Source organism: Equus quagga, chromosome 2, assembly GCF_021613505.1.
Source record: "Equus quagga isolate Etosha38 chromosome 2, UCLA_HA_Equagga_1.0, whole genome shotgun sequence".
Lineage (NCBI taxonomy): Eukaryota > Metazoa > Chordata > Mammalia > Perissodactyla > Equidae > Equus > Equus quagga.
Window position 1 is genome coordinate 25434080 of NC_060268.1, and position 72089 is coordinate 25506168.

The following is a 72089-nucleotide window of genomic DNA, read 5'->3' on the forward strand; positions in this document are numbered from 1 at the left end:
ATTTGTAGATTTACATTGCTTAATATTGTCCTTAGAGCTCTGGATAAGGAACTAGGCAATTTGTCATTAACTATTCTTTATAGAAATGACAGGTTAAGGCAAGCCTTTGTAGGAAACAGCTGACTGTATCTGAAACAGGAGAGGGAACTAATGTGATAATTTTGCATCAGAAAGACAGTAACACATTGCATTATAGCTATGAAAAATATACATTTATATGGATAAGGACTAGATGAGAACATGGAAAAATGAACATAATTGCCATATAAGGATGGGAGGACAAGATGACTTTTCTTTCTTCTTTTTATATTACTTATACAATACCTTAAATACAAAATCATAAAAGAAGCCAGCATAGTGAGCCCATTTGGGTTAAGATTTGGGTCTCACATTTCAGGAGAGACAAAGGACAAGCAAATGATTGTCCATGAAAATGATGAGAAAAAGCCTTAGAGATTCTGTGACTCATCACCTGGATGTGAGTCAGGATATTGAGAACAAGGAATAAAATCAAAGAAATCAGGTGTGCCATAGCTTGCCAGCGGACACATGAAAGCAGATGACAGGCTTCTAGGCAGAGTTTCCAGAGGAATCAGACTCTCCTTCCCCCATTCCAAAAAATGCACCAGTGCAGGTCACCTCATTAGCTTCTAGGTGGGGTGCTTGATTGTGTTCAAGGCAGTTCTGATGATGGAGAATCCTGGTTTTCACAGGAAGCTCCTGGCTTTGCAAAATTACTATACTTCTTTGGGGACTCACCCGAGATTCAAAGTGGAGGAGTCTCCAGAGCTGTAACATGGTCTGCATGTCATGGGCATAGGCAGGTCCTGTCTAATTTGTTCTGCATGGGTCAGCCAGCCTCCATGTTTTCCACCAACCAGTCTCCCTTAAGAAATGCTCCCTGACTCTGTTGTCACTGACACATCCCCTGGTCTCCTCAGAAATGGGCTACCTCTGGGTATTCCTCAGAACTCCTGTGTCCACCAGTTTCTCAGGAAGCTCCTATTGCTCCTGCTCCAACACAATGTCACATGCTGGACCACTTTCCTGAGGAAATGAATGCAGAAAACTAGTTAATTATTCTTCCATCCCCCCTATACTAAGACAGAGACATCCATTGATGCAGATTCATATGACTCATCTTTGAATGGGCTGAAGAGGTTGCTGGTTAAGGCTACATGCCCTCCCTGGGACATGGTGCTCATAGAGGATTCTGGGGTAAACTACTTATATCAGACTCCTTGTCTCTGTGGAGCTGGCATCAGGCCTGGTCTGCTTGGGGTTCTGTTTGATCTCCATGGAAACTCAGAGATACACAAGGGTACACAGCTCACACTGAACCAATCTAGAGATTCTCCTTCTCTTGCTGCATGGAGCTGTGCTTCCCATGAGATTCATTACCATCAGTTGTAATAGGGACGTAGGAAGGTCCCTTACATCTTATTTTCTTCAACTCAGGCATTGAAAGTATACTTTGTTCTGACTGAGACACTCAGAAACTTCTAATGAAGTTAAATTGTAACCAAAAAAAGCACAGTTATTAAAATAGCCAACAATTTTTTGTTGAGTGTTTATTGTATGAAAAGTGCTGCTCTATACGCTGGAGATACACAGGCAGTCTTACGGGGAAGACAGAAATTAAACAATCACACAAGTCTTTAGTTACTAACGTAACTAGTGTTCTGAGGGAGAGCCCATAGTAGATCCTGAACTAGAGTGAAGGATAAAAGATGTTCCTGATAGAGTTACATAAACTCCTGAAGGATGAGTTAGAGTGTGAAGAACCTTTAATTAATCCATAGTCATCCTTTCCGTACATGTGCAGTGAGCATGTACTACGTGCTAGACGTTGTACTATGCAATGAAGATGCCTGTGAATGGTGAATGAAACAGACATGGTCCCTGGTTTCCTGGGGCTTACTCTCCATTTGGGGAATCTTGGTAAGAGGACCTCGGGACACTCCCCATGCTCATCCTTGGCCAATTCAAGCAAAAACTACTTGGTAATCCCACTTTCTTCTTTTCATCACAAAACTTTTCTCTAGACCAGATAAACTTGGTTGATATAACTTGTAGCACGTGGTATGATTTTAGGAGCCAATGCTGTATTTGAAAAGGCAAATGAGTGACTGGCTTTCAACTCTCTCTTTTAAATGCATTAGTGAGTTATTTTGCCTAGGGTGCCCTTCATCTGAGAGTCTGGTTACCCATGATGAGGTAGGATAGACAGGATTGGCAACTTACTCCCTAAACACCTGGTCACCTCATATGAACTGCTTTTGTTGTCACCCTACTCTTGCTCAGAGTCATAAGTACACCAATGACCTATAAGAAGGAGGTCCAGACAGCTGGACAGCTGAAGGTAAGGAGTATACATGGCATACACTGGTTGCTCGGATCTGCTTAAAGAAATTGTATTCCTCCTCTGGCCAGACCAGAAAGAGCCCTGAAGCTCTCAGACGGGTATCATCCATCTGTGGGCCCCTGCCAGGCATCGTGAGAATGGAAAGTTCAATTCTCCTGTGTGACTAAGGATCCTCTCTTTTCTTTCACGCTGGGGCTCGAGAGAGTCAAGGAGATCACAAAAACTTCCTCATGGTTTTATCCTTACTAAGAGAATCTTTGTTTCTGGGTAAAGAGCCCTTCCACTAAAGGAAAGAGAACCTGAGCTGGATAATTAGTCTTTTTGTCATACTCAAATTCAGGAAGAGGAATAAGCATGAATAAAAACATAATAACAGGACATTATGAAGGCAATAAAGGCATAGAACTGGGTGCTATGGGAGAGAAAACAGGTAAGATGTGTCTTAGAGGGATGGCCAGGAAAGGCATGCCTGAGGAAGTATGATTACAGCTCAGACTTGAAGGCAGAGTATGAGTTATTCAGGTGACTGATTGGGAAAGTTCCAGGCAAAGAGAAGAATGTACGTCAAGGCCATGATATGAAAAAGAACTGGTATTTTGAGTACAGCAAGAAAGAAAGTGAGTTAGGAAGAGGATGATGATGATTTGAGATTTGTCTGGAGAGTTGTCCTGAGTTTAAAGTTTACAGAACCTTGAAGACGACTCCTGGTAAGGATGACAGATTTCATTCCAAATGTAATTGGAAGGTTTTAAGCAGAGATGTGACATGATCTTGATGATCTTGTCTATGCTTTAAAAAATCACCACTGTGGGGAATGGTAGGAACTAGAAATTGGAGCAGACAAGAGAAAAGAGATGAGACCTGGGGAGTTACTGCCGGGTCTAGGCGAGAAATCACACAGGGAAATTTTCATTAATTTTGACGAAGAGTTAATAGGTGAGGAGAAAAATAAGGGCAGGCACTGATGGACTGAGGGCCTGAGCAAAGGAACTGTGGCCAGAGGATAACACCTTGAGAATGACGAGGTCTGGCCAGGCAGGCAGAGCATAGAAAGGGGATCCTTGAGAGGAAGTAGTTGATGGTCTGGGGAGACTGTAGCCAGATGCTGTCTGGGAAGTCTGTCTGCAGGTGGCAAAGTTTTTGGCTGGTAGATAGTTTAGGTGTATGACCATTATACCTTGGGAGGTTGGGGGGCAGACAGAAAAACCTAAGTAGAAACCACATCCTCAATGATGGAAGAATAGGCAGGTTCTCAGGATCAGGATATAAGGCCAGGGTCCCATTTCCAGCACTGGGCACAACAGACTTCATTTCAGAAACAGGGTGGAAGTTTAGCCTCTATAAAAGAAGCCCCAGGTAGAATGTGGACTACTAGGAAGTAAGACTGAGGCTGAGTCCCACAGAACTGGCCTGGATCTTTCAAAAATCTCCTATCCATGGGCAGGATTGTCCCAGAACGTGGAAGGACAGGTCAAATGAAGAAAGCATAGGTCTTTCCCTTCGGGAACCACCACTGAACCCACTCACGGTTGTCACACTAGGATTCTGTCTTCTGTACTTTCCTGCCTTGTCTTCTCTTAGCCATTGCCCTGCTGCCTTAAATTCCATTCCATTCAATTCAATCAATTTTTATTGAACACTCACCTTGTGTTAAATGACGCAGGTAGCACAACAATGAAGAAGACGTGGACCCTGCTCTGCAAGAGCTCACGATTGAGTATCTTCTCTAGGTGATTATCACACAGCCAGATTGCATTGTAGCTTCTTGAAGATTCAATAAAGAGGGTGTTTACTTCTAGCCATCAGAATAGAGGACAGACATAATGCAGTCTCTGTGTTGTTAGAGAACTTTTGTAATATTTAGTGGGACATCAAATAGTATATGTACTTGGTGTCACAGATTGGTGTTACATGGTTCTTGTGAAAGACAGCCTCTATGATGGCCCTAATGACCCCTACCTGCTGGCCTTCATGTCCCTGTGTGATCTCCTTCCTTTGTGTGTGGCTGGACCTAGTGACTAGCTTGTACTGAATAGCATGCAGTAAAAGGGATGACAAGTTACTTCTGACGATATTACAAAGACCTGTGTTTTCCATCTTGTATGCCCTCCCTTGCTCTCTTGCTTGTTCTGAGGGAAGTCAGCTACCATGCTGTGAGCTGCTTTACAGAGAGGCCCACACGGCAAGGAACTGATGTCTCTAGCTAACAGCCAGTGAACTTGAGGCCTATCAACTGCCACATGACAGAGCCTGGAAGCAGATTTCCTCCTGGTCAAACCTTGAGATGACTGTAGCCCCAACCTACACCTTGGTTGCTCTCTTGTGAGAGATCCTGAGCCAGAGATACCCAGTCATGGCCAGATTCCTAGTTCAGAAACTGTGAGCTGATGAATGCTTGTTGTTCAAAGGTGCTAAGTTTACGGCAATATGTTACACAACAATCGATAACTGATATAATTCTCTTTAGGATTCTAGCCCTTATTCTTGTGGTGTCATGGTGGGGTACTCAAAGCTTGATGGACTGATTACAGATATCATACCTCTTATAACTTTTGGACTTGAGTTCTCTGCTGATGAAAGCTTTTTTGAACTTTGTTATGCTCTAAATCTTGAGCTCAGTTTATATAATTAACTGTTCTCATATAAACTTATAGAGAACAGTATTTGCTATTGCTGGATTTGAATATAATGACTTCCTTTTCCAAGTGGTTAGTGACAAGCTTACAAATAGTAATATCACAATTTTCTTCTCAGGTTTATGACAATCCACTTCTTGGACAACTTTCTTTGCTGTAAACAATGAGAATGAGAGATGGACAAGTGAACAATTCCAGTGCCATTGGAAACTGTTGTAAAGAGTTCCTCATCCCAGTCAACATGCATGTCCCAAGTTTGCTGTGCCCACAATATAGATGTCTGAAATGGAAATGACCTTATTACCTCCTAAGCCAACTTTTCCTCCTTACTGCTGTATTTCTGTGATAATATCCAACTGCCTGAACTCAATATCTGTGGATCTCCTTTAATTATGTTTTTACTTCCAATCATTTTATCTCTACAGTACTCCAGCCCGATCAGTTTCTGCCTGTGCAATATCCTTACATTATTTTCTTGTTGAACTGCAATTGGTACTACCCAAGGTCATATCCATATTACCTTTGTTTGAAGTATTCCCATTATCTTTTTATTTTCATTTTTTATTATGGAAATTTCAGACGTATGTAGAAGTAGGCAAATTGTATAATGAATCTCCATACAGTCATCACCTAGCTTCAACAATAAGCAAGTCATGGCCGTTCATGTTTCTCCTGAACGATCATCTACTTCCCCTTTCTCTTATTATTATTATCATTATTTGTTTATTTATTTTTTTTGAGGAAGATTAGCCCTGAGCTAACTACTGCCAGTCCTCCTCTTTTTTCTGAGGAAGACTGGCCCTGAGCTAACATCCATGCCCATCTTCCTCTACTTTATATTTGGGAGGCCTAGCACAGCATGGCTTGCCAAATAGTGCCATGTCCGCACCCGGGATCCGAACCGGCGAAGCCTGGCCCTCCGAGAAGCGGAACATGTAAACTTAATCACTGCTCCACCCGCCGGCCCCTCTCATATTATTTTGAAGCAAATCCCAGACACCATAATCATTTCATCTGTAAACATTTCAGTAATAATTAAAACAATAGGACTCTTCAAATATAAATATAATACTTTTATTACTTCGGAAAATTAAAAATAGCTCATCAATCATCGAGTTGTTATTTTAAGGTGAATTATCCTGGCTATTAATATGGTTGAACGTCTTTTCACTTATTTGTTGGCACTTCGGACTTGCTTTTCTGTGAAGTGTCTATCCGTAACCTTGGTTCATCTATCTATTGGGTTGTTTGTGTTTGTATTTTATAGATAATAATCCTTTATTTGTAATATGCATTCTCCACTCTAGCTCATTTCTGCATGCCCATTCAAACCTGTTCATGTAGCTGTTTCTTTTATGACCTTTGGAATGGAATCAAGGACAGGTATGGTGACATTTTGGCCACTCTTACAATTTTGGAAGTCCCCCATTCGCTATCAGTCCAAAGAATAGGGTTATTCAATTGTCCAATCCTATGGAACTGTTCAAATTCTGAACATCATTTAAAGTTAAAATGCACTCTTTCCTCCTTCCTCCTAAGGCTTATTTCAGGCAGGAAATCTTCAGGGAGAGAGGGTGTGCGTTGTTGACTTCACCTGTCTCAACTCTACAAGCCCACTTGCCCCTTACCTGTGTTTTCTAACCCTGCCGTCCTCCATGGATCTGGGAGTCGGGTGGGGTGGTGAGTAGGGGATGGGGAGCCTAGAGACATGGCAGGTGGTGCAGACAAAGATGGTAGTGGTGGTGGTGAAAAGAAGTGGTAGGGTTCTGAATATATTTTGAAGGTGTAATCCACAGAATTTGCTGATGGATTGGCTATAGGATATAACAGAGAGAGGGAGAGTGAAAGATAACATAGTTTGTTTTTGATCTGGAATCTGTATTTTTCCTATTGTGGTAAAATACATATAACATAAAATTTACCATTTAATTATTTTAGAGTGTACAGTTCAGTGGCATTAAGTACATTCACATTGTTGTGCATTCATCACTATTATCCATCTCCAGAACTTTTGCATCTTTCCAAACCAAGACTCTGTATCCATTAAAAACTAACACTCCATTCCCACCTCACTTCCAGCCCCTGGTAACCACCATTCTATTTTCTGTCTCCATGATTTTGACTACTCTAGGTACCTCATATGAGTGAAATCATACAATATTTGTTCTTTTGAATCTGGCTTATTTCACTTAGCATAAAGTCTTCAAAGTTCATTCATGTTGTAGCATTTCTCAGAACATTTTTAAGACTGAGTAATATTTCATTGTATGTATATGTCACATTTTGTTTAACCATTCATTCACCTGTGGATATTTGAGTAGTTTCCACCTTTTTGACTATTGTGAATAATGCTCTTATGAAGATGGGTATACAAATATTTGTTTGAGTTCCTGCTTTCAATTCTTTTGGGTATATACTCAGAAGTGGAATTGCTGGATTATATGGTAAATCTACGTTTAACTTTTTTAGGAACCTCTGTACTATTTTCCACAGTGGCTACACCAGTTTAGTTCTCACCAGGAAAGCACAAGGGTTCGAATTTCTCCACATTCTTACCAACACATGTTATCATTTGTTAAAAATGTTTTTCTTTATACTAGCTATCCTATTGGGTGTGAAGTGGTATCTCATTGTGGGTTTTTCTTTTTTTTTTTGCTGGGAAAGATTCGCCCTGAGCTAACATCTGTTGCCAATCTTCCTCTTTTTTTTTCTCCACCCCAAAGCCCCAGCACATAGTTGTATATTCTAGCTGTAAGTCCTTCTAGTTCTTCTACATCAGCCACTGCCACAGCATGCCTACTGATAGACGAGTGTTGTGGTTCTACATCTGAGAACCGAACCTGAGCCTCTGAACAGGAGTGTGCCGAACTTTAACCACTAAATCCTCAGGGCTGGCTCTCATTGTGGTTTTGATTTGCATTTCCCTAATGGGTTGTGATAGTCTACATCTTTTCATGTGCTGATTGGCCATTTGTAGAATTGTCCAGTTTGTTTTTGTTGCTGAAGACATAGTTTTGAGTTTATGGCACATATGTAATCCCATTTTGAGATACTTCTATGGTAATTTGTCTAATTAAAGTTTTGTATTTCTTCTTAGGTGTTTGAAAATTCTCTTTTTGAAGGAAATTATCCATTTCTTCTTAGTTTTCAAATTTGTCATTGAAGAGTTACACATGATGTTTTCTTGCACAAACCATTTATCCTGAATTATAGTTATTTGTGTACTTTCTATCTTCCTTATCAGATTTTAAATTCTTCAAAGGCATAGATTAAGTATTATCTTCCAGACCACACTGTACATTTCTTTGAACATGGTATTAGTGTAATAATTATTTTGGAGTGAGTTAATGTGGCAATTAATTTGGTTATTTGTTTAACATTTGTTCATTTACCAATATGACTTTATATTTGTCTTCATTGATAGTGGATATCTTAGTAACAAACTGCAAAAGCTAAAATACTATACTTAACTTTATATAAGATTTGATATAACATTTTGAATATAAAATCTTCAAAAATGCTGTTGTGGATAACTGGTGTGAAATTCAACAGGAAGATAAGGACGGTAGGATGAGAAATGGAGGAAAAGAACTAACATTTATTGAGGACTTATTATGTGCCAGTCTCTATTTATTTATTTAATCATTTATTTAATTATCTATTTACTTACTTATTTCTTACGAGGCTTTTTAATGCACAGAGGGTCAGGGCTCAGTCCTTCTTGGCCGCAACCTTCCTCATGGCTGCCAGGACTGTGACTGTGCAAGTTTACCTTCCCACCAAGAGTGTACAGGGCTCTCTTTTCTCACATCCTTGCTGGTAGTTTTTATTTCTTGTCTTTTTTATAATAATCATCCTAACAGGTGTGAGGTGATTTCTCGTTGTGATTTTGATTTGCATTTCCCTGATGACTGTTGACGTTGAGCACCTTTCCATGTGCCTGTTGGCCATTTGTATGTCTTCTTTGGAAAAATGTCTATTCAGTTCCTTTGCCAAGTCTTTAATTGGCTTACTTGTTTTTTTCCTATTGAGTTGTATGTGTTCTTTGTAAACATTGGATATTAACCCCGTATGAAACATGTGTTCTGCAAATATTTTCTCCCATTCCATAGGTTACCCTTTCATTTTGTCGATTGTTTTCTTTGACGTGCAGAACCTTTTCAGTTCAAAGTAGTTCACTTGTTTAATTTTGTTACTTTTGCTTTTGGTGTCACAGCCAAAAAACCTTTGCCAAGGCCATCAAGGAGCTTATTCCCTATTTTTTTTTTCTAGGAACTTTATGGTTTTAGTTCTTATGGCCAAATCCTTAATCCATTTTGAGTTCATTTTTGTGAGTGGTCTAAGAGAAGGGTCCAGTTTCATTCTTTTGCATGTGACTGCCCATTTTTCCCAATAGCATTTATTGAAGTGACTATTTTTTCCTCCATTGTACATTTTTGCCTCCTTTGTTGAAAATTAATTGATCATTTACACATGAGTTTATTTCTGGGCTTTCTATTCTGTTCCTTTAATCTGTGTGTCTGTTTTTATGCCAATATCATACTGTTTTGATTATAAAAGCATTTGAACACACTTACAATATAATTTGAAATGAGGAAATGTGGTGCCTCCAGCTTTGAACTTCTTTCTCAAGATTGCTTTGGCCATTTGGGGTCTTTTGTCGTTCCATATGAATTGTGGAATTGTTTTTCTATCTCTGTGAAAAATGCCATTGTAATTTTGATAGAGATTGCCTTGAATCTGTATATTGCTTTGGGTAGTACGGACATTTTAACAATATTAATTCTTCCAATCCGTAACACAGAATATCTATCCACTTTTTGTGTCTTCCATTTCTTTCATCAGTACTTATAGTTTTCAGTGTACAAGTCTTTTACCTCCGTGGTTAAATTTATTCTTAATATTTTATTCTTTTTGATGCTATTGTAAATGGGAGTGTTTTCTTAATTTCTCTTTCTGATAGTTCATTGTTAGTGTATAGAAATGAAACTTATTTTTGTATGTCGATTATACATCCTGCAACTTTATGAAATTCCTTTATTAGTTCTAACAGTTTTTTGTTAGAGTCTGTGTTATTTACTATATATAATATGTCATCTGAAAATAGAGACAATTTTACTTCTTCCTTTATGATTGGATTCCTTGTATTTCTTTTTCTTTCCCAATTTCTCGGGGCAAGGACTAGGACTTCCAGTTGTGTTGAATAAAAGTGGTAAGAGCAGGCATCCTTATGCTGTTCCTGATCTTAGAGGGAAATATTTCAGATTTTCACTGTTGAATATGATGTTAACTGTGGGCTTGTAATATATGGCCATTTATTATGTTTATGTATGTTCCTTCCATACTCAGCTGAATAGACCAATTATTAGTAAGGACATTGAACCAGTAATCAAAAACTTCCCAGCAAACAAAATTCCAGGACCAGTTGGCTTCACTTGTGAATTCTACTGAATTGTTAAAGAAGAATTAATACAAATTTTTCTTAAACTCTTCCAAAAAAGATAAGAGGCAGGAACACATCCAAACTCATTTTATGAGGCCAACGTGACCCTGATAGTAAAGCCAGAAAAAGACACCACAAGAAAAGAAAATTACGTTCAATATCCTTGATGAACCAAATGCAAAAATCCTGAATAAAATATTAGGTAACTGAATTCAACAGCATATTAAAAGGCTTGTACACCATGATCAAGCAGGAAATCCCAGGGACTTCAACGATGCAAGGATGGTTCAACATCCACAAATCAATAAATGTATATATAATGATGTACACCTGAAAATTATATAGTGTTATAAACCAATGTTACCACAATAAAAAAGAAAATAAATGTAGGACACCACATTCAACCTCCTTTCATGATAAAAGCTCCATGTCTTTTATTTCTTCCTCTTGCCTATTGCATTGGCTAGGATCCTCCAGTACAGTGTTGAATAGAGGGTGTAAAAGCTTTGTTCCTCATGTTATGGGGAAAGTATTCACTCTTTCAGCATTGAGTATGATGCTTACCTTAGGTTTTTCATAAGTCCTTTTTATCAGTTTGAGGAAATTCTCTTGTATCCTAAGTTGGTAAGAGTTTTTTTTAAAAAAATTGTGTATGGATGTTGAATCTTGTCAAATGCTTTTTCTATGCATATTGAGATGATCGTATGGCTTTTCTCCTTTATTCTGTTAATATGATGAATTACATGTGATTGATTTTTGTATGTTGAACCAATCCTGAATGTGTGGGATAACCTCTATTTCGTCATGATCTTTTTGCTATATTGTCGGAAATAATTTCTGAATTTTGTTAAGAATTTTTTCTTCTGTATTCCTGAGGGATATTTGTAATTTTCTGTTTTTGTGATATCTTTGTCTGATTTTGGCATCAGGGTGATGCTGGCCTCATAGGTTAATTTGGGAAATGTTTCTTCCTCTTTTGCTATCTGAAAGAGTTTGTATAGCATTGGTATTATCGCTCTCTTAAATAGTTAGTAGAATTACCTAGTGAAGCCATTAGCCTGCACTTTTCTTTGTGTGGAGGTCTGTAACTGCAAATGCAATTCTTTATTTTTTTTATTTTTTTATTTTTTTAAAGATTTAATTTTTTTCCTTTTTCTCCCCAAAGCCCCCCAGTACATAGTTGTATATTCTTCGTTGTGGGTCCTTCTAGTTGTGGCATGTGGGACGCTGCCTCAGCGTGGTCTGATGAGCAGTGCCATGTCCACGCCCAGGATTCGAACCGATGAAACACTGGGCTGCCTGCAGCAGAGCGCGCGAACTTAACCACTCGGCCACGGGGCCAGCCCCGCAAATGCAATTCTTTAAACGACATAGGGTTATTGAAGTTATCTATTTTATTCTGAGTGAGCTTAGGTGGTTTGTGTCTTTCAAGATATTTATTCATTTCATCTAAGTTGTCAAATATACTGACATAGAGATGTTCCTACTGTTCCTTTATTACATTTTAGTGCCTAAAGAATCCATTGGGGTGTGCACTCTTTTCTTCCTGGTATTGGTAATTTGTATCTTTTCTTCCTCCACCTTCTCCCAGCTTCAAGTCTAGCAGAGAGAGAGTCTCCCTTCCACCAGTTCCCATAAGTATTTCTGAGTTGAGACTCATTTGGTCTCACTGGCCTGATTTGAGTCATGGTGGTCATCCCTGAGCTAATAACCATGGCTATGCTCTGATTGGTTGGGGATGAAGTCAGCACCACCCTAGGTACATGGATTGAGAATGGGAAGGGATGTTCCTGCAAAAAATCAAGGTCCCATCACTTTCAGCATGTGGAATGGATGCCAGGCAAGAAGAAAGTTACGTATGGCAATTAAATTTAACATAAACATCATTTATGTTTTTTGACATAAAGAAGTCTAAAAATTTTACATAGCTAATTTATAAATTTATTTTTGTATTTCTTCCATTAAAAATTCCCTGCACATCTTTAATAAGATAATTTTTACCTAAATTTTCTTTATGTTTCCATAGTTTATATTTATCTGTTTAATTCGTTCTTCATTTATTTCAGTTTAAGATATGAGGTAAGGATCCAACTTAACTTTTTCTCCAGGATACTAGATGATCTCTTAAATTACCTTCATTTTTCAACTTATTCCTTCAGTGAAACATACCTGCGACTTAACATGGTACTTACTCTGTACAAAGCCTTATGCTGAGCACACTAACATATATTAATGCATTAGTGTTTACAAGGATTCTAAGAGGTAGATACTATTGTTATCTCCATATATATAACTGAGATACAAAGAAGTATTACTTGCTCAAGATCAAATGGCTAATAGGTGCCTGGGATGTGAACTAGGTAGTAGGTTTCCAGTAGCTGTTCTCAATCTCTGTGCTATGCTGCCTCTCAAAATGATTGATGTCCATGGTGTGCCTTGCAGCTACCAGCTCTGCAGCTAGTAGGCTTCTGTAGTACCCTGCATATTTTTGTTTCCACCACTTAGTCGTACCAAGGATCAGTTGTTAGTTTTCAAACCTTGATTCAAAAATTGGACTTATTATTATAATTGTGTATTTTAACTAGGTAAAGGTAAACCAATGAAATATGAGTGTAAAAACAAAGCTATTTCTGTAGAAACTAAGTTGATGTTTTTCAATAAATTTCATAAAGCTAGATAATGAAAAAATTTGTCTTAATTTTGTTGTGGGTAAGAACTGTGAAGATTGGCAAACAAACAAACAAAAAGTGAAAATTCTAGAATTTTGCTCAAAGATAGTTTCTCAAGCAGCTTTAAAGTTTTTGCAACCTGAAACAAATGCTGAAAATTATGGAGGATATGTTATGAACATGGCTTAAAGAATAACAGCTAAAACAATCATCTCATTTGCTTTCAAAGAAAAGCATATTCATAGAGTAGTGAATACATATTTGTTTATAGGTTTTAATTTCAAATAAATATTTAAGGCATATTTTAAATTGATCTTCTCCTTTAACAACCCCTCTGCCTCCAATAACGAGTCAAGTACTAGTCTCAATCTCTATGAAAGGAAGGTTTCTACCGAGGTTAGCCAATAGTCTTGGCATTGATTGAATTGATCTCCCTTTCTTTACTGGTTAGAAAGTCTGCTTTAATCATCTGTTAGATCCTTATGTGTACTGCATTATTTTCCCAAACTATCTACCAAGTTCCGTTGTTCTATTTGTTGGTTCTTGACTCAGTGTTTTAATATATGATACTTTTTATTTTTTGTTCAAGACGTCTTGGCTATTTCACCTTATTAATTTTTTATACATATAATATTTTAAAGTCTACCAGAAATATAATCTCATTGAGTATACTTTTATCAATTTTTAAAGGTTCCAGTGAAGAAGGTATGCTACGTTTATTATTATAAGTAAAAATGAGGCAAGATCGATGAACTCAGATACAGGCTCGGGTCAGAAACATTAAGACATACCACAGACATAGTAGTGGTCTACTGAGCTTTCCGTATTCTCTGGAAAGACTTCATGAGCAAATAATGATACATGTAAGAAACCACTGTGGATTAGATCACAAGCTCAAATGCTGTCTGGGAGGTGGCAATTCATGGAGATGAGGACAGGAGCTGCATATGCAGAGGTTCAGGCAGGAAGGCAACTTTCCCCCTCTCTCAGGTCCAGCTCATCTGAAGCTTATTGTGAAGTTGATCACAAAAAAAAACCCGGAAGCTCTATTGGACGTGTGTTCACGTATGAGTTCCAGGAGTGGAAAGCTGTTACTGATGAAATGATTAATGATATTGGAGCCACAGATTGGCTGCTGAAATATGATGAAACTTGGAACAATCATGAGCAGGAATACTGCCTTCCATGAGGAAAGAACTAGCCGGGCACAGACCCTTTTGCTCACGATGGTGGCATAACGCAAGGGATTACATTCCTATCATAGGTATGTAATTTGATAGGCCACGTACCTGTCAAAGGACATCACCACCAGGAGGAGGAACTCTGTGTTGCCCAGGAAGAAATAGAGGAACAACTGGAGAAAGCAACCTGCTAGGGAGATGGTCTTGTGTCCAGTCAGGATACTGGTAAGCATCTTGGGGAAGATGACTGAGATTAACCAGATCTGCAGGGCAGCAAATTTGCAGAAGAAATAGTACATAGAGGTGTGGAAGCACCAGTCCATGAGGGTGATGATCATGATGAGGAGATTCCCCAGTAGAGTGAGGAGGTAGGTCAGGAGGAGCCCCAGGAAGAGGAGCATCTGCAGCTCACAGGCATCTGAGAGCCCCAGCAGGACAAACTTGGTGACAGTGGTGTGGCTCCCCATGGCTCTTCTGACCTCTGCTGAGGATGGCCAATCAGAGGTGTGCAGCATCAGGAGTCATGATGTTCTGCGGATCTAAGGACACTTGGAACTGAAAGACAAGAGGAATGAGTGTGGCATTTTGAGGTGAAGGAGTTCTTTTTTGTGGTTGACCTACTAGCCCCTTTCTCTCCCTCTTCATGCTAGTTGTCCAGATCCCTTATTGAGTTAGCATCAGGTCACTTAATTTGACTGAATTTAAGTCTATTTTCTGGGCTCCGAGAGAACATTTTGCCTTTATCAATTCTTTTTTCCATTTCTCTTGCTTCTGTTAGGAAACTGTATTTAGTCTCTTTCATTCTTTTCCTTTAGATCAGATGGCGTCTTTTCCCATCATTGTCCAAATGTCTTAAGGGGTCTCCAAAGTCGACTAAAATATTTCCTTCCACTAATAATGTATCCAAGGGGTCACAGAGTTTATTGAAAGCATCAATGGAATATTTACTCTAGAACTTGTTGCAGAATATATTTAAGTTAGAGAGACTGTGGTTGCACCTGAGCTCCTTGATTGATTAACTTATCTTGGGCAGGTCATCTAACCTTACCACACTCTGCTTTCTCAGTGGGAATAATAACGGTAACTATGTAAAAATTTCTCCCAGAACTTAAATGCGTAGTGCGTACTGAACACTTAGCACTTAGCTCAAGCTGGCCACAGAGCAAGCAGTCACATAATGTTAGCTATTTTTATTTATCTCTTGGTGGCTGAAACTCTAGTAGGAAAATAATAAGTAGGAGAAAATTGAAGAAATGATTCTTGGATTTAGGGCAACGTGTATTTAAAGAAAAATTTCAAAAATATTATCAGCTCATCATGAAGTTTAGGAAATACAGAGAAACGGAATAAAAAGAATCACCTGTGGCCCCGCAGAGACAACCTGTAAGATTTTGACTGATCTCTATTGTGTTTTTTCTATTGCTATTTAGTGTTGATTGGTTTATATTGCCATGCTTCTAGATTATGTATTTGCACCTTTTTCCGCCCCACATTTTACTATAACAAATTTTTGTCATGTCAACGCAAACTTTATATTTTCAAGTCAAAATATTCTTGCTTTAGCTGCGGGCCCAGTGGTGTAGCAGTTAAGTTCGAGTGCTCTGCTTTGGCGGCTCAGGGTTCGCTGGTTTGGATCCTGGGTGCGGACCAAGCACTGCTCATCAAGCCATGCTGTGGCAGGCATCCCACATATAAAATAGAGGAAGATGAGCATGGATGTTAGCTCAGGGCCAATCTTACTCAGCAAAAAGAGGATTGGCAGTGGATGTAAGCTCAGGGCTAATCTTCCTCAAAAATTTTTTTTTGCTTTCATAAAGTAATTTTGCAATTTCAAACTTATTGTTAATATTTTAAATGGCTGATATTTTTGGAGGGATGCTTTGTTACGAAATTGATGCATAAAGGGGAGAGAGAACATGCATTTGTAGATTAGGTATCATACTCAATATTTTGAGAGAATTACCTCTGTAATACAAATAAAGAGTCAAAATGATAAATGCTAATATTCAGCATTGTTCCTTGGCTCAGGTTCACTTTTAGAGAATAAATCTGTACTTTAAATGATTGTTATTTGCAGATTTACATTGCTTAATACTGTCCTTAGAGATCTGGATAAAGAACTGGGCAATTTTGTCATTGGCTATTCTTTATAGAAATGACAGGTTAAAGCAAGCTTCTGTAGGAAAGAGCTGACAATATCTGACACAAGAGTAGGAACTAATGTGATAATTCTGCGTCAGAGAAACTGTAACCCACTACATTGTAGCTATGAAAACTATATATTTATATGGACAAGGACTAGATAAGAACATGGGAAAATGAACATAATTGCCATATAAGGATGGAGGGATCTTAGGTGATTTTTCTTTCCTCTTTTTGTTATTGCTTATACAATACCTTAAATACAAAATCATAAAAGAAGCCAGCACAGTGGGTTAAGAGTTGTGTAGCACATTTCAGGAGCGACAAAGGAGAAGCAAATGGTTGTCCGTGAAAATGGTGAGAAAAAGCCTTAGGGATTCTGTGACTCATCTGCTGGACATGAGTCAGGATATCGAGAATGATGAACAAAATCAGAGAATTCAGCTGTGCCACAGCCTGCCAGTGGACACGTGAAAACAGATGACAGGCTTCTAGATGGAGTTTCCAGAGGGATCGGAATCTCCTTCCCCCATTCCAAAAATTGCACCAAGGCAGGTCACCTCACAAGCTACTATGTGGGGTGCTTGATTGTGTTCAAGGCAGTTTTGATGATGGAGACTCCTGGTTTTCACAGGAAGCTCCTGGCTGTTCAAAGATGCCGGAGCACCATACTTCTTGGGGGACTCACCAGAGATTCAAAGTGGAGGAATCTCCAGAGCTGTAACATGGTTACAGGTCGTGGACATAGGCAGATCCTTTCCAATTTATTCTGCATGGGTCACTCAACCTCCATGCTTCCCATTGACCAGTCTCCATTAACAAATGCTCCCTGACTCTGTTGTCACTGAGACATCCCCAGATCTCCTTAGAAATGAGCTATCTCTAGATCTTCCCCAGAGCTCCTGGGTTCACAGTTTCTCAGGAAGCTTCTATTGCTTCTGCTCCATCACAGTGTCACTGCTGGACCACTTTCCTGAGGAAATGGATGTAGAAACCTAATTAATTCTTCTTACAACCTGCCTATACTAAGGCAGAGACAGACATCAATTGATGCATATTCATATGACTCATCTGCAGTTGGGTCTAAGAGGCTTCTGACTAATGGCACATGTCCTTCCTGGGACACAGTGCCCATAGAAGATTCTGGGGTAAACTATTCATGGTAGACTTCTTGTCTCTGTGGAAGTGGCACAGGCCTGGTTTGCTTGGGGTTTTTGGTCTTCATGGAAACTCAGAGATACAGAAGGTACACAGGTGAAACTTAACCAATCTAGAGAGTATCCTTTTCTTGCTGGATGGAGCTGTGCTTCCCGTGAGATTCCTTACCACCAGTGGGAATAAGGACCTAGGCAGGTCCTTTACTCTTATTTTCTTCAAGTTTGGCATTAAAAATTTACTTCTTGGAAGAAGCTCAGAAACTTCTAATGAGGTTTAATTGCAACACAAAAAGCATGGGTGTTAAAATATCCAACAAATTCTTGTTGAGTGTTTAATATGACAGGTGCTGCTCTAGATGTGGGAGATACTCATGCAGTCTTATGGGGAAGAGAGACATTAAAAAAGCACGCAAGTATTTAGTTACTATTGTGTCTAATGTTCTGAAGGAGAGCTCATAGTAGATCCTGAGCCATATTGAAGGACATGGGAAGATGTTCCTGATGGACTTACATAAAGCACCTGAAGGATGAGTTAGAGTGTGAAGAACCATTAATTAATTAATTAGTCAGTCTTTCCATCCATGTTTATTGAGCATCTACTATGTGCTAGGCAGTGTACTATGCCCTGAGGATGCTTGTGAGTGGTGAATGAAACAGATCTGGTCCCTGGTACCCATGGAACTTGCTTTCTTGGGAGAATCTTGGTAAGAGGGCCTTGGGACAGTCCCCATGTTGGCCCTTGGCCCATTCAAACTAAAGCTACTTTCTAATCTCACTTTCTTTCTTTGGTCACCAAACTCTTCCCTAGACCGAATAAAACTGGCTGATATAACTTGACTGCAGTAAGTGGCATGATTTTAGGAGCTGATGATGTATTTGAAAGACAAATGAATGACTGGCTTTCAACTCTGTTTTAAATGGAATAATGAGTTAATTAGACTAGGCTGCCCCTCCTCTGAGAGTCTGGCTATCCTTGATGTGGTAGGATGGCTAAGGTTGGCAACCCACTCCCTAAACACCTGGTCACCTCATATGAACTGCTTGTGTTGTCACCAAACTCCTGGTAAGAGTCATAACTATATCAATGAACTGTAAGAAGGAGGTGCAGACAGCTGGACAGCTGAAGGTAGGGAGTATACATGGCACACACTGGTTGCTGGGATCTGCTTATAGAAACTGTATTCCTCCTCTGGCCAGACCAGAAAGAGCCCTGCAGCTCTCTGGTGAGGATCACCCATCCATGGGCCCCTGCCCGGCATCGTGAGAATGGAAACTCCAATCCTCTGAGGGAGTTGACTAAGGATCCTTCTTTTTCTTCCCTACTTGGTCTCGAGAGAGTCAGGCAAGGCCTAAAACTTGCTCATGGTTCTACCTTTACTATGTGAATCTGTTTCCGGGTACCTGGCCCCTCATCTAAAGGAAGAAGAACCTGAACTGGAAAATCAGTCTTTTTGTCATACTCCCTTTCAGGAAGAGGAACAAGCATGAATAAATATGTAATAACAAGACATTATAAGGGCAATGAAGGCATAGAACTGGGTGCTTTGGAGAGAAAACAGGTGAGATGTGCCTTAGATGGATGGCCAGGAAAAGCACGCCCGAGGAAGTGGGACTGCAGCTGAGACTTGAAGGCAGAGTAGGAGTCATCCAAGTGACTGGTCGGGAGAGTTCCAGGCAAAGAGAGGAATGTATGTCAAGGCCACGGTGTGGCAAAGAGCTGGTATTTTGAGGCACAGCAGAAAGAAAGTGAGCTAGGAAGAGGGTGGTGATGATTTGAGATTTGGCGGGAGAGTTGTCCTGGGTTTAAAATTTACAGAGACTTGAAGATCACTCCTGGTGAGGAGGATGGTTTTCATTCCAAATTTAACTGGAAGGTTTTAAGCAGAGAAGTGACATGATCTTGTTTATGCTTTCAAAATTCATCACCCTGGGGGATGGTAGGAATAAGAAATTAGAACAGACAAGAGAAAACAGCAGAATAGATCTAGGGTGTTAATGCTGGGTCTCGAGGAGAAATCACATAGGAAAACTTTCGTGAATTTTGATGAAGAGTTAATAGGTGAGGAGACAAACAAGGGCAGGCAGAGGTGGATTGAGAGCATGACCAAAGGAACTGTGGCCAGAGGATAAAACCTTGAGAAGGACTAGGCCTGGTGAGGGGGAGAGCATAGAAAGGGCACCCATGAGAGGAAGTATGTGGTGGTCTGGGTAGACTGCAGCCAGTTGATGTCTGAGAAGTCTGTCTGCAGGTGGCAAATTTTTTGTGTGGTTGGTAGTTTAGGAGTATGACTGTAGTCTCTGGGGAGCTTGGAGGTCTGATTGGCAAAAATTAATTAGAAAGCACATCTTCAATGATGGAAGATCAGGCAGGTTCTCAGGATCAGGATTGAGGTGCTGATTATAAGGCTGGGGTCCCATTTTCAGTGCGGAGCACAAGAGACTTCATTTCAGAAACAGGGCAAAAGTTTAGTCATCACTATAAATGGAGCACCAGGTTGAACAGGACTATTAGGAAGAAAGACTGAGGCTGAGTCCCAGAGAACTGGCCTGTATCTTTCAAAGTTCTTCCTGCCCACAGCCAGGATGGTCCCAGAACCTGGAAGGAAGGACTGAATGAGGAAAGGACAGGTCTTTCTGTGTGAGAACCAAGACTGAACCCAGTTACAGTTGTCGTACTGGGATTTTGTTGTCTGTACTTTCCTGTCTTATCTTCTCTTAGCCATTGCTCTGCTCCCTTAAATTTCATTCCATTGCATTCAGTCAATATTTACTGAACACTCACCTTGTGTTCAATGTCATGGGTTGCGCAACAATGAAGAAGACTTGGTCTCTGTTCTAAGAGAGCTCACAATTGAGTATTTTCTCTAGGTGATTATCACACAACCAGATTACACTATAGTCTCTTGCAGATTCAATAAAGAGGGTGTTTACTTCTAGCCATCAGAACAGAAGACATCTATGTCTTCTCTGTGTTGTTAGAGAACTTTAAAATACTTAGTGTGACATCAAATAGCATATGTACTTGGTGTCACAGATTGGTACTGCATAGTTCTTGTGATAGACAGCCTCTAAGATGGCCCCAGTGACCCCCACCTGCTGGCATTCATGTCCCTGTGTAATCTCCTTCCGTTATGTGTGGCTGGACCTAGTGACTTCCTTCTAATGAACAGAATACAGTAAAAAGGATGAGACATCACTTCTGAGAATGTTACCGAGAGCCTGTGTTTTCCACCTTGCATGCCCTCTCTTGCTCTCTTGTTTACTCTGAGATGCCGTGCACTGCCCTGTGAAGAAGCCCACACGGCAAGGAACTGATGTCTCTAGCTAACAGCCAGTGAACTTGAGGTCTATCAACAGTCACATGAGAGAGCTTGGAAGCAGAGCCGCTCGCAGTCAAGCCTTGAGATGACTTAGTCCTGACCCACACCTTGGTTGTTCCCTTGTGAGGGATCCTGAGCCCAAGATACCCAGTCAAGTCATGTCCGGATTCCTAGTTCAGAAACTGTGAGCTGATGAATGCTCATTGTTTAAAGGCGCTAAGTTTAAGGTAATACGTTAGACAACAATTGGTAACTAGTCTACTTCTGTTCAGGATTATGGCCATTATTCTTGAGGTGTCGTGGTGGGGCACTCAATGCTTGACAGACTGATTACAGATATCACACTTCATATAAATTTTGGTCTTGAGTTGTCTGCTGATGAAAGGTTCTTTGGACTTTGTTATACTCTAAATCTTGACCTCAGTTTATATTATTAATCATTCTCATATAAACTTATAGAGAACAGTATTTGCTACCTGCTAGATTTGAATATAGAGACTTCCTTTTCCCAGTGGTTAGTGACAAGCTTACAAATATTAGCATCACACTTTTCTTCTGAGCTTTATGAAAATCCACTTTTTGGACATTCTTCCTTGTTATAAACTAAACAGTGAGAATGAGAGATGGACAACTGGACAATTCCAATGCCATTGGAAATTGTTGTAAAGAGTACCTTGTCCCCGTCAACAGGCATGTCCCAAGTTTGGTGCACCTACGTTATAGATGTTTGAAGCAGAACTGATCCTGTTAGATCCCAAGCCAACTTTTCCTCCTTCCTGCTCTATTTCTGTGATAACATCTTTCTAATTACACAGTCTCAATACTTATGGATCTCCTTTAAGAATTTTTTTTTCTCCAGTCATTTTTTTCTCTTCAGGACCCAAGCCCTATCAGCTTCTGCCTGTGCAATATCTCTTATAAATTTTTCCTGTTGCATTGCTGTAGGTACCACCCAAGGTCATATGCACGTTACACTTGTTTGAAGTATTTCCATTATCTTTTTGTTTTCTATTTTTACTATGGAAATTTCAAACATATATGAAGGTAGACAAATTGTATAATGAATCTCCGTGCAGTCATCACTTAGCTTCAACAATAACCCAGTCTTGGCCCGTCATGTTTCTCCTAGACTACCAGCTACTTTCCCCTTTTGCATATTATTGGGAAGTAAATCCCAGACATCATGATCATTTCATCTGTAAATGTTTTTGTAAGTATTAAAACAATAGTAGTCTGTAAAATATAAATGTAATGCCACTATTATCCTAAAAAATTAAAAATACATCATTAATCATCAAAAGAGTTATTTTGATTTGAATTGTCCTGGCTATTTATATGGTTGAACATCTTTTCACCTATTTATTGATCCTTTCAATTTGCTTTTCTGTGAAGTGTCCATGCATATCCTTAGCTCATTTATCTATTTGGTTGTTTCTTTTTGTATATTATGACTAATAATTTTTTATTTGTATTATACTTCTTCACTCTAGCCCTTTCCTGCATGCCCATTCAACCTGTTCACATAGCTATTTCTTCCACGGTCCTTGGATAGAATCTAAGACAGGTCTGGGGGTTTTCCCAGCTGCTTATATAATTTTAGAAGTCCTTCATTCACGATCAGTCCAAAGAATAGAGTTATTCAATTGTCCAATCCTATGGAACTGTTCAAATTCCGAACTTCAATTAAAGTTAAAATGCACTCTTTCCTCCTTCTTCCTAAGGCCTATCTCAGGCAGGAAACCTTCAGAGAGAAAGGGTGTGTGTTGCTGGCCTCCTCTGTCTTAAATCTGCAAGCCCACCTTCCCTTTCCCTGTGTTTTCTAACCCTGCCCTCCTCCAGGGATATGTCAGTGGGGTTGGGTGTTGAGTAGGCGATGGAGAACCTAGAGGAAATGGCAGGTGTTATGGACAAAGATGGGAGTGGTGGTGGTGGTGGTAATAAATAGGAGGGCTCTGTGTATATTTTGAAGTTGTAATCCACAGAATTTGCTGTTGGATTGGCTATAGGATATAACAGAAAGAGGGAGAGTCAAAGATAACATAGTTTTGTTTTTGGGCTGGAATCTGTATTTTCCTTGTTGTGGTAGAATAAATATAACATAAAAGCTACCATTTTAATCATTTTAAAGCGTACAGTTCAGTGGCATTAAGTACATCAACATTGCTGTGCATTCATCACCATTATCCATCTCCAGAATTTTTTCATCACCCCAAACCAAAATTCTGTATCCATCAAACACTAACTCTCCATTCCCACCCGCCTCCAGCCCCTGGTAACCACCATTCTATTTTCTGTCTCCATGATTTTGACTACTCTAGATACTTCTTATAAGTGGAATAATACAATATTTATCCTTTTGAATCTGACATTTCATTTAGCATAATGTCTTCAAGGTTCACCCATATTGTAGCATTTAACAGAATTTCATTCCCTTTTGAGGTTGAAGAATCTTCCCGTGTGTGCATATACCACATTTTGTTTATCCATATATTCATCATTGGACGTGTGAGTTGTTTCTATCTTGTTGGCTATTGTGAGAATGCTGCTATGAACATGGATGGACAAATATCTGTTGCAGTTTCTGCTTTCAATTGTTTTGGCTGTATGCCCAAAAGTGGACCTGCTGGATTTGTGGTAAACTTATATTTAATGTTTTTGGAACCACCATATTACTTTCCACGGTGGTTGTACCATTTTGCATTCCAAGGGTCCTGCACGAGGAGTCTAATTTCTCTACATTCTTGTCAACACTTAGTATTTTCTATTAAAAATTTCTTTAAGTAATACTCATCTTAATGGGTATGAATTAGTATTTCATTTTGATTTTGATTTCCATTTTCCTAATGGTTAGTGAAGTCGTACACGTTTTCCTGTGCTTATTGGTCACTTGTAGTATTGGGTTGTTTGTTTTTGTTGTTGAGGACACAGTTTTTGAGTTTCTAGTAGATACATAACCCCATTTTGATATCTTTATATGGTAATTTGTCTAATTAAGTTTAGTAGTTTTTTAAGATTTTTGAAAATTCTCTTTTTCTAGGAAATCACCATTTCCTCTTGGTTTTCAAATTTGTCACTGAAGAGTTACACATGATATTTTCTTACACAAATCATTTTTTCCCTGAATTATGGTTATTTGTGTACTTTCTATCTCCTTATTAGATTTCGAATTCTTCAAAGGCATAGATTGAGTATTTTGTCCCAGACCACACAGTACTTTTCCTTGAACACAGCATTTGCATAATCAATATTTTGGAATAATTTAATATGTTAATTAGTTTCATTATTTAACATTTGTTTATCAATGTGGCTTTCTTTTTGTCTTCATCAAAATAGTGAACATCTTAGTAACAAATTTCAATAGGTCAAATATCTTATTTAAGTTTATATAAGATTTAATATAACTTTTTTTAAAGATTTTATTTTTTCTTTTTTCTCCCAAAAGCCCCCCAGCACATAGTTGTATATTCCTAGTTGTGGGTCCCTCTAGCTGTGGTATGTGGGATGCTGCCTCAGCATGGCTTGATGAGCACTGCCGTGTCCACACCCAGGATTCGAAGGGCTGAAACACTGGGCTGCCGCAGCAGAGCATGCGAACTTAACCACTCGGTCACGGGGCTAGCCCCAATATAACATTTTGAATCCAAAATTTACATCATTTTGAATAAAAATGCTTTTGTTGATAAGTAGTTTGAAATTCAAAAGTAAGAGAGAGGTGGGGTGAGAAATGGAGGAAAGGAACTAACATTTATTGAGTACTTACTATGTTCCAGTCCCTTTTTTTCTTTTTGCTCAGTAAGATTAGCCCTGAGCTAACATCTCAATCTCCCTCTATTTGGTGAGTGGGTTGCCATGACAGCATGGCTGATGAGTGGTATAGGTCTGTGCCCGGGATGCAGACCCAAGAACCCGAGCTGCTGAAGAGAAGCACGCTGACCCAACTGTGGGGCCGTGCCCCGCCGGTGACTTTTTAAGGCACTCTGCATAGACTATCTTATTTGATTTTCATTGTAATCTTTGGGAATGGACATCATCATCTACATTTTACAAATGAGAAAACTGGTAGGTGGAAGAGCGTTCACCAATAGGAATGAGGAATTTCTATGAATTTTGATACTAAAAAAGCATATATGCAAAATAGTAATTAATGAACCTTAGAGTGAAATGAGGATGATCCCGACTAAGGACTGTTCTCCTCTCCTCTGGAGAAACAGACACAAAGCAATGAATCAGTCTGCAAGTACTTGCTGAGTATTTATATGGTCTATGACAATGGTTTGATGCTTGAAGCTAATGGTGAATTACAGAGCTAGACCCTGCCCTCACAGAGTTTGCTCTGTTCTGTTGGGAAGCCAGGCAGACACAGATAGAATGAACAGAAATATTTAAATCTGATAATTAAGAAAAATGTCTTGAGGTTCTATATAGCTTCCAAGTTTATGCTGAGTTGCATAGTGACTGGCACCAAGAAACATGTCATCAGAACTTTTCCTGAATGGGAAAGACTCAATTCCTTGCCGGGGTCAGATATTGCCTTAGCTTTTCTGGGAATCCTAGCTTCAGCCTCTTGGTTCCACAGCTTTATAAGAAGAGCTTGTTCACCTGCTCCCTAAACACTTGCTTCACCTGTTTGTTCCTCAGGGTGTAGATGAAGGGGTTGAGCATCGGGGTCACCACGGTGTTGAGCAAAGCCACCACCTTGTTTCTATCTTCCCCCTGGTCACCCTTGTCTGACCGGATATACATGAAGATGCAGCTTCCGTAGAAGAGAGACACAACAATGATGTGAGAGGAGCAGGTGGAGAAGGCTTTCTGCCTCTCCTTGGCTGAGGAGATGCACAGAATGGTGTGGAGGATGTGTCCATAGCAGGTGGCTGTCACAGATAGAGTGCCTAGTAAGCTGACATTGGCCACAATAAACCCAAGAAGTTCTATCAGACTTGTGTCTGCACATATGAGTTCCAGGAGTGGAAAGTTGTCACAGAAGAAGTGATTAATGATATTGGGACCACAGAATGGCTGCTGTAATACGATGAAACTTGGAACAATGATGAGAAGGAATCCTGCCAACCACGAAGAAAGAACCAGCTGGACACAGATCCTTTTGCTCATGATGGTGGCATAACGCAAGGGATTACATATGGCCACATACCTGTCAAAGGACATCACCGCCAGTAAGAAAAACTCTGTGGTGCCCAGGAAGAAATAGAGGAAACTTTGTAAGAAACAGCCTGGGAGGGATATGGTCTTGTACCCAGTCAGGATGTTGGTCAACATCTTGGGGAAGATGACAGAGGTGAACCAGATCTCCAGGACAGCAAAGTTGCGGAGGAAGTAGTACATGGGGGTGTGGAGGTGTCTGTCCATGAGGGTGATGACCACGATGAGGAGATTCCCCAGTAGAGTGAGGCTGTAGGTCAGGAGGAGCCCCAGGAAGATGAGCATCTGCAGCTCACAGGCATCTGAGAGCCCTAGCAGGACAAACTCGGTGATAGTGGTGTGGTTCTCCATGGCTCTTCTGATCTCTGCTGGAGATGGCCAATCAGAGGTGTGCAGCATCAGAAGTCATGATGTCTGGGGATCTGAGGACATTTGGAAGTGAAAGTCAAGAAGGATGAGGGTGGCATTTTGAGCTGAAGGAATCCTTTTTTTTCTGAAGGACATATCTTCCCCCCACTGACTACTCAAGCTTTTTTTTTTTTAAAGATTTTATTTTTGTCCTTTTTCTCCCCAAAGCCCCCCGGTACATAGTTGTATATTCTTTGTTGTGGGTCCTTCTAGTTGTGGCATGTGGGACGCTGCCTCAGCGTGGCTTGATGAGCAGTGCCATGTCTGCGCCCAGGATTCGAACCAACGAAACACTGGGCTGCCTGCAGCAGAGCGGGCGAACTTAACCACTCGGCCACGGGGCCAGCCCTCCTACTCAAGCTTATTTTGCCGAGCTTCTGGGGGTATCTGTCTCATGCTTGCTCCCGGGTGTGTCTGTACGTTAGAGGAGAAAGTGGTGATTTGGATTGGCCTTTGTAAGGTCTCAATCCCCAAATTATCCTGGCTTACTTTTTTAAATGAAATTTTTATTCCTAATTCCTTAACGCATTCTTTTGCCCCTAAGATTATCACCTCTTTCAATAGCTTTTACTTTTATCTCTGCTCCAATATTGGGTCTTCTTTCATAAGTAGTTCATTTGAGGGTGGTAAACTTTCTGCTTAACTAAGCCATTCACTCCATGGATCTACATCATGAGGTAAACTGGATAAAATAGACACTATTTGCTGTTTCAAGATTACCTGGATCTTTGATGCCTTTTAGTAATATTTGGATTAATAAAAAGGAAAAATGAAATCTATGAGAGAAAAGAACAACACTCACTAATCAAAAAAAGAAAAATCCAAGTAATAGATGCATAAATAAAAATTCCTTAGTGGGAGTTTGGTATTCAAGGTTTTTAGCGATCTGTTTCCAAACGATATTTCCAGGTTCTTCTCTCATTACATCCTCCCATGGGCTCTAGATACAATAATATTACGACTCCTTGTGTTCTTTGGATTCTTTATCCATTTTATGCTTATGTTTTATGCACGTGGTATTTTTTCAGCTTGGCATCATCAGCCTTTCAAATCCTATTTATCCTTTAAGTCTGTCTTCAATAAGTGCTATGATTTCTATGAAGATTTCTCTTCCGAGTGAGTGAGTCTTTCCTCTGTATCCCTCAATTTTATTATAGTTCATTTAATTTTTATCATATTTTATATTTGTTTTTCACTTGTTGCTCATTGAGTGAAAATTTTCTTTATTACTCATTGCATTTTCCACAGCCCTTAGAACAAGTTTTTTGAAAAACTTTGCTTTAATAAACATTTATTGAATGAGAATAACAACTCAAATGTCTGAGAGATGGATTTGATGGTGTTTGACATACAAGGTGAAAGGACATACTTAATGCAGTATTTCCTAGAGGACAGCAAACCTGCAGAGTCATATGCCAGTTAGTCTTAGGTTGATCCATCTGAAGATAGTTTGCTTTTCCTCATGAGAAGATGGAGATGGCTGACCACAAACATTCTCTAAAGGGAGACTCTCCATCTTTGAGAGTGTCTAGAGTTTGAGCTAGTAAATAGACAGAGGTCTGATTGGGTCTGCTAGAGTGCTCTCAGCAGCAAACCCCCCTAAACCCTTAAAAAGATCTTTTTAAAAGTGAGCATCCCTGAAAGTTTCCTTCCTTAAGCATCATCAACTACTACGTTAATTATCAGGCAGAGCTGTAGCAAGAATTATTTGCCAGTCGCTGGAGAATAAAGTTGGGACCCAGTTTAGGTATTTGAAATGAGAGAGATGCTGGAGGGTATTAGTGGGGAGAATGAAATGGTAAACTATATAAACTCTGCTTTTTCTTATGGTTTTACCTTCTTTTTGGTACAGCCTATACTATTCAAAGCCATTCCACAAGCTATCATTATATCTAAAATTTGTTGACAGTTCTAAGGTACACAAAATAGACAATCAGCTTCTGAGGATATAACGAGGGCTCTTCCCCTCAGGTTATTTCTAGGCTCAACATTGTCTAGATTCAACAGTAATTTGAAAAGGAAGTTTCTGCAGCCTAATCATTTGGTTCAAATGTGAGCCCAGGTGGCCAAGGAATTTACCTAACTCTTTCCACAACAGAAGCGGAATCCAACATGAATGTGATACCCAGAAACATCATTAGGAGCAAATAGGATTGTATTATTTAGACAAAGTCCTGGGTTGGACACATTGGGAGAAAGATGGAATAGTGACTAAGATGAGGAAGAGTTGACTATGAGTGGGAGAGGAAGAAAAAGCTCTGGGTTCGTGCTGAATCATGAGCTTAGCACTGAGAAAGCAATAAGAGACATTGTGACCAGCCCATGGATATAGCGCATAGACAGAGCTGCTGACAATCTTCTGTTTTTTTCCTGTTTCAAACCAGAGGTCAACAGCTGGGGGGCCTTCGAGATACAAAGGGAAGTGGGCCACTTCATGAATCCCAGGCATTTCTTTCTGTACCTCACATGCTTGATGAGTGAAAGGGGAGACTTGCTTGGCAGCCAGAGAGCCTGGACATGATTGCATTCCACCTCGATCATTCATTGCTTTAAGGGTCAGTCATGTAGTGCTCAGTGGGAAAGTCTCTATGGATGCCCTGGAGGTTTGTCCTGCCATGGCTAGAAATGCATAGCCTTCTGGGCAGTTCTAGTACACTTAGAAGGAGGGTGAGTTCTTCTCCATCTAAGGAAAAGCATTTAAAGTTTCACCCAGACTCGATGTTGTCCAGAGCTTTGGGTTTTCCAAGGGGAAAACAGAGCACAAGGTGGACAGGCAAACTTCCTCAATGTGAGTGAGTAACTTAATGGCTCTGACTGGATAAGCGTTGACTTGCCTAGCATGAACCCGGAGGGTGGGGCTAAAGTTAGGAATGAGACCCAGTGCGTGTGCTCAGTGTGCCATATTATAAAGGAATATATAAAACAGGTGCCAGGAAGAGGAGTGTTTGGGGAAGCCACTGCTGCTTTACCCTCCTGTACAGTGCCAAGGTGGAGATTACCCTAAAGGTCCAGGGTCAGGTGTCTAGCAGCCCCCTGGGAAGTCCCAGTCAGGCCATTCCAAATTACTCACAAGATTGCAGAAGATATTTGGTTCTCATGGCTATTTCTTGAGGTTGCACTGTTGTCTGTGGGCTCTAAATGCAGATCTTATACTACTGGTGTGAGATGTCTCTCTCTCATGAATTTGATGGCATTCTTTAAAAACACCTCTCCTTTTCCAAAGCGTCCTGAATTGTTAGCAGCATTCCCTGGGTAAGAGAATCGTTTCCTTGGACTTCGTCATCATTCAGCTCACAGGATCTGATGAGTCCAGAATGTTTTGAAATCTTCCATTTTCAGCAAGCTCATCCTGGAAAAAAACTTGAAAGAGTACAGTTGTCATTCAGCACAATCCTCCTTCATCCTCTTCTTGGACTAATGTGGGTGATTTTGACTGATAAAGACTTTTATTACATTCTCAAATTGGCCCCGTCTCTGTGAGGTGATATTTCTTCTGTAGACAGTATGGCTCTAAGAGACAGTAGGTGAGCTACTCCTGGAATAAACAGCTCTTTGTGGAGGTGACATCAGGGCTGAAAGATTTGGGTTGCAACTTTGTTTTCTTAAGGGAGCTACTGTTCTTCCAAATTTGATGGGGTTTGGGATCCCCGGAGAATTAGTATAATGAGCCTCACTCAGCCTCTTCCTAACTCTCTTGGCTGTTAACTTCCTACAACTTTGCAAACAAAAGTTTCTGTTGTTTGTTGAGATTAAGAATAACAGTTACTTTTAGTTAAAGTAATAAATCTAATTATGCCTCTGAAATTGGGGCTCATGTCTAATATTAGGCAGCTCTGTTGTTATATGGATGCAAGGAACCATCACAAGCAATATGGAACCTTGGCTAATCCTAGCCTGATCCCTACCTCATGATGGGGTCCTGGGGGGAAGGGACAAAAGAGAAGGAAAGGAAAAAGTTGAGAGTAAAATTTTCTCCAGGTTTATTGACGTATAATTGACAAATAATATATTTATTTAAAGTGTATGATTTAATATATGTATACATCGTGAAATGATTTACTTCAATGAAGTTAATTAACACATCCATCACCTCACACAGTTACCATTTTTTTTGTACGTGTGGTGAGAACGCTTAAGATCTACTCTCAGCAAATTTCAAGTGTACAATACAGTCTTATTAGCTAGGAACACCATGCTGTACCAAAGGACCCCAGAACTTATTTATCTTATAGCTAGAAGTTTGTAACCTTTGACCAACATCTCCCCATTTCCTCCACCCCTCAGCCCCTGGCAACCACCATTCTACTCTGTTTCTATGAGTTCAACTTTATATTTGTTTCTTTGTTTAGATTCCACATATAAGTGATAGCATACAGTATTTGTCTTTGTCTGGCTTATTTCACTTAGCATAATGCTTTGCAGGTTCATTCATGTCGTTGCAAATAGCAGAATTTTCTTCTTTTATATGGTTGAATAATATTCCATTATATATATATATATATATAAACTATCTCTATATATACCACATTTCTTTATTTTTTTATTAAGTTAACATTGATCTTAACATGATATAAATTTCAGGTGCACATCATTATATTTCAATTTCTGTGTAGACTACATCATATTCACGTCCAAAGACTAGTTACCACCCATTACCATACACATATGCCCTGTCACCTCTTTTGCCCTTCTCCCTGCCCCTTTTCCCTCTGGTAATTGCCAATCTAATCTCTGCATGTACGTGTTTGTTGTTGTTGTTTTTATCTCCTACTTATGAGTGAGATCATACAGTATTTGACTTTCTCCATCTCCCTTATTTCACTTAGCATAATACCCTCAAGGTCCATCCATGTTGTCACAAATGGCAAGATTTCATCTTTTCTCTTATAGCTGAGTAGTAGGTCATGTTGGTTTATAACATTGTGTAAATTTTAGGTGTACATTATTATACATCCGTTTCTGTATAGATTGCATCGTGTTCACCACCAATAGTCTAGTTTTTATCTGTCACCATACATATGTGCCCCTTACCCCTTTCACCCTCCCACATCCTCTTCCCCTCTGGTAACCACTAATCTGTTCTCCTTATCCGTGTGTTTATCTTCCACTTATGAATGAAATCATGCCGTGTTTACTTTCTCCGTCTGGCTTATTTCGTTTAGCATAATACCCTCAAGGTCCATCCATGTTGTTGCAAATTGCACAATTTTGTCTTTTCTTGTGACTGAGTAGTATACCATTGTATATATATACCATATCTTCTTTATCCATTCATCTGTTGATTGGCACTTGGGTTGCTTCCACATCTTGGCTATTGTGAATAATGCTGCGATGAACACAGGCGTGCATAAATCTCTTTGAATTGTTGATTTCGTGTTCTTTGGATAAATATCCAGTAGCTGGATAGCTGTATCATATGGTATTTCTATTTTTAATTTTTTGAGAAATCTCCATACTGTTTTCTATAGTGGCTGCACCAGTTTACGTTCCCACCAGCAGTGTATGAGTGGTTCCTTTTCTCCACATCCTCTCCAACACTTGTTATTTCTTGTCTTGTTAATTATTATCACTCTGACTAGTGTGAGGGATATCTCATTGTAGTTTCGATTTACATTTCCCTAATAATTAGTGATGTTGAACATCTTTTCATGTGCCTGCAGGGTATCTGTATGTCTTTTTTGGAAAAATGTCTGTTCATATTCTCTGCCCATTTTTTGATCAGGTTGTTTGTTTTTTTCTTTTTGAGTTGTGTGAGTTCTTAATATATTTTGGAAATTAACCCCTTGCCAGATATATGATTTGCAAATATTTTCTCCCAATTGGTGGATTGTCTTTTCATTTTGTTCATGGTTTCCTTTGCTTTGCAGAAGCTTTTTAGTCTGATATAGTCCCATTTGTTTATTTTTTCTTTTGTTTCCCTTGCCTGAGTAGACATGGTATTTGAAAAATTACTGCTATGATTGATGTCAAAGAGTGTATTGCCTATATTTCCTTTTAGGAATTTTATGGTGTCAGGTCTTACATTTAAGTCTTTAATCCATTTTGAGTTAATTTTTGTGCATGGTGTAAGATAATGGTCTGCTTTCATTCTTTTGCATGTGGCTGTCCAGTTTTCCCAATACCAATTGTTGAAGAGACTTTCCTTTCTCTGTGTATGTTCTTGGGTCCTTTGTCAAAGATGAGCTGTCCATAGATGTGTGGTTTTATTTCTGGGTTTTCAATTCTGTTCCATTGATCTGTGTGTCTGTTTTTGTGCCAGTGCCATGCTGCTTTGATTACTGTATCTTTGTAGTATATTTTAAAGTCTGGGATTGTGATACCTCCAGCTTTGTTCTTTTTTCTCAGGATTCCTTTGGCTATTTCAGGTCTTTTGTTGTTCCATATAAATTTTAGGATTCTTTGTTTCATTTCCGTGAAGAATGTCTTTGGGATTCTGATTGGGGTTGCATTGAATCTATAGATTGCTTTAGATAATATGGACATTTTAACTATGTTTATTCTTCCAATCCATGAGCATGGGATATCTTTCCAATTCCTTATGTCTTCTTTGATTTATTTCAATAATATCTTATAGTTTTCAGTGTATAAGTCTTTCGCCTCCTTGGTTAAGTTTATTCCCAGACATTTTATTCGTTTTGTTGCTATTGTAAATGGGATTGTATTCTTGAGTTCTCTTTCTGCTAGTTCTTTATCAGCATATAGAAAAGCAGCTGATTTTTGTATGTATCTCTTTGAGATACTGATTTTTTTCTTCTGATATATACCCAGAAGTTGGATTGCTGGATCATATGATATTTCTATTTTTAATTTTTAAGGAACCTCCATACTGTTTCCCATAGTGGCTGTACCAACTTATATTACCACCAATGGTCGACAATGATTCTCTTTTCTCCACATCCTCACCAACACTTACTACTTCTTGTCTTTTTTATAATAGCCATTGTAACAGGTGTGAGGCAATGTCTCATTGTGGTTTTGATTTGCATTTCCCTGATGATTAGTTGAGCAGCTTTTTGTGTACCTGTTGGTCATTTGCATGTCTTCTTTGGAAAGATGTCTACTCGGGTTCTTTGCCCATTTTTTTAATCAGCTTATTTGATTTTTTGCTATTGAGTTGATTTTTCATGAGCCCAAGTATCTCTCTTGAACGCCAGAACCATCTATCCAACTATTTACTGAGGATCTTTACCTGGACACCTTAAAGCCAATGTGTTAAAAGTGACTGGAAAAATACACCAGAGATTAACAAAAGTGATCCTTGTTTCATGTGGTAGTTTGGGTGGATAGGGACAGGGTTGATGGCATGATTCTTTACCATATACATTTTTATGTATTAAAAAAATTGAATCAAGTGAATTTTTAAGAATATAATGATTGAGGGGCTGGCCCAGTGGTGCAGTGGTTAAGTTCACATGTTCTGCTTTGGGGGCCTGGGGGTTGCTGGTTGGGATCCCAGGTGCGGACCTATGCACCTCTTGTCCAGCCATGCTGTGACAGGCATCCCACATATAAAATAGAGGAGGATGGGCACGGATGTTAGCTCAGGCCAATCTTCCTCAGCAAAAAGAGGAGGATTGGTGGCATATGTTAGCTCAGGGCTAATCTTTCTCAAAAAAAAAATTAAAAGGTTAAAAACGTTACTCAAAAAATAAAATAAAATAAAATGATTGATGAATGAAAATATGTGAATGCATCATCTCTCCCTTCCCCATCCACTTCTACCCAAACTTTGCCTTCTTATGTAGTCTTGTTTATATGAACAGTATCATCATTTCCTTGGTCACCCAAGCCAGAGTTTGAGAAGTTATCTTAGACTCTTTTCTCTCCTTCACCCTCTTACTGCAACTTCTGTAATCTTGCCTCAAAAATATCCTGTGAGTGAATTTCCTCCTTTTCCCCATCCTCACTGCCATTGCCTTAGTTTTGTCTCTTTTCTCTTTTATTTGGATTTTAATATCCTTCTCACTTTAGTTCTTCACATCCTGCTAGAGTGATCTTTTAAAAACACAAAACAGATTATAATATTTTCTAGCCTAAAATCATTTGATGCCTCTAAATAACCTTCAAAATAAAACGTAAGCTTTCTAGTAAAGGAATATCCTTTTAGTCTTGGGTTCACCTACTGCTCTAGTTTCTTCTCTCATCTTCTTCTTACATAACCTAGTCTCCAACCACACTGTCTTTATCATGTTCTCTCTGGCTTCCCTGCTTTTGCATATGCTGTTCTTCCTACTTGAAATGCCTTTCCAACCCTGGCAAAAATCACGTAGAGTTTTCCCTGGGAAAAGTTTTCTGAGTAGTTCCCCTCCTCCCCCGCCCAACCACATTCCTTTCATGTATAAATATGATTTCTGATATTGCACTAAATACAATATTATCACTGTTGGGTTTTTCCTCTGTGTCTCCCTACTAGCTGGGTGACCCTGGAACAAATTCTAACATTAGGAATTAAATTGGATTTTTCTTTGTATTTCCAGTATCTGATGCAGTACCCATATGGTGGTATCACAATTTAAAAATGTTAACCATTGTTTTTATGGTAATTTCTTATGCTTCCTAGCTATTTCATTCCTCCCACTTGGGTGAGGAGACTGGGAAAAAAATGTTATTGCAGAAGGCAGAGTAAAGCCTTTTGAAGTTTAGGACTCAGGGCCTGGAAAAAACCTGATGAATTACGTCTAGGCTTCTTATTTCCCGAGATCTGCAAAATAGTGGGAAGAGGAGACTTGAAGGGGAAGAAAGGATAGCTCTGAGCTGGAGGGTCCTTGGGAAGGAGCATTATACTCTGCCCTTTCCCAACCCGAGGCTGAGTCCAAGAGGGGAGATGACAGAACCCCACATAGGCTTGTGGGTCTTAAACAGAAAGCATTGTGATTTGTTTTCTGGGGAGAGCTTGAGGCAGTGGCAATACCATAGAGGCAATACCATGCAGGCAATACCTGCACAAGGTTTCTAGGCAGGTGGGACCTTCGAGAGCATCAAAGAGTTTCCCAAAGCTCAGATAGGTACAGAAATAGAGTAATAAAGTCTACAGCACCAGAGAGGGGTACAGAAGTAGCAGGGAGAGCTGTCCAACCTGCAAGGGCCTCACTGATGAGAATGAGGAGTGATTCCCCAGCTACCTGTGGACTGATGACCTGGGGCAGGATGGGAGGATCCAGAAGAGACATGGGCAAAGGACTGGACACCTCTTTGCCTCCTCCCCTCCTCCTCAGCACTTAGACACAACACTGAAGAAAAGTGTACTGGCGGAGAACTCAGAATTGACTGAGATGTAATTTCCACTATCAGGTTAATGGGGCATCTAGGGAAATTAAGCTGAGTTTTAAAAATATCAAGAAAGTTAAATTTGGTGTACACATGAGTTTGTGAACTGAGATTAGTATTTGCTTTCCTTGGTATCAGATAGTGTTATAAATTAATTAACTAAATATTTATGTAAAATGTACAAGACAGTAGAAGTACACATATCAAATTGCTATAAGTAAACTTTGCAATATAAGCGTAATTTAGATTATTAATCCTTTCTCAATAAAAATGTGGCAGTGTTCTCTTGCTCTGTGGGCTAGTGACTCTTGGTCCATTAACTATGTGGTATAGTGAAAAAGTCTCTGACCTTAGAGTCAGATAAACCTGGATGTGTATACCAGTTCTGCAGTCTGCTAGCTGGTGACCCTCATTCTCTAAGCCTCTTTTTCCTCATATGTAATATGTATTCAATACGCATTAGCTTCCTTCCTTTCCCTTCTGATTTTTCCCACAATATCTCTGATGTGTAACTTGTGCATCTGTCATTACTATTATTATTAAATAATATTTATTATATTAATTAAATTATTATTAAATAAATTATCCATTTTGTTTTAAATTTGTCTGTTGGTTACATCTACAACTCTAGAATAATATATTTACACTGCTGTTTTTTGATTTACCTATGTTAAGCAACATCTACTTATTTCCTTTTATGAAAGGTGAGTAATTTTGCTCACTTACAGTAACTCCTTTCCTTCTCAAATATCTCCTCCCAATTTTGTTATTTTTACTTTCAGTTCTTCTATTACTCTTGTATCTTCAATTGATATAAATCTCTGTCTTTTAACTCATCATCTCTGGACAGCATCTCTGGGCTTTCCAAGGAGAGGAGGAAATCCGCATCCCTCCCTTTTTCCCACCTCTCCAAGACTCTCTTTATGATGAGTTTTAGCAATATTTGTTGAGACTTGCTTTGTGATCCTGTCAGTGGTCAATTTTTGTAAATGATCTGTGCTGAAAGGAATGTATATTCTTTAATTTTTAGACATAGGGTTTTATATTCATGAGACCAAGCTTGCTAATTGTATTCAATTTTTTTACAGCCCAACAAACCTTTTGTCTGATTGATATACAGTAGTCCCGCCTTATCCACGGAGAATACATTCCAAGACTCCCAGTGGATTTCTGAAACCTCAGATAGTGCTCAACTGTATATATAGTATGTTTTTTCCTGTACATACATAGCTATGATAAAGTTTAATTTATAAATTAGGCATGGCGAGAGATTAACAACGATAACTAATACAAATAGTTATTATAGCAATATAGTGTAATAAAAATCATGTGAGTGTGGTCTTTCTCTCTCCCAAAATGCCTTACTGTACTGTACTCACCCTTCTTCTTGTGATGATGTGAGATGATACAATGCCCATGTGATAAGATGAAGTGAGGTGAATGCTGTAGGCATTGTGATGCAGTGTTCTGGGTGGGACAGTGGGCTGGCGAGATTTCATCACACTACTCAGAACGGTGTACAATTTAGAACTTATGAACTGCTTTTTTCTGGAATTTTCCATTTAATGTTTTTCGGCCACAGTTGACCATGGGTAACTGAAACCATGGAAAGTGAAGCTGTGGATAAGGGGGACTACTGCATCAGTTTCTGAAAGAAAAGTGTTAAAATCTATTATGATTGTGATTTATCAGTTACTCCTTGTAGTTCTGTCATGTTTTGTTTTATATCTTTTAGGGCTATGTGGATAGATGTGTACAGGTTCAAGTGTTTTATCTTCCTTCCTTTATCCTATGTAACAACCCTCCTATTCTTCATAATCCTTTTTTATGTTTTGCCTTAAATTCCGCTTAGTCTGATATTAATATAGCAATACCAGCTTTCTTCTGGTATATCTTTTTCCATCCCTTTATTTTATCAAACTTTTTGTGCTACTGTGTATTAGGTGTGTTTCCTTAAAAAGCTTATAGCTGAGTTATTTTGTATGTGTATCCATCTTGGGATCTCTGTCTTTTAACTAGAGGTTTTAATATGTTTTATTTATTGTGATTATTTATGAATTGGAATCTATTTCTACTAAATTGTTTTGTACTTTATGTTTACCATGCTTTTCCTTTTTTTCTCCCATATTTTCTGTCCCCCTTTTCTTGTCTTCTATTGGATTGATCCAATTTTCTTTATTGTTTATCCCTGACCCTCATTTTTCCATTGCTATTTGGAAGTTATACATTTTGCTTCTGTTCTTTTCGTAGGTACCTTAAGCTTTTAACATGCATTTTTGGCTTAACAAAATCCTAAGTTAATAAATATCTTTCCTTTCTTCTAAACAATACAAGAACGTTAACACAGATCGACCCCTCCCCTATCTTCCATGTTATTATCAAGCCCCTTCTATCTTTCATGTCATTTTGTTTTAAACAATACCTACCAGATTAGTCAAAATAATTATTGCTTTTTATAGTTAATGTTTGTTTTGATTTACTCACATATTTACCAAATCGTTTGCTTATTATTACTTCTTGCATCTCTTTTCTTACGCCTAACTTCAGCTTTCTTCCTGAAGTAAATCCTTTAGCAGATTTTTATGCAAGGATTTAAAAGTGATAAACTCTTAGTCTTTGTATGAAGATGTCTTTATTTCACATTCACTCTTGGGTGAGTGTTTTGCTGGATACAGACGCAAAAGTTGACAGTTATTTTCCCTTGGTTTTTTGAAGCTTTATTTTCATTGTGTCTTGGCCTCTCAGTTGTTGAGACTTCTGCTGTCAAATTGGTGTTCTTTTATCTTTTATCTCTGGTACTTTGTATCTTTAATGACCTATAGTTTTACTGGCATAGGCCTAGTGAGGATTTATTTTTATTTATACTGCTTAGGATTCAGGGTGCTGTTAAAAAAATAATATCTGGAAATTTATCAACTGTTGTCTCTCTTTAAAAAGTTTATATATATATATATATTAACTTTTTCAAAGATTTTATTTGAGCAAAATAATATATATATACACTTTACATAAGATATTAGAAAAGTCAACACAGACAACAGAATAAAATTACATTATCACCATAATTATATAATTTACTTATGTAGTACCCACATTTTTGTCATTTTTAAAGTTCTAGGTATAATGTATTTTTATTCCAAATGAATTAAAATGATATTCCTTTTTTTTGCTGAGGAAAATTAGACCTGAGCTAACATCTGTTGCTAATCTGCCTCTTTTTTTGCTTGAGGAAGATTAATTAGCCTTGAGCTAACATCAGTGCCAATCTTCCTCTACTTTATATGTGGGTCACTGCCACAGCATGGCTGACAAGTGGCGTAGGTCTGTGCCTGGGATCCAAACCCGTGAACCTGGGCTGCGGAAGCAGAATGAGTCAAACTTAACCACCAGGCCATGGGGCTAGCCCCTAAAATGATATTCTTGCTGAAACATCTAATGGTCATACAAAATAATAATTTCTTAACTTTATTTAAGCCAGAGAAACTATTACAATTTCTCAGTTCAAGGATGTTAGGAATCAAGATATTCTCCTGGCCTTTTAAGATATCTATTTTCAAACTTAATAGTAGAGTTAAGTAAAACTTAAAAATGAAGGTTTTCAAAATCAAAAAATCTTATGTATTTTGTAGAATCACCTAGCTATATAATCATTTATCTATGGCCTATAGATTTTACCTTATTTTATGATACATATAGCTATACGTGCTGGTATATATGCATGATACATATAGCTGTACATGCTGGTACACTGGACACACAGCAAGTATGCAATAAATACTTAATAAACTGAAATGAATTGACAAATACCATTAATTTATACCATTCCTAAGAACCAAACTTGATATTGCTTTTCAGCCTTTTGGTGACACAATGGGATAGGACATCATATTCAAGTATCTCAGACCCCTGGAAGAAATAGTCTTGTCAGTTATAATAGAAGATTGAATCAATTTAGGCCCAATTTCTGGGAAGCACATGGTAATCAATTTGGAATAATTGTAGTCTATGTATTGTCTCTTCTCATCATACCTCCAGTATTGGTTATCTACAAAGAAGCAGGTCTTATAGAGAAGTGGGTTAAAAACAGCTCCATCAATTTTTTTCACAGAGTAGGGGAAGCCCAAAGAATGTACGCTCTTGAGATAGTTTGATTGTGATCTTAAATTGCTGACTAACCAGTACTTAGCATCTTTAAAAAGAAAAACATCATTTCTGGCTCTAATTTCATAAGTGGCTTGAATGCCAGATGGTAAGGTTGGCCATAAGAAAGAAATTAAACTAACACCGTTCTCTGGACTCTCAGAAAGCTTCCACCAGAAGAACTTGTTTTTAAAGAAAAAGATTTCATCTCCCTCTATAGTGACAGGATCAAAACTAAAATTGGGGTCACAGGTAGCTGAGTCTGTACTGTCAGGATTTGATGAGGGTTGCTAATTTTATGGGGCTCCATAGAGAGACTGAATGCCATGTATGTCATCAGCAAAGAGGTGAAATGTGTTGGGGTCAATATAACTGTAGGGGGGGGGGACATTATGGGCTTTGGATCATGGGAATAGCCAAGACCCAAGGGATGACCAAGCTCATGAACAGCAACTAGGAACAAGTTGTGTCTTTACAGCTTTCAGTCCAGATTTTAGCCTCATCAAAATGTGCGTCTCCTCCAATACCAGGTCCAAGTCCAAAAGCATGGGCTATGATTCCATTCCTATCATCAAAAGGACTATAGTGTCCATGAGCTCCAGGTGCAAATTATATCAATGTCAGCCTCGCCTACATTAATCTTTCTGAATTTCAGGGGGCCACATCACTCCATACTTGAAAAGCTTTCTGGAGACGTAGTCAACATCCTCAGGCTTCATATCCAGAATGTAATTGTTGATTCTGTAGGTGGTAAAATGTTTCTTCCATACTGGCTTCCCTTGCATTATCCTGAAATTATAAACATCAGGCCCTCCACATAAAGGTCTGTGCATCATGTCCAGAGTAGATGTGTCCAGTTGCCCCGTCACTTTTAGTCTCAAGAATTGCTGCATTTCCTGAATTTTATTCTCCATGAAGTTCCTATTGACTTTCATTTTTGTCATTGGAATTGTCTCCATCTTGAGGCCATAAAAGCTTATCAAGTACCTTTGAGCAAATACCACATAGCTTTCACTTGGGCTTGTATTGTTAGTCAGGGGAACAGCTCCAGAAGCAGCCACCTGCTGGACCAGTATCAATAGAAGAAACTTCATTCTAAACTTCTCCTGAAAGGTTTAACCCAATTTACTCTGTTCCTTTTCCTTTATTTGTTAACCTACGTTACATATATGCATTTTAAAAAGAATCACAAGGTCCTACAAGACTAATTATGAAAAGCAATAGTCTCTCTTTCTTCCAATGAATCCTTGTTTCACCTTTCCTAGTGGCAACCACTTTAAACTCTTTTAATATTTGTCTTCATGTCTCTAAATAATATGCTTATATTGCTACTTCTTGGTTTTTCAGAGTTAGGCATTATCTGTTGACTTTCTACCATGGAAGATGAGAGTTTCACTCTTTCCTTCCCCTGCCTCCACCACACATATGTACCCTTCCTTTCCCTTGCACTTCCAATATATTTATATTGTAATTTTGGCTCAATTAATATTTGGTGTTTACATTATTGATGCAAATGCTATTCACAGCTTATTTCCTGCACTTTCTTTTGCTGTCCCTGGAATTAATACTTGTATTTTTTTTTCATTTTCTTAGTTCATTATGTATTATCAGTAATTCAACCCTAAACTCTTTGCTAGTTGTCCAATTTTCTACGACAAGTTATATAATTTGTCAAATATAAAACGTCAAATTTTATAAATTTCATCATCTTGAGTAAGCCCCTCCCATAGCCTTATGAACTGTTTCAATCTCCAGAGATTGCCTATATCTCTATATCTGGTTTATAGCTATCACCATCACCTGAGGATCTCCCTTTACCATTATTCTGTGGGTTCACTAAATCTGATTCCTGTCTCCCATGACTTCATGTTTCTTGACTTCATTTGATGGAGCATATCATCCAATAGCTGCTTGAGAAAGGGCACATGAAATGTAACTTTTTTTTGAGAATTTGTGTGAAAATATCTTTCCCTGGCACTGGATTGAGACTTTGTCTGGGTAAAGAATTCTAGGTTGGTTCAATTCCTGCCAAGATGCTGAAGTAATATAACCGCAGCCTCCCTTCCTCAAGGTCAATAACAGAGGAATCAGAGAGGGAAAATACCAAGACTTGAAAAAGCCATAAGAAATTCCTGGCTTTCTGGGGATAAAGGGTGAGGGCAGTTTTGAACAGGTTTGGGTATGAGTCTGTGTGTGTGTGTATGTGTGTGCTGGTGGTGGTGGCTTTGGCCTAGAGCAGGAGGCAGTCAGGCATGGTTGTGGGAGATTAAAACAGGAAAAGAAATACTTGAGTTGTGCTCTTTGCTTCTCCTTCACAATTATTCTGGAGGGCTCAGCACACTGGTCCAGATGGCGTCAAGAGTAAAATCAGGATAGTGCAGAAGCCCAGTGCTTATGAGGAGCTGAGAAAAACAGATGGAGACTAATCAACTTGAGGCAGTGGCTCTTTTACCTTTTCTACTCTAAATTCTCAAAGGAAGCTCTCCCCTTAAAGCTGCTCATCACTGGAGTCAAGAGGACTCTATGATTTGAACACATGCTTTAAGGAGCAAGAAGGAAGTCCTAGAGCTTTTTAGATGCCTGGGGCTTTTCACTCTAGGTTTCTCCCACCTCCATCCTGAGCTTGTTGGGACTGACATAATCTGGGGTTCAGGCCTTCCTCCATATCGTTGCCTAACAGAGTAGACAATATCATTAGAGGACGATGAGCCAAAATATCAAGCCAAAATATCATTAGTTATCTAATGGTAGGTGACAAATTGCCCCAAACTTGCCAAGTTAAAACCATGATGCTAGTTGTTTCACATAATTTCTCGATGGTTCTGGCTCAGGGTTGTCTCATGATGCTGCAGCCAAGGTATCAGCAGGGGCTGCAGTCATCTGAAGGTCTGTCGAGCTGAAAGATCTTCTCTCATTTCCGGCAAGTTCATCCTGGCTGTTGGCTAGAGGCGTCAATTCCTTGCTGTGTGGGTCTCTCCATAGGGCTGCTTGAATGTCCTTAGGACATGGTAGTTGGTTTCCTTCAGAGTGAGTGATCTAAGAAAAAGTAAGTTGGAAGCTGAAAAGACTTTTATGACCTATCTTTGAAAGACATACACCACCATTTCCTTGATATCCTATTGGTTATATGGATCAGCCTCATTCATTATAAAAGGAGACCATACAAGGGCATGAAGACTAGGAAGCAAAACTATACCAGGGAACTATAAAGCCAGTGGGATAGTCTAAACATGCAATTGGGCTTGTCAACTGTGAGCCTTCTTGGAGGTGGTCTGGCTGTTTTTTGTTTGAGGAATGGTCACTCAAGAGAAGATACTGAGTAGGTAACTGAATATGTGATTCTGAGCTGAGGGGGACAGATTGAGTCTGGAGACATAAATTTTAGAGTCATCAGTATAAAGGTGATTTTTAAAGCCATGGGACTGGATGAGTTCACCCAGAGAGTTAGTGGGAGATAAAGAAGAGGAAAGGTCTAGGAACTGAGCACTGATGCTCTTTCACGTTTTCTGCCCTCCTGTTCAGGTGGTGGTCTTCCCTGGAAAGATCCATACATAATGACATCACACTGTGAGTATATGGTCATAGAGTATTTTCCGGTCCTTGAAATCTTGTCATATCTGAGGAAATTTTACTCCTCTGGCATGAGGAGAAATCTCTTTTGGTAATACTGTCCACTGTGTTGAATTTTTTCCAGAACATTAGGTTTCTTGATTGAGGTTCTTTTCTTTTCTTTTTTTTAAATATGGTGGGTTTGTTGAGGAGTCCCAATTAACAGGGATAAAATCATGGGACAGTTTTATTTTTTCCAATAACTGCTTCCCAATTGAGATATGTATAACTCCTCTTTTCTAATAGGTCACAGGCTCTATAATATCTCATCCAGAGTCTATATGTTTCCAGTCACTTTTAGTTCTCAAATTTGGTGTTTAAGACTGAGTCTTGCTTACTTTTAAATGCTCACCAGTTTAACCCTTTAATCTCAAACTCAATTCTGAGTTTTTTACTCGCAAAGGATCAGCCTGTTTTTGGCTCTAGCATTGATGAATTTAGAGTAGAGGGTGAGGAAAAGCAGTCCTGGCTTCAAACACCCCTCCTTCTTCATTCTTCTAGAAGCTAGATCCTTCTAGGGGAAGCAGAGAAGAGAGAGAAATCACTTGTTTAACCAGAGGGATTGCAGTCCTTTCTCTTTGCTCCTCTAGCCAAGGCTGACTAGCTGTTGAAGGGCTCTATGTGGCAGGCATCTCATTGCGGACTCCTCAAAGGGTCCTGCAGCACAGATCTGACTCTGCTTTACCTCTTCCACCCTCCCTCAGTCCCCATCAAAGTCCATCCTTCTCATGGTCTCTTGCTGTTGAGTCCCCTTTGCTAGTTACCTTTCTTCTGGGTGGGATCCCACTACCTTCTTTGTATACTTGAACCATGAGAAACACATCCTTGCTCATCAAACAGTACGTGTGCAGGATGCCCCATGGCTGCACGCCCCCCAAGCCTTGCCATCTCTCTCCAAATCTCATTTCCCTTTAACACAGAGCAGATAAGTAAATTTACTGCACAAGCAGAACTGGGGCATAGTGGGGTGGGTGGGGGTGGAGAAAAGGAATAAATTGCCTTTTTTAAGGTATCTCTTATGGTTTCAGGGAGAGCTAATACCCTTCCTTAAAGACCTAAAATCTGCTCTCTTCTCAGTACTTTTCTATTTAGATCTATGTATGTGTGCATGTGGATGTGGATGGGGTGATAGTCAGTGGTGAGACTTGTCTGCCCCAGTGCCTTCCAGTAAGCCCCAGGAGAAATCTGACGGGGCCCCAACTGTTGTTGCCTTCTTGAATTTAGAATATGGGGTACTTAGGGCATGTTTTAGTCAGCTTTTTTTCACAATTCTAAGACAATAGGAAAAATTCCACTGGACATCCTATTACACAACTAACAATAATCTATTACAAACTACTCTAAGCCAAAAGAAGTTATTCAAAGAGTATATACTAGTTACGTATTGCTGCATAATAAATAACCCAAAACTTAGTGCCTTAAAACAATAAACACATCTCAGAGTTTCTGTGGGTCAGGGATTCAGGAGTGGCTTAACTGGGTGGTTCTGGCTCAGGGTGTTTTGTGAGGTTGCAGTCAAGATGTTGGCTATGGCTACCATCATCTGGAAGCTTGACTGGGGATAGAGGATGCGCTTCCAAGATGGCTTACTCACCTACCTAGCAAGATAGTGTTGAATGTTGTCAAGAAGCCTCCGTTACTCTACATGTGGGCTTCATTCAGAGTGAGTAGTCCAAAAGAGAGCAAGTTGGAAGTTGTAATGACTTTTATGACCTAGCCTCGAAAGTTACCCATCATCATATTCTATTGGTTACATGGGCCAGCCCTATTCAGTGTGGTAGGGAAGTGCACAATGGCATGAATACTAGAGGCAAGAATCATTGGGGGCCGTCTGGAGGCTGGCTACCACAGGGTACCAGACTATCTCCTGGATTCCAGAGGTGGTTTCACAAAAGGCCCAAAAAAATGAACTCTAGGGAAATAGAAAACCTATCTGCCTTTTTGCCTTTTTCTCTGTCTCTCCATCTCTCTCTGTCTTTCTCTCTCTCTCTCTCTTCCTTTGATTTCTTGGTCAACTGTCTCTGCATCCACTTTATTCTTTCCTCTGTGAATTGCCTTTTGCTGCTTTGGCTGCATCTCAGCAAACATGGCTGCCCGATTATGGCAGCCACATTCCCTGAGTGTTCATTCCAACTAATAAAATGAACAGCACAGAATAACTAGAATCAATGTCCTAACTCCAAATTCTCAGAAGAGTCTGTTGTCTGTCCTGGTTGGATTAACCAGGGAAAGGAGGTCAAAAGGCATAAAGTAAAAACATGGTCACAGCAGCCCATAGAATGGAGGATGGATTGTGAACTGGCAAACACCTCTAGTGCCTGCTATTGTGATGATGGACCACAGAGACCATGAGACCATGAGACCAAGAGACCATGAGAAGGATGGACTCTGGTGGGGACTGAGGGAGGGTGGAAGAGGTAAAGCAGAGTCAGATCTGTGCTGCAGGACCCTTTGAGGAGCCCACAGTTAGATGCCTGCTACAGAGATATCTTCTCAGGAGTATAAAATTGAACTGTGTCATAAAGTTCTTCAAAGATTCAGCTCTTACAAGGGTGACTTTACTATAAATTCTCTTGTTAGATAGGTCTTTCATACAAGCATTTTAAATTCCTCAAAAACTTAGAATTTCACTCTTACTTCTCAATAATGTTTTGAGTAAATTCTATTCTTCAAACCAAGTTGTATAAAACCTGTTTTATGTTTATCTCTAAAATTCTATAAGACATTAGTCTTACAGTTCATACTTTGAGAAAATTCTGAAAGAAAAGACCTCTGAAATGTCAACAGAGCCTGCTAGAAGTAATTTTAGAGAAAGATGTTAAGTCATCTCCTGGGACTATGTCTTATTAGGACACTTGCATGTAGTAGGTTGGGACGCTCTACCTTGCTGTAATATCATAAGTAATTTGTAAGAGGTTTTCAACATTGTAGTTAACAGATCAATAGATGGAAACAGAGAAAACTGCTCAATCACAAAATTCGGTTAAATAAATTGTTTTCACTTCAATGAAGTCACAGTTTTTCTTCCACAGTGTGTTCTGCTGATGGATATATTGAAATGAACTTGCGACTTGAAAAGGATATCTTCTATGTGGTGCAAAACTTACTATCCCAACATTTGGCAGCAGGATAAAATGATGGTTAAGAGCTGGAGTCAATCATTCTTTAAGCTTCAGTTTCCTCATTTGCAAAATGGGGTGCCCTGGTTACAGTTACTGGGTAGCAAACCGCTCTAAACTTTGTGGTATGAAACATGGGTCAGGACTTCAGAAAGGTTTGCTGGGAAATTCTCACTTAGACGGTCTCATGCAGCGGCAGTCTGTAACAGGACTTTTTAAGTGGTGTTGGAACTTCCCCCAGAACAAACATCCTAAGAGAGTCTGGTGAAACTTGCAAGGTCTTTTCTGACCTAGCCTTCGAAATTATATAATATTCTGCCACATTCAATTGGTCAAAGCCTGCCCCAGTTCAAAGGGAGGGAACCTAGGCCCAACCTATTGATGGGAGGATTGGCAAGGTCACATTGGAGAAAAGCATTTGGGATGGGAGACAAGGTTGTGGCCATATTTATAAAATATAGTCTGCCACATGTAGATAATATTATTGCCTATTTCATAAGATTTTGTGAGTGTCAGAGGAGAAAAGTATTTTATATAGTACTTAATCAGCACGTAAGTACTAACTTAATTGCTTAATTTAATTAAGTGCTTGAGTACTGATTAAGTACTTAATCAACATGTAAGTACTTAATCAGTACTTAATATAGCACCTGAGACATTGGAAAAGTTCAATAAATGTTACCATTATTATTACTCCAACACTGCCCTTTGGAGAATTTTTCAGTTTGAAGTAAACACGATTTTGATTTTCTGAATTATTTCTGGTTCTCAGATAAATCTGATTAAGATTAGACAGGTCAAGGCAAAAAGTACAAGTGGAATTGGATGGAAGTGTATTGTCGTTACCTTTGAAGTATCTTCCTGTCACTTTAAAAATTCTAAAGTACAAAGCAGCATTTAGCGTGGAACTAAAATGTCCCCAAATCAGGGGAAAATGCCCTGTGGCCTCTTGCTTGCTTCCAGATAATGGAAATACTTTGGATTGGAACTCACACTGGAGCGTTGGCCCCTATTGCCTCTGCCTTTGTTCCTTCACCATTAAATCGGTTGTAATGATGAAGTCAATGGAAACGTCCTTACAAGGTTTGCAGCACTGTTCTTCCTGTTCTTGAAGATTGGAAAAGTCACAGGTTTTCAGACGTGGTGAAATTTAGCAGCGGTAACTCTGCCTTCCCAAAGTGATTTGAAATGAGCATCCCAGACAATGAGCCTGCCTCTGACAAACTCAGCTTGCGCTTTGTTGTCAGTCGTGATGATTTAGAATCGCCTCTTCTTGGCGCAGAAATCGATGTCACAGCTGCACTAGTTTACCGGGCAAATGATGTTCTTTTTATCTGCCCTTAGCTTTGAAATTGTCTTCTTCTTATCATTGTGGGTTGAAGGACGTCTTTGTACCTGAACACTTTGATTTGAGGGTGATGTCAAACAGATTTTGACTCAAATAAATATTCAGTTGTGCCAAGAATTACAAATAGAATCTTGTGACCTTGCTCCAATCAGGAGAAGTGTGGAATGAATTAAGGAAAAATGTATTTAAAACAATATTTTTACTACAAAATAATTTATGTTCCTCATAGATTTTAGAAAATCCAAGCAAAAAGAGAAAAATAAAAATCACTTGCGAGTTTTGTTGGGAGAAGAGCCAAGATGGCGCCGTGAGTAGTCCTCTTTGTCTCTCGCCCTTCGAGTCTATAATTATTTGGACACTTATCGCTTGACAAAGGATATCCAGACAGCATCTCAGGACGTCTGAGACACCCACGCGACTATACATCGGAAGGCGGATGGACTTTCCTCCAGGAGGATGTGGAAATAGGTGAAAACTCTCCGACCCCGACGGGCAGCCTAGTACCCGCAAGTGGCTTTCTTCCAACGGACGCCCCCAGAGGATCCACACACATCTAGGGCAGGAGCGAGAACACAACAGAGGAGCGACGGTGGAAACAGGTGACCAGAACCCTACCTAAACCCCCTGCAATTACTCCTAAACGCAGAGGGAAACTTTGGAGTTGCACACCTGAGCCCGCGGGGGGAGTCTCTCCCCGCCATTGGCGGGGAGACCCAGCCTGGTGCTCGGGGTGCCCGGAGGGTCCCAGAGAGAGACACGGAGGGCACGGAGATCTCCCAGCTGCCGTTGCCCACCCCGTGGGACTAGGGATTGCCGGAGATCTCGGAGAGGACCGGGGCGGGGGGGAACTTTCAAAGGCCGGTCCTGCGACCCGGAGGGGAAGCGCCGGAGCTCCGCCCGGGCAGCAGACAAAACTCTCTGTCTGCCGTTAGCAGAGGGGCCACGCCCAGCATTCACGGCTCCGGCAGAGGCCCGGAGAGAAGCCCCGAGGGCGGAGTGACCCCCAGCTGCCGTTGCCCACCCCGTGAGGCTAGGAATTGCCGGAGATCTCAGAGAGGACTGGGGCTGGAGAGAGTTCCAGATACCCAGCTTAGTAGCCTAGGGGGAAACCCTACAGGCTCACAGCAGCCTTAGGGAAAGCCTCTGCACAGCACCAGTAGAAGGCACCCAGCCGCCAGCCACAAGGCTGGAAGACCCCAGGGCAAAAGCAGCATAGCTAGGTGTACTAACCACAGACTGTAGAAGATGTCAATAGCCCTCCTGCGACCCATAGAGGACAAGTGAGATTTGGTGGGTGCCGACAGCAACGGAGCGACAAATATAAGTGATCCCACCCCTGGCCGCTGGAAAAGCCCATAACACCGTTGCAGACCCCAAGGAGAGAGCACATCTAGGTGGGCTGCAACAGTAGGCACCTGCAGCCTGAAGCCCCCCTGTGACGGCCCCCACGGCAGAGGAGGGAATCCAAAGGGCCACTGTGGCTACGAAGAGGCGCCCAGGCCCAGTTAGCAACTACGGACAGGGTTCCTGGTTGGTGAAATATAAACAGCTGCTCCTCCCACCGCAGCAGCTGAAACAAGTGAAAGGAGCAACTAAACTCTATCTCCATGCGGAGGCACAAATCAACAACATCAAGCAATATGAAAAAATACATTAAATCTCCAGAACAGAAAGAAAGCAACAAATACACAGAAAACAATCCCAAAGAAAATGAGATATATAACCTAAATGACGATGACTTCAAAACAGCCATCATTAAGATTCTCAATGAGTTAAGAGAGAATTCTGACCGACAACTCAACGAGTTCAGGAGCTATGTCACAAAAGAGTTTGATACGATAAAGAAGAACCAAACAGAAATATTGGAAATGAAGAACACAATAGAGGAGATTAAGAAAAATCTAGATGCTCTGAACAGTAGGGCCGATAATATGGAGGAAAGAATTAGCAATTTGGAAGATGGCAATATAGAATTGTTGCAGGCAGAGGAGGAGAGAGAAGCAAGACTTAAAAGAAATGAAGAAACTCTCCGAGAATTATCAGACACAATTAGGAGATGCAACGTAAGGATTATAGGTATACCAGAGGGAGAAGAGAAGGAGAAAGGGGCAGAAAACCTATTCAAAGAAATAATGGCTGAGAACTTCCCAAATCTGGTGAGGGAGATGGATCTTCAGGTGACAGAAGCCAATAGATCTCCAAACTTTATCAATGCAAGAAGACCAACTCCACGGCATATAGTAGTGAAGCTAGCAAAAGTCAACGACAAGGAGAAAATATTAAGGACAGCCAGGCAAAAGAAACTAACCTACAAAGGAACCCCCATCAGGCTATCAGCAGATTTCTCAGCAGAAACTTTACAGGCTAGAAGAGAGTGGAATGATATATTCAAAAATCTGAAGGACAAAAATCTACAGCCGAGAATTCTCTAGCCAGCGAAAATATCCTTCAAATACGATGGAGAAATAAAAACTTTCCCAGATAAACAAAAATTAAGGGAGTTCATTGCCACAAAACCTCCTCTTCAGGAAATCCTCAGGAAAACCCTCATTCCTGAAAAATCCAAAAAAGGAAAGGGGCTACAAAACCAAGAGCAGAGGAGATAAGTAGAAGGACAACAACAGAGAGTAGCAGCTCTACATCAGAACAGATTAAACCATGGGACGAGAAACAAAGGAAACTGAAGAAAACCGGAAAACAAGACACAAAATGGGAGTGGTAGGCCCCCACGTCTCAATAATCACTCTAAATGTAAATGGATTGAACTCCCCAATCAAAAGACACAGAGTGGCAGGATGGATCAAAGAACAAGATCCAACAATATGCTGCCTCCAGGAAACACACCTCAGCCCCAAAGACAAACACAGACTCAGAGTGAAGGGATGGAGAACAATACTCCAAGCTAATAATGAACAAAAGAAAGCAGGTGTCGCTATACTAATATCAGACTTCAAACCAAAACAGATAAAGAAGATAAAGAGGGACAGTATATAATGATAAAAGGGACTCTCCACCAAGAAGACATAACACTTATAAATATATACGCACCCAACACAGGAGCACCAAAATTTGTAAAGCAACTCTTAATAGAACTAAAAGAAGACATCAACAACAATACAATAATAGTAGGGGACCTCAACACACCATTAACACCAATGGACAGAACATCCAGACAGAAAATCAACAAGGAAATAATAGAATTAAATGAAAAATTAGACCAGATGGACTTAATAGATATATATAGAACACTTCATCCAAAAACAGCAGGTTACACATTCTTCTCAAGTGCACATGGAACATTCTCAAGGATTGACCATATTTTGGGAACCAAAGCAAACATCAATAAATACAAGAGAGTTGAAATAATATCAAGCATCTTTTCTGATCATAACGCTATTAAACTAGAAATCAACTACAAGAAAAAAGCAGAGAAAGGTGCAAAAATGTGGAGACTAAACAACACGCTTCTCAACAAACAATGGATCATTGAAGAAATTAAAGAAGAAATCAAATATTATCTGGAGACAAATGAAAATGAGAACATGACATACCAAATCATTTGGGATGCAGCAAAAGCAGTCCTAAGAGGGAAATTCATCGCAATACAGGCTCACCTCACTAAACAAGAAAAAGCTCACGTAAGCAACCTCAAACGACACCTAACGGAACTAGAAAAAGAAGAACAAACAAAGCCCAGAGTCAGTAGAAGGAGGGAAATAATAAAAATAAATGATATTGAAACAAAAAAGACAATAGAAAGGATCAATGAAACAAAGAGTTGGTTCTTCGAAAGAATTAACAAAATTGACAAACCCCTAGCCAGACTCACCAAGAAAAGAAGAGAGAAAGCGCAAATTAATAAAATCAGGAATGACAGAGGAGAAATCACAACAGATACCAATGAAATACAAGAGATCATAAGAGAATACTATGAAAAACTATATGCCAACAAATTGAACAACTTGGAAGAAATGGACAAATTCCTAGACTCCTACAATCTCCCCAAACTGAATCAGGAAGAAATGGAGAATCTGAATAGACCAATCACAAGTAAGGAAATAGAAACAGTAATCAAAAACCTCCCCAAAAACAAGAGTCCAGGACCAGACGGCTTCTCTGGAGAATTCTACCAAACATTCAAAGAAGACTTAATACCTATTCTCCTCAAACTGTTCCAGAAAATTGAGAAAGATGGAGAACTCCCTAACACATTCTATGAAGGCAACATCACTCTGATCCCCAAACCTGACAAGGACAACACAAAGAAGGAGAACTACAGGCCGATATCACTGATGAACATAGATGCAAAAATCCTCAACAAAATTTTGGCAAACCGATTACAGCAATACATCAAAAAGATTATACACCATGATCAAGTGGGATTTATACCAGGGACACAGGGATGGTTCAACATCCGCAAGTCAATCAACGTGATACACTACATCAACAAAATGAAAAACAAAAACCACATGATCATCTCAATAGACGCAGAGAAAGCATTCGACAAGATCCAACACCCATTTATGATAAAAACCCTCAGTAAAATGGGTATAGAAGGAAAGTACCTCAACATAATAAAGGCCATATATGATAGACCCACAGCCAACATCATACTCAATGGACAAAAGCTGAAAGCCATCCCTCTGAGGACAGGAACAAGACAAGGGTGCCCACTTTCACCACTCCTATTCAACATAGTACTGGAGGTGCTGGCCAGAGCAATTCGGCAGGAAAAAAAAATAAAAGGAATCCAAATAGGTAACGAAGAAGTAAAACTCGCGTTGTTTGCAGACGACATGATCTTATACATAGAAAACCCCAAAGAATCCACAGAAAAACTATTAGAAATAATCAACAACTACAGCAAAGTAGCAGGGTATAAAATTAACGTGCATGAATCAGTAGCATTTCTATACACTAACAATAAACTAACAGAAAAAGAACTCAAGAACTCTATCCCATTCACAATCGCAACGAAAAGAATAAAATACCTTGGGATAAACTTAACCAAGGAAGTGAAGGATCTATACAATGAAAACTACAAGACTTTCTTGAAAGAAATAGGCGATGACATCAAGAGATGGAAAAACATTCCTTGCACATGGATTGGAAGAATAAACATAGTTAAAATGTCCATACTACCTAAAGCAATATACAGATTCAATGCTATCCCAATCAGAATCCCAAGAACATTCTTCGCAGAAATTGAACAAACAATCCTAAAATTCATATGGGGGAACAAAAGACCACGAATTGCTAAAGCAATCTTGAGCAAGAAAAACAAAGCCGGCGGAATCACAATCCCCGATTTCAAAACATACTACAAAGCTACAGTGATCAAAACAGCATGGTACTGGTACAAAAACAGGTCCACAGATCAATGGAACAGAATTGAAAGCCCAGAGATAAAACCACACATCTATGGACAGCTAATCTTCGACAAAGGAGCAGAGGGCCTACAATGGAGAAAAGAAAGTCTCTTCAACAAATGGTGCTGGGAAAACTGGACAGCCACATGCAAAAGATTGAAAATCGACCATTCTTTTTCACCACACACCAAAATAAACTCAAAATGGATCAAAGACCTAAAGATTAGGCCTGAGACAATAAGTCTTTTGGAAGAGAATATAGGCAGTACACTCTTTGACATCAGTTTCAAAAGAATCTTTTCGGACACTGTAACTCCTCAGTTGAGGGAAACAATAGAAAGAATAAACAAATGGGACTTCATCAGACTAAAGAGCTTCTTCAAGGCAAGGGAAAACAGAATTGAAACAAAAAAACAGCTCACTAATTGGGAAAAAATATTTACAAGCCACTTATCCGACAAAGGGTTAATCTCCATAATATACAAAGAACTCACACTGCTTAACAACAAAAAAACAAACAACCCGATCAAAAAATGGGCAGAGGACATGAACAGACATTTCTCAAAAGAAGATATGAATATGGCCAATAGACACATGAAAAGATGTTCATCATCGCTAATCATCAGGGAAATGCAAATCAAAACTACACTAAGATATCACCTTACCCCCGTTAGATTGGCAAAAACATCCAAAACCAAGAACGACAAATGTTGGAGAGGTTGTGGAGAAAGAGGAACCCTCATACACTGTTGGTGGGAATGCAAACTGGTACAGCCACTATGGAAAACAGTATGGAGATTTCTCAAAAAGTTAAAAATAGAAATACCCTATGACCCAGCCATCCCATTACTGGGTATCTATCCTAAGAACCTGATATCAGATATCTCAAGAGTCCGTTGCACCCCTATGTTCATCGCAGCATTATTTACAATAGCCAAGACGTGGAACCAGCCTACATGCCCAGAAACTGATGATTGGATAAAGAAGATGTGGTATATATACACAATGGAATACTACTCAGCCATAAAAAAAGACGAAATTGGCCCATTCACAACAATGTGGATGGACCTCGAGGGCATTATGTTAAGCGAAATAAGTCAGTCAGAGAAAGACGAACTCTATATGACTCCACTCATAGGTGGAAATTAGTATATTGAGAAGGAGATCTGATCGGTGGTTACCAGGGAAAAGGGGGGGTGGGGGGAGGGTACGGAGGGGGAAGTGGTGTACCCACAACATGACTAACAAAAATGTACAACTGAAATTTCACAAGCTTGTAATCCATCATAACATTAATAAAAAAAAAAATCACTTGCATTTTTATCACCTGGATGCAATAATTATTCACATTTTAGAATTGTGTCTTTTGCATACATATATTCATATACACCACAGATTTTTAAAAAATAGATCATGATGTACAGGTTATTTAGCATATGCATTTTTTAAAATAAAAAAAACGATATAGTGTGGGGATATTTCCATGTCAGTAAATACAGAAAACCAATTTAAATTGTTTTAATCAGTCTCCTATTTGTCTCTCTGCAGGTATTTAGATTGTTTCCAGTTCCCACAATTATAAACAACATTATAAAGAATATCCTTGTAGGCATATTTAAAAAAATTGTTTAAAAAATTATAGAAGTAGTACACAAATAAAAAAAAATTCAAGGGCCCGCCCAGTGACGCAACAGTTAAGTTCGCACGTTCGGCTTCGGTGGCCCGGGGTTTGCTGGTTCGGATCCCTGGGTGCAGGCATGGCACCGCTTGGCAAGCCATGCTGTGGTAGGTGTCCCACATATAAAGTGGAGGAAGATGGGCATGGATGTTAGCTCAGGGCCAGTCTTCCTCAGCAAAAAGAGGAGGATTGGCGGATGTTAGCTCAGGGCTAATCTTCCTCAAAAAAAAAAAAAAATTCACATGTTATAGATGGTTATAAAATGAAAAGTCTTTCGTCTTCCCCTAGTTCAATTCATCACAAGTATCTGATAATACTTTCTGACTGGGATTGTTCTCATGGGTATTATTTTATCTTTAATTAATATTCTTTAGTTCATTAAATCTTTAATTAACATTTCTGCCTTTATTAACATTTCTGCCTCATCCTTGGTTTATCATCCTTCAATAGTGTCTGTAGCTATATTTTGGAGGATGAGGAATTTATTGCTTTTACAGTAACTCCCAATTCCCTGACTCCTCCAACTCTAGACTGTAGTTAGTCACTTTTTGTTCATGTAATTAACAATATACAATATAATTGAATTTCTACTCTTATTGCCAAATTTATATAGTGTTCCTAAATATCCAATTATCAAAGATTAATAGATTGGTATTCCTTCCATTTCTCCTCCTATGTCCTAATATTTTTAGCTATATTGTAATTTTGTATTGCCAAGATTTATAACATTTTTATTCTGCTCTATAACTCCAATTAAATTTTCATGTCTTGTCTGTAAGTTAATTTTAGAGATGGAAAATCAATAAACATTGTTTCTCATATTACTGGATAAATATTATTATAGTTTGATCCCACCCAAGGAAAGAAATGTAATTCACGTCATTAAAACTTTGTTGCTTGAAGGAAAATCTTCCAAATGATAAGGTCTAATCAAAGATGAATCAAAGTTTTGTAGGTCTTGAATCTTATACAATTTGGGGGGCTGTCTTCAAGAGAAAAAATACAAAATTGCAAATACACACTGTTAGGGCCCATTCCCTTGGCCTTGGAAAGGTCTCAAATGAGCTAGGGGCCCTGAAGCTTGTCTTCATTAGTTTCATAGTATATCTGCCTGTGGATCTCAACTCCATTTCAGCTTCTTTCACTTCTTACGGGTCATAGTCTGCTGCTGTCATGTACTGGTATCATACGTCCTCTTTCTTGGTTCCCTTCTCGTTTCACTGGAATCCTTCTCTAGAATTTAATTTCAGTGAAACTCAATTGGTACTCCATACTCTGAGTGCTTGTGTGTCACATATGCATTTATTTTGCCCAAATCTGATTGATTGTTTGACTTGATTTGGCTTGATCGTTTAGAAATCTAAGTTGGAAACCACTTTCCAACTTGGAGGATAAACAAAAAACTAATAGAAATAGTTATTACCTTGGAGGCAGGCGAGTGGGGAAGGGGGCAAATAGGGGAGGAGGAGAGTGAGACTCTGAATTCTTCTTTATGTAGTTTCTGTCTTTCACCAAGTAAAAGTATTCTTTATAAATGAAATAAATTAAATAATTAAAAATACACAAACCTTTTCCCACCCTCAAAAGTTCGAAAATATTGCTCCATTGTCTTTGAGCGTTAAGTGTTGTTGAGAAGTTTGATGCCATCCTTATCCCTGTTTCTTCTGGTAACCTGTTTCCCACCTCCCCTCTGGGAGCTTTCAGGATTTCCTCTACTCTTGGAGTTCTGAAATTTCATTACATCAAGTCTAAGCGTGGCTCTTCTAAACATTAATTTTTGCCTCTACCTAGTCCATTTCCAAATGAAGACTCATGAAGTTCTGGGAGATTTTCTTTAACTATTTCTTAGAATATTTCTTTTCTGCCATGGTCTCAGTTTGGAACTTCTTTTAAACAGGTCTTTGACTTCCGGACCCATCTTCCCTGTATCTTAAATTTATTTTGGTGTTTTTGAATTATTTACTTTCTAGTCCTCATTATAGGAAATTAAATTTAATTCTGATTTCTAATTAAGTCTTCATGTTCATTTTATTATTCAGACAGTACAATGCCATTTTTTGACATTTGTATTTTTAGAGTCCAAGAACATTTTTGTTCTCTGATGACTCCTTTTTCCTCACAGACTGTATGCTTTTGTGGGTACCATATCTACTCAGTCATTTGCAGTACTGCATAAATTTAAAAAAATTTTTGGTTTCCTAATCATCTCAGATTTCTCCATGTTAGTTGCTTCTTTGTTCATCTTTGTGCCTCTTTCTTCAGGATATTGATTTTTATTCAAATATCTGGGGGTACTTGAATATCCAGTTATATTTATAGATAAAGGCTTTGGTAAATAAAGGTAGCTGGTGCAGGTTTTTCTCCCAAGTTGTTTAGGTTTGATTCCATAAAAGGGCCGTCCCTTGGATAAGGGGGCCAACCTTTGGCTCTGTAGCTTGGCTGGGTTTGTCGAGAGGTAGACTTCTCTCTAGGGTGGGAGGGTATGAAATAGGCAGGCCAGTGATCCACACATTACATTTGTCAAAGTGAAGATGTCTTTACCCTGGTGGTGATAGACTTCAGCGTATTTCACCCTCTGGCTGGAACTGCCTCTCTCTTGTCTTAACATTTTATTCTGGTTTGGAACTCAGCAGTTACCTGGACAGGGATACCGCTTTTCTCTCAGGTCTCACTATCCTCCCTAGTGGATCATGCATAGGTGATCCATAGATCATCCATTTCTATAGAGAACAGGCCTCCAGCTTCAGTGTAAGGGCGACAGCCTCAACTATTACCCTCTCTGTTCCTTGAGGAGGCAAAGGGAACAACCCAACTGCTCCAACTGTTCCAACTGTTCCCAGTGCCCTTTGTTTGTCTGTCTGCCTAGGATTCAGGCAGCTATGGGAAGGTAGTTTCTCCTACACCAGAGTGTGTTGGGGCAGCATTTTTTATTTTTAAAGATTGGCACCTGAGCTAACATCTGTTGCCAATCTTCCTCTGTTTTTTCCTTCTTCTTCTCCCTAAAGCCCCCCAGTACATAGTTGTATATTCCAGTTGTAGGTCCTGGTTGTGCTATGTGGGACACCACCTCAGCGTGGCTTGATGAGCCGTGCCATGTCTGCACCCAGAATCCCAACTGGCCAAACCCTGGACCTTGGAAGCAGAGTGCGTGAACTTAACCACTCTGCTCACCAGCCCTGGGCAGCATTGATTGACATTTATTGTATAACCAGTGAGAGTAAATATTTTAAATTTGTTTATTGACCATTTGTATTTCTTTTTTCTGTAAGTTACTCATACTTGATCATTGCCCATAGTATTTTGTTGTAGTATTTACCTGGGAGAAAATATTTTGTTTTAATTTGCAAGAACTCTTTATACAAGACTACGAATCAGAAATGAGATGTAGCTACAGATTCAAGGGAATTTAAAAGAATTATAAGAGCTTACATGGAATGCAGTGGCAAAAATATATAACATTTTTTTAAAAAGATGTTTTTCTTACACAATATAAGCGATGAGTAACAGACATCAAGATGTGGCAGACTGAATATAGACCAACTAAATATTGAGGCTTGGAAAAGTGATTAAAGATTTAATATTGAAAAGGAGGCAGAACCAGATAGAGTCACGGCTATATTTTGTCTAATATTTTAAGACCAGATAATTTCAGTGTTATTTAAACTATTCTAGGTCATAGAAAAAGATGGAAATCTTCATGATTCATTTTGTGAAGCTTACATAACTTTAAGCTAAAACCTAAAAATAAAAGAAAAGGAGATAGAACAAGCTTGCTTTAGAATATAGGAGGAAAATTCCTAAATTAAATGCTAGTAAATAAAATCTACCATTTATTAAAAGGATAATAAATCATGATCTAGAAAAATTTATTCCAGGAACACAAGTATGTTCGATATCAGGAAATCTAGCAACATGATCTATGACAATAACAAATTAAATGAGAAGTAATATGATCATATCAACAGATGCTGAAAAGTCATTTGATAAAATTTAGTGGCCATTCTTAATTTAAAAACTCTGTAAAAATAGGGATAGAATCAGACATCTTAAATATAACAAAAACCAATTACCAACACACCAGTAAAGCTAATGGAAACATGGTTTCAATTAAAATTAGGAACCAGATAAGGATACTTGCTATCAACATTGTTATTTGATACTATCTTGCAGGCTTTCTAGGAAATACAGTCACACAAAATGAAACAGCTGGTCAAGACATTGGAAAAGAAGAGACAAATACATTTCTTCAGGCTGGTAATATGATTGTATAAAACCCAAGAGATTGTAGTAAAATATCACTAGAGTTAATAAGGAATAAACAAATGGGAAAATAATATATTCACAAAAAGAATTATAGTAATAAGAATTATAAAATGCTTATTTTAAACAAGGAAAGTAATGTTTTTAAGAAGAAAATTATTTTACACAAAACTTGGTCAAAGGGAAGAACATACCATGTCTTGGGAAATCTTAATATTAAAGAAGTTGATTCTCTCAAAAGTAAATCCAATGTAATTATAATTAGAATACTAACCTGTGTGTGTGTATATATGAATAGAGCAAACTTGACATTTAAATATAAGAAGAAATGCCTCAAAATAGACAAGGAATATTTTTTTGTGTGTAGAAACATTAAAAACTAGCAATGTTGTGGTCACCTCACATATCAGAAGGTACTTCAAAGCTACATAACAAATCAGGATGACAGTAACATAAAAATAGCGAGTAGATTGGTGGAATAAAATGGAGGATCCAAAACAGATCCCATTATGTATAATTTAATATACATGAAAAGTTGTATTGCAATCAAACGGGAAAATGAAGTCTTTTAATAATTGGTGATGGCATAGCTGGCTCTCCACCTGGCAGATACAGAGATATAAACTTCCTTTGTATAAACAAGGACTTTGTGGCTCTAGAGAGACAATTACCTTCTGTCTTGGTTATTTTGCTTTTAGTTGAGACTGGTGGAAATGAGACAATTGTATTTTCTTTCAGCTTTTTCTTTTGATATAACTTCAGATTTACAGACAAGTTGTAAGGCTAGTACAAAGAATTCTCACTTATCCTTCACACAGATTCCCCATATGTTAACGTTGTGCCACATGGACTTTATCTTTTTCTCTCTTGACACATTTCTCTTAACATAGGTGACTTTCATATTTTAATTCCAAAATACAGTTTCTTTAAATATAAATAGGATCATATTACCCACATTTGGCAACTGATATTTTCAATCAGCAGTTTACATACATATGTGTGTATGTATATATATATACTTTATTTTTTAACATCATAAATGTTTCTTTTTAACTAAACAATTATCACATAAAATGATAAATGAATCTATTCTGGCTGATAAAACCTTTATCTTATTGATAAAGGTATAGTTTTACCTGAATACCACCTCCATTCCCAACTCTAAAAGCCTTTCTATGTGAATATATATTCATCTAACTCATTCTTTTTAATGGTTGCATAGTATTTCATAGGAAGATGTAACATGGTTTATCCAAATCCATTCAATGGATATGTTGGCTATTTCCTTTTTTTTGGGTGAGGAACCTTCACCCTCAGCTAACATCTATTTACAATCTTCCCCTCCTTTTTTTTTTTTTTGGCTTGAGGAAGATTAGCCCTGAGCTAACATCTGTGCCAATATTCCTCTATTTTGTGTATGTGGGATGCCTCCACAGCATGGCTGATGTGTGGAGTGGCTCTGCGCCTGGGATCCGAACCTGTGAACCCAGCCCACTGAAGCAGAGTGCAGGGAACTTTAACCACACAGCCACAGGGCCAGCCTCCCATTTCCATTTTTAATGAAACCATTAACTATAATGTTGTAACATACATCTATCTTTGAGTACATATGAAGATATTTCTGTAAGAAAGGTTCGAGAAGTGGAACTATTGGATCAAAGTTATATACATTTTATTCTTTTCCATTTTTTTTTTTTTTGAGGAAGATTAGCCCTGAGCTAGCTACTGCCAGTCCTCCTCTTTTTTGCTGAGGAAGCCTGGCCCTGAGCTAACATCGTGCCCATCTTCCTCTACTTTATATGTGGGATGCCTACCACAGCATGGTGTGCCAAGTGGTGCCATGTCCGCACCCGGGACCCGAACAGGCGAACCCCGGGCCGCCGGAAGTGGAATGTGCCAACTTAACCACCGGGCCACCGGCCAGCCCCTCTTTTTCATTTTTAAAGGTAACATACATGTACTATAAAACATCCAAGCAGTATTAAAGGGTAAGCAGTGAAAAGTAAGCACATCTATTATTCCTGACACTGGTCACCCAGGAAACAGCTGTTACCAATTTCTGTGACTACTTTCAGAGGTATTCTGAGACAAGCATTTTATGTCATTGGTACCATATTATGAATGTTGTTCTGTGATTGTTACATATAAATAACGAAGACCTACATCATTCTTTTAACAGCTACATACTATTCCATTGGTCTATATCTATATGTATATATCATAATTTATTTAAGTTCCTTACTGATGACATTATTTTTTCTATTCTTTACTATAGCAAATAATGTGGAACAGCACCTTTTTACATGAACATCTTGTAAATATGTGCAAGACAATCTGTAATATAAATTTCTCTAAATTAAATTGTTGAGTCAAGGAGTATCTAATTATATTTTGGATTTGTATAGATGTACCACAACCCGTTCTTAAACTGTTGTATCAAATGTACTCTCCAAAAGAGTATGAAAATAACCATTTCATCCAACCCTTGAGGGCACTGGATATACTCTGTTGGGGAGTACAATTTTAAATCTTGCTGTTCTAATAGGAAAAAATGCATCTTCTGTTTCAATATGTATTTCCTGGATTACTGGTCAGTTTGAGCATCTTTTCATACACTAATTGGTACTTTGCTTTTCTGTTTCTTTGAATTGCCTATTCTCGTTCATTTATTTATTTGTTTGCCTACCAAAGTGATTAGCATGAAAAGTAAATCTTCCTGCCATGTTTGTCCCTTAGACACCCAACTCTCCTCTCCAGAGGCTTCCACAGTTAGCAATGTTTTGCGTATACTCTGGAAATACTCAATGCTTATATAAACATACATATTCTTTTTATTTAATAAACTTTACTGAGATATGATTTACATGCAATAAAGTCCATCCATTTTAACTATACAGTTGGATAAGTTTTGACAAATGTAACCATCATCATAATCAATATATAGAATATTTCTGTCACTCCAGAAAGTTCTCTCATGCCCCTTTGCATCAATCTCACCTCTTCTCCCTCTCATTCTCCCCACTCCCACTTCCACCCCACACCTGTCCATCCCTGAGCCCAGGCAACCACTAATCTGCTTTTCATCCCTGTGGACTACTTTTGCCTGTTCTAGAATATGATATAAATAGAATCACAGAACATGTACTCTTCCGTGTCTATTTCTTTTGCTCACCATAATGCTTTTGAAATGCATCTATGTTGTGAATATCAGCAGCTCATTCCTTTTTATTGTTGAATAGTATTTTATTGTATGTACATATCACAATTTGTGCATCCATTCACCTGTTGATGGAAATTTGGGTTGTTTCTAGTTTTTGGCTATGATGGATAAAATGGCCATGAACATTCAGGTATGTACAAGTCTGTTGGTAGACATTTGTTTTATTTCTCTTGGGTAATACCTAGGATTGGAATTGCTGGATTATATGGTAAGTGTTTGCTTAACTTTATAGGAAACTGACAAATTGTTTTCCTGAGTGGTTGTACCAGTTTACACTCCCATCCGCAATGTATGATATTTCTAGTTTTCCACATCTTCATCAACACTTGGTATTATCTGCCTTTTTCATTTTAGCTGTTCTAGTGAGTAGCAGTGATATCTCATTGTGGTTTTAATTTGCATTTTCTTGATGACTTATTTGCCATCTGTATTTCTTTGTATGTGAAAAGTATATCCAGATTATTTGGCCATTTTTAATATTGAGTTATTTGTCTTTTTATTATTTAGCTATAAGAGCTCTTCATATATTCTGAAAAAGCAGGAGTTTTAAATTTTGACAAAGTCAAATTTATCAATTTTTTCTTTTACGGTTCATACTTTCTAGGTTCTATCCAAGAAATCTGCCTACCCTAAGCTCATAAATATTTTCTTCTACATTTTCTGGCATAAATGTGATGGTTTAAGATTTTATGTTTTGATCTATGATCCAGTTTAAGTTGTTAGTATTTATGTATGGTGTGAGGTAATGGTTGAGGATCATTTTTTAAAAACACTAATATCTAATTGTTGCAACACTGTTAAAAAGACTATTTTCCCACATTCAATTACCTTTGCATCTTTGTGAAAAATCAATGGGCCATATAAATGTGATGTATTTCTAGACTCTCCACCCTGTTCTATTGAATTATGTGTCTCTCTTTATGCCAATGGCAAACCGTCTTGATTACTGTTGCTTTATAGTAAGTCTTGAAATCAGATAGCATAAGTCCTGAAACTTTCAAACATATATATTCTTGAAGAACAAACAAAATTGCATATTGTGTTTGTGTTTAGAAACTATTAGTAATCTTTTATTTTCAACTTAAGCTTGTTTTTGTTGTGAAATCTTATACAATGGAAAATTTCCATCATATATAAAAGTAGAGAAAATAGTCTGATGATTGCCCATGTACTCATTGCCAATCTTCAAAAATGATAAATTTTTGACTAAACTTGTTTCATCCATATGTTCTCCCCCACTGGATTATTTTGATGTGTATACCAGACATCATATAATTCCATCTATAAATATTCAGTGTGTATCTCTAAAAGCTAAGAACTTTTTTTCAAAAATCACAACCACAACACTATTATGACATCCGAAATTTAACAATAATTTCTTAATATTTATATTAATAACCTATATTAATATGTGATAATAATACATATAATCTAATATAGCATGATAAGCTTAATATATTAAATAGGCTTTCATATTCCATATCCATATTTCCATGATTATCTTGAAAAAACTTTCAACAGTTTGTTTGGATCAAGATCCCAACATGTACCATACTTTGAAACTTGTTGGTGTTCTCCTAAGACTTTTAAAATCTAGAGCCTCACTCTGTCCATCTCTCTCCTTTTCCCTTACAATGTATTTGTTGCGTGAACCAGGTCGTTTGTCCTGCAGCATGCCCACCGTCTCTGCTTACTGTTTGCACGCTTGTGATGCTGTGCAACCTGTTCCTCTGCCCCTCTGTATTCCCTGAGCACTGGGTGTTCCATGTAGAGGCTTACTCACATTCAGGTTTGATTTTTGTGGCAAGAATATTTCATAATGGTTGTATTCTAATTCTTTCATACCTTCTTTATTTAGTAGCTGCAATTACAAAGAGAATATTCATCAACTATTTGGTTATCCTATCAAGATTCTTCTAAACTTTGCAGAAAAGAGTCAATGAATTCTGGTACCCAGCTTAACAATTAAAAGCCCTTTGGGCTGTTTATAGCTTCTAAAGAACCACATCTGAACTCCAAGCAGGAATCTTTAGGGACTTCACTGGAAGATCAAATTTACTGGAAGTGATTCACAAATATCATTCATGAACTATAATTATCTTCTTCACTTAGCTGTGCCTCATGACTTCTCATATTTAACTAAACCCAGTTCACTATTCTTAACAAACTTTAAGGTATTCATTTAAAATGAGTAATGAAATAACAGTAATAATTTAACAGAATGAATTACGTTTACTTATTTATTTTTAGATTGAATAGCAGGAAAACAAGAGAGAAATCTGTCACTTCTATTTGAGAACACATTTAAATTTATTCTCATTTAAATCCTTCACCCTGGTTCATTAACCAGCTGTGTTTAATTTGAAAGCTTATAAAATTAAATTTCTTATCAGAACAGAACAAGGCATTTATAATACAGCATCTGAATTTAAAAGTGTTTTTAGGTCCAAGGAGATTATGTTTAGTGTCTTTTCATTAGAGCTGAATTTCTATAGCTACAAACTGCATTTCTAAGACTACATAATAACTAATATTCTGGATGAAATTTAGATTTTTGTACATGCAGGAAACTGAATCTGGAACTGTGTTGTGTGAGGAGAGTGGCAAGGCTTGAGATAGGCATGTTCCAACATAGCTCCTGGCAGACAGTGTGATTCTGGGGTCAGCCTCTTCCTGGCTCAGCAGCTTCCTGCAGCAGAAATGGCAGTGGGCCAGATCACAGCAGAGGCGCTCTGACTAAGTTCCTGCAAGTTCTCCCCAGGCCCTGTTCTTCCAGCTCTGCCACTGACTTTGTAAACCACAAAAAATCACCCTCTGCTTATACCAACTTGAGTGATTTCCATTATCTGCAACCTATTTCTCACCAATAAGAAGATGATTGATTTTTGCATATTATTTTTGTACTCAGCTAACTTAATTTATCAGTTGCAATAGTTTTTCAAATAATTTTTTGGCGGTTCCCAGTAAAAATTGTATAAATTTCATCTCTTTTTGGTTAATTTCTTCCTCATTTCTTTTCAATATTTGCACCTCAGAGTGCAGATGATAGTGAAAGTTTTTGTGTTTTTTCTGACATTAATGGGAAAGCTTCTAGTCTTTCTGCCTTGAGAATAATTCTGGCTTTGGAGATTGGAGATATGTAATGTTAAGAAGATATTTGTATTTTCCCATTTTATTAAGGATTTTCTTTTTTTTTTAAAAAAAATTAAGAATGCAAGTTGGTTTCTATCAAAAATTTTTTTCAACATCTGTAGAAATGATCATAAGATGTTTCTGTTTTTGCTTATTCATGTGATGAATTATATTAACAGATTTCCTAATATTGAATCATTTTGCATCTGTCGAAAAATCACACTTGGTCATGGTATATATTTTTTTTAGTGCTTTACTGGATTCTTGTTGTTAATATTTTGTGATTTGTGTATTGATATTCATAAATGGGTAGTTTTCCTTTTTTGTACAATTTTTGCTTTCTCCTGTTGATATAATGCTTGCTTTGTGAAAAGAACTGGAAAACTTTCCTATTTTTTTTTTGTGCTTGTACTCAGTTCTGTGAAATGATCTGGGTCTGGTGATTTTTGGAGGGGCCTATGTAGGGGGTAACTCTTTAACAACTTTCTTTCTTCTATGCGATTTCTGGGCTACTTGGTATATTTAAGTTTTCCATCTTTTCTAGGATCAGTTGTGATCCATTTCATACAAGTTTTCAAATGTATGTGGGTAGATGTGAGCAAAAAAATGAAAACATACATATATAAATAATTTCTGCCGTGTCAGGTTATTTCTTCCTTTACTGGTTGGTGTGTTTGTGTTTTCTTGTTTCCCAAAAATAGGCTCACTAATGGTTAATCTATTCAGTTGATTTTCAAAAATCAGTTCTAGAACTTGCTGTACTAGTTACAAAAATTCATTACTTTCTGCTTTTCTCTTTAATTCCTTCCTCCTAGTTTTCTTGGGCTTATCTCATTTTTCTTCTTATTTTTCTGTTGTTTCCTATCCTCGATTCGTTTATTTTTATTCTTTCTTGTTTATTAAAATAAGCATTTTAGGCTATGAATTTTTCCCTGAGCATTTATTTAGCTATATTGCATAGGTGAGGTAATAATAATAACAGTGGTGAATAAATCAGCCTCTGAGGAAAATAGATCTTACAACTGTAAGTGAATGCACACAGTCTTCTGAAAACAAACATTTTAAACACATGGTTTCTTATAACGAATATTTTTAGTTTCAATATTACAAGATAATTATCCTTGGAACTACTTAAAAATATCTTTTGATACTGTAGGAATGCTCTTTTGTTGATTGATTTAGACATATGCTCAATTCCGTAAGCACAAGGTACAGAAAAAGTACAGACTTAACTAAATTTTTGAGTAACTGATATTAAATATTTCTTCTAACTCTTTCCTTGTCTATCTAATATGATGAAATGGTTGGTTTAGGGCTTTGTTTCTTAAAGTATTTATGCAACAGTCTACCTTTCTTTCAAGGCACTTTGTTAAATTGTTAAGCAAGGCTTTTGGCTTTTGTCTTCAGTCACAATTTCTAACCGAGATCAAATTAATGAATATGGAGCTTACATTTTTCTGATTTCAAAGTTAGAATTATTTTAATATCTCACCATTGAGTATAATCATTAATTAGGTTTCTTGTGAATATTTGAAATTTCTTCCTATTTCCTGGATATTTCATCTATCCACAGAAGTATGGATGCTTACTAAGAGATTAAAAAATTGGATCAGGTAGTGGTTTTGGGTGTTCATTCTCTGGTGTTCAAAGGTCACCATTCCCTTTGATGCTTAAAATCACAAGAGTTCAAGCCGGGATCCTGATCGACAACTGAAAGTTCAGTAGTTTACTGGATCCCTCCCGTGAAATTCCCATAGGAATGCTTACATTTTCTGCCAATTTATGCTTTTCTATACATTTGAACATTTTCATAATTAAAAAATTGGAAAAACAGATCTATTTATATAATTATAGGAGACATCTAGGAATGCTACAGAAATGATGAAAGAAGAAAGGGAAGGATCCAGGAACCGTTTAAGGAAACATTCTGCTGCCTATTCTCTCCGATCAAAGGGAAGCCCCCTCACCCCACTAGCTGGCCTCCACCATGCTGGACAGAGAGTATCTATGAAGTTCTTAAAGACAATCAAGGCAAAGCAGCATGGGCTCCTACAGAAGACCATCTTTTGTTATATCTAACCTAAATATTTCCTGCTACACACCCAAGCACTTCTGCTCTCCATGAGGAAAAACTTAAGAAGGTAACACCTGTCTGCTTATAATTCAAACGGTTCCAGTGCACCCAGTGCAGTTTATCAGAATGGTGCTCCTTCTGAGAACAAGGCAGGGAGGGGCCCCGGAGTTCACAGAGCCCATCTCTTTACTTTTCTGGGAATAAAGAGTTCATACCAACCTGGCACTTACTTACAAAACTATGGGGCTTTCCAAAAGAAACAGTCTTCATGACATTGGTTAGGCAAATTTCTCTGACAGTAAAAAGTCATTCACGCAAAAGATTAGTTGGTGCCCACTATATCCAGAACCATACCGAGAACATTCAGGCTACTGGATAGTTTCCAGAGTGCCACGCACATAACACCTCGGGGTACAGGTTCTGGATTCTGATCTGGATTTAAAACCTGACTTTCCCATTAACTCGCTGTGTAACTTTAGAAGCAAGTGCCTTATCAGTCTCTATGCCTCAGACTCCGTGGTGGATTGGGTATCGTAATGACAGCACCTAGCTCATAGGATTTGCTTGGAGCATTAGAGACAACATATGTAAAGTGCTTGAAATGGCACATAGCGAGTGCTCAATAGGATTCATTCAGCTCAGCCATAGGAAGTCCCAGGGGTCCTGCTGGATTATCCTTCATCTACATTCAGGAGTAACATCCCTAACAAGGCATTGGTATAAGCCATTTTGAGAAGACATTGCGACTCTATGTGCATATAGTACAGGCCTGGTGTATTGGATTGTTTTCTGGTTTCTATGGAAATTTGAAACTTGGAGCCCCAACTATTGATCCATTGAGGGAAGCCGTCCCCTCTCTGGAGTGAAGTTGTGGGGTTTCTCTGGAGAATCATTACAATACCGTGCTAACAAGGCCCCAGCCACTTCAAATCCCTTGACTGTTGATTGCCTTAACTTTAAAACTGGAAGTTTGCTCTTTTTTTCCCCAGTTGCAGAGCACAGTAAAACTTTGGAAAAGTTTAATGAGTGTGTTTGAGGGAGTCAGGGAAAAACAGCAGGGAAGGCCCTTCCAAGGGCTGGACCAGTGGGGTTATGATCATGGGCATTGTGTGGCTGTGATGGGCGGGAGTGGACCACGTTCCAGGAGCTGCAGGATAATTCCTCCTCTGTCCCTTTCCTAGAATTCTCTGCCTGCCCCTGACCTCTTCACCCCCCCATGCTCAATGAGCTTTCTCCAGCCATAGTGGCCTCCTTGTTCCTCAACCATATCAACTCATGTCCACCTCAGGGCTTAGGCCCCATCCCTGTAGCCTCTGCTCGGTATCACCTCCTTACATAGGCTTTTCCTGTTCATCTTATGTAAAATAGACCTCCTTTGTCATTCTCTGTTCCCTTACTCTGGGTTTTTACTTTTATTCATAACACTGCCTAATATTTTATTTACATATTTATATTTGTCTATCTTCTTACGAGAAGGGAAATTCTATGAGGGCAGAGACTGACCTGTTCATTGCTGTATCCCCTATGCTTAGAACAGTGCTTGACATAGAGTAGGTGCTGAATAAATATTTTTGGATGAAAATGAGAAAGCAGCACACTTCTTGCCCAGAGGAGTCTGCATAAAGCTAAGTAGCCCTGGGGTAGGGGCAAAAGGAGAGATATGAGCACTTTTTGCATCATTTTGCAGGGGTTTCAGGCATAAGATGCAGGAGTGCCTTTTGAGAAGGGGTTGTGAGGCATGAGGAGAATGTGAGGCAAGGGTGAACCATTTACCAATTCCTGTCCTCTTGGGATGATTGGTCTCTCTCCGAGAACTAGCACCAGTTAACTCAAGATGTCTTCCGCACCTTTGACTGCTCCACTGAGATGAGCTTCACATGTTCTCATCCCTGGGTCTCAAGAATGGGACCTAAAGTGACATGAAGTATGGAGGATGGATACTAAGAATATAGACTTGCTTCCAGCCGGACAGGACCAGTCCTTGTTTAAAGCACATCGTACACCTTTATGCTTTGGCTCTGGCCATTTCTCCTAACAGAAGTGTTCTCCCTTTCCAAGTGCTACCCCCTCTTCAAGACCTAGTTCAATTCTTCTTTTGTGAAGCCTTCCCAGCCACCATGGGGAAGAACTACTTCTCCTTCCTCTAACTCCTTTAAGTCTTACTGCTCAAACATTCATGACATTTGGCTATGAAAAAATGGGACAACTCTAGCAACTAGCTGACTAACTCTGAAGTCTTTGGTTTCTCTGGTGTTCAAAGGTCACCATTCCCTTTGATGCTTAAAATCACAAGAGTTCAAGCCAGGATCCTGATCGACAACTGAAAGTTCGGTAGTTTACTGGATCCCCTCCCGTGAAATTCCCATAGCATTCGCTTACATTTTCTGCCAATTCCTACCAGTTCTGCAGTTCTGCTGGTCTTCTGGCTGTCTTGTGACCAGCTTCTCCAACTGCTACTGCTTTCCATATACCTCCTCACCCAAATGCAGACGAAGGCTCCTCTGTTATCTGTCCAACTACATCAGAGACCAGCTGTAGCACCTTCTAAAGCTTCATCAAAAGCTTTGGGTAATAGGAGGGAATTCTAGTGTAGAAAAGGGGGGCAGAAATTCCATAGAATGAGATACAGGAAATTATTATTCTTAGAGCCCACCAGTCATATACATACACAGGCTTTTTTTTTTTTTCTTTTACAGTTTCCTCATTTCTCATTCTACTGCCACATTGCCACAAAAGCTACCTTCTACCATGTAGTGCCTTCCCTATATCTCTCTCTGCTCGGTCCCCTGCACAGTCCAGAATCCTGATCTGTGAGGCCCAGTGAGAAGGGAAAACCCCATTTTGGCCCCAGGTTCACATTCTGTTCTGCATAGATGGATCTCTTTCCACAGTATAAGTGATCTTAATGTCATGATGGAGATCAGTGCAGTTCAGTATGGTCTTAGGCCACTGAGGACACTATTTTGGCTTTACTGACATAAAACCATTGAAGTGTTTTCCCCAAACAAACAAACAAACGAAAAAGCACAATCTGTTCACAAAATTGAATCAGAAAATTGCTGGTAATTTAAAAATAACTTATCCTGGCTTCTAGATGTTACATTTTCAAAAGTATTGAGGTTTAAGCTCATTAGAACACTCCAGTACATATTATATTTTTTTCTCTAAATGTATTTTATGTCTTACAGAAATCAGCAGAATAGTGAAGCATCTAGGAGGAGAATGATGGAGTCATACAAGGGGAGGCCAGGAGGATCTGTTCATCCCCTTTGTTGGGGGGCAAGTTGTCTCTGGGGTTGGGTGGTCACATTTTGAGAGGGAGTCACACTAACAAAAATGTACTTGAATGATGGACATTTCAGAATGACATTATGAATTTGCATGAGAAATAGGACTGCTAGACCAGAAATGCTCAGCTCAGCGCGTTCACTCCCTTTGCCCTCTTCCTCCTAGTCTGAACTACTCGCTGAGCTCTCTTTGACTTTTTGTAAAAGAAAAGTGTTTTTCCATCTTAGTCAGTGGATGTTTAGTCTGGAGAAGTCTTGGGAAGCAGATAGTACTTTGGAAAGATAAACATTCCTCTCTAGTCATTCTGCCTGTCAGGGGGTAGGCAGTGATCTGCCAACCAGATGAGCTCAAAGTCATCCAAAAGAGCAGGGGTAGCCAATCCCTGGATTGAATCATCCTTCCTGGACAGAGACCCTGGAAGTAGGGACAATGGCAACCATGAGGTGTGCTTCCCTCCCCTGCCACCAGGAGTCTGCCATGAGCTGGAGAGGAAGGCAAGTCACCAACACAGCAAAGGTTCTGCAGAGGTGCTCTAAGTGCTTGGGGCACTTGGCGACAACTTAGAAATGAGGGAAATGGATGGTCCCAAGTCAGTGATTCTTAACCTTTTTTGAGTCACAAAGTCATTTGAGAATTTGACTCTTCCCACCTCCCTCTCAATCTACATAGACACACTCTTTTGCACATAACTTAAGGAATTTCCCAGAACACCCTGAAGTTCATCTATGAACCTTCTGCTTTAGACTATAAACTCCTGGAGAGCAAGGACTGGCCTTGTTCTCTGATGTGTGTCTAGTGCCTACTAAAAGTGTCTGAGATGTAGGTGTCAAGAGCAGGGGCAAACTTGCTCTTGCCTGGCAGAGGCCAGGCCAGGTGTGCAAATGTCTGTGGCGTCAGTGTCTCAAGAGGCTTTGATAGTGACATCCCTATCACTATTCTTGGCATTTAAAGCCAGAGCTGATGCAGTGTGAGCTCTTCACTTTTCTAACCCCCCGATCCTGACCTAGTCTGGTGATCTGAGACATGTAGGGTCAATAGTAGTTGCAAGGAAGAGATGAGAAGTGACATTTTGAGGGTTCTCACATTGCTATCTAGTTTTTGCTGTGG

The 72089-nt window shown here is 38.9% G+C and overlaps 1 protein-coding gene and 2 pseudogenes across 1 annotated transcript; all 3 read right to left on the reverse strand.

Annotated features, from left to right (window-relative positions):
• Positions 1 to 14110: 14110 nt before the first annotated feature.
• Positions 14111 to 14761, reverse strand: LOC124235002 (olfactory receptor 49-like; annotated as a pseudogene).
• Positions 14762 to 25491: 10730 nt separating this feature from the next.
• Positions 25492 to 26469, reverse strand: LOC124235738 (olfactory receptor 49-like). The gene has a single exon (XM_046654121.1). It carries the CDS (start codon positions 26467 to 26469, stop codon positions 25492 to 25494), a length of 978 nt encoding a protein of 325 aa, XP_046510077.1.
• Positions 26470 to 39570: 13101 nt separating this feature from the next.
• On the reverse strand, positions 39571 to 40979 carry LOC124235004 (macrophage metalloelastase-like; annotated as a pseudogene).
• Between the last annotated feature and the right edge of the window lie 31110 nt (positions 40980 to 72089).

Bases quoted from the DNA above. Each gene is read 5' to 3' on its own strand.
- LOC124235738 (XM_046654121.1), bottom strand. From the start codon at position 26,469: ATGCTGCACACCTCTGATTGGCCATCTCCAGCAGAGATCAGAAGAGCC.